This window comes from Pteronotus mesoamericanus, unplaced genomic scaffold, assembly GCF_021234165.1.
Source record: "Pteronotus mesoamericanus isolate MK-2021 breed Mesoamerican mustached bat unplaced genomic scaffold, CSHL_Meso_final contig_557, whole genome shotgun sequence".
NCBI lineage: Eukaryota > Metazoa > Chordata > Mammalia > Chiroptera > Mormoopidae > Pteronotus > Pteronotus mesoamericanus.
Window position 1 is genome coordinate 1 of NW_026555200.1, and position 69,006 is coordinate 69,006.

The 69,006-nt window shown below is 56.0% G+C and overlaps 2 protein-coding genes across 2 annotated transcripts; both read left to right on the forward strand.

The window, feature by feature from the left end:
• The first annotated feature begins 225 nt into the window (after positions 1-225).
• Positions 226-24,824, forward strand: ALDH4A1 (aldehyde dehydrogenase 4 family member A1). The gene is made up of 15 exons (XM_054579666.1): positions 226-529; positions 8,154-8,247; positions 8,811-8,903; positions 11,502-11,549; positions 12,397-12,552; positions 14,050-14,199; positions 14,285-14,359; positions 15,379-15,566; positions 17,946-18,019; positions 18,700-18,896; positions 19,054-19,101; positions 19,988-20,140; positions 20,873-20,994; positions 21,797-21,915; positions 22,595-24,824. The coding sequence occupies exons 1-15, from the start codon at positions 471-473 to the stop codon at positions 22,705-22,707; spliced, it is 1,689 nt and encodes a 562-aa protein (XP_054435641.1). The 5' UTR covers positions 226-470; the 3' UTR covers positions 22,708-24,824.
• Positions 24,825-31,293: 6,469 nt separating this feature from the next.
• Positions 31,294-43,531, forward strand: TAS1R2 (taste 1 receptor member 2). The gene is made up of 6 exons (XM_054579610.1): positions 31,294-31,475; positions 33,168-33,468; positions 34,511-35,284; positions 37,609-37,818; positions 41,347-41,470; positions 42,603-43,531. Exons 1-6 carry the CDS (start codon positions 31,294-31,296, stop codon positions 43,529-43,531), a joined length of 2,520 nt encoding a protein of 839 aa, XP_054435585.1.
• Positions 43,532-69,006: the final 25,475 nt, after the last annotated feature.

Here is a 69,006-nt window from a genome sequence, read left to right on the forward strand (position 1 = left end):
GCAGAGGCACGCCAAGGCAGTGAACCATACGCCCCGCCCATACTTGTACTTTTTCCGCTCTCTCATTGGTTCTTTCATCCCTCTCCCCTGGGCGTTTAAGCCCACGACATAACCGCCTCTCTGATTGGTCCAAGTACTTCCATCTCTCACTCTGATTGATCGATGGGGCTCACGCCCCCTATCGCTCGGCCCTTTCGAAAGCAACTGGGTCATACCATAAAGAGAGGAGGAAGAAATGTGTATATTTCAGGGCTTGCCCTATGTCACGTAATGGCCTCTATCGTGCGCTAAAAAAGAAAACTACTTATTAACACAGGTAAATATAGAGGTATTTCGATTGACCTGACTCAGAGGACGGCCAGAGTGACCGGAATCCCCCTCTTTCCGAGGTAGTGCGCTCCGGGTGGGGCAGAGCGGTCAGCTGCGCTAGGGGCGGAATGCCCCGCGCCTAGCCACACCTGGAGCTGAAGATGGTGTTGCAACACGCTCTCCGACGGGCGCTGCTGGCTTGCCCCTGGAAAGGGGCAAGGTGAGTGAGCACAGGGCCTAGAGAGACCCAGAACGACGCTGAGGGCCTAGGGTCCAGGAGTTGCTGGGCGTCTCCCGCATGGGACTCCGTTCCTGCCGGACCCCCGCCGGGCTCCAAGGGGTTCCCCTCAGCGCGGGTCGCTTCCTCTAGTGCTTCCCGACCCGACCCAGGCCTTCCACTGCGACTCCCCAGCCTTCTTCCTACAGTAAGGGAAACCCTTTTCCCGAATCTTGCGGCCGTGTGGGGTGCCTCGGTGCTCTCCTGGCTCCCACGCTCGGGGAATAGCCTCCTACGTACTCGTCTTGCTCCGCACACGGTTCTTTAAAATGTGGCCACTTCCAGATGACGCTGGCTTCCTCCAGGGACACCCGTGTTTTTGGCACACCACACTCTCCCCTCCCCTCCCTCGCTTTCACATTCAGGATCCACCTCTGGGAGTCCCTTAGTCTTCCCTCTCCTGTCTCTACCAGGATTTCTCTCTCTCTCTCTCTTCCTCGCCCCTCCCACCTTTTTTTTTTTCCCTCCCAAGTTAACTATTGGGCAGAAAAGGGACTCCTTTATTGTGGTAGAGGGAATAATATTAATGTAGTGCTTATACTGTGCCAAACCCTGTATTAGGCACTCGGTATATGATTTATTGTAATGACTGAGTTAATACATTAAAGTGCATTAAACAGTGGCAGGCCCATAGACAATGCCCAGTTATTATAATGATCACTGTTGTCCCGTGCATTTAAACTTCTGTGTGGTAGATACCATTATTATTTCAAATTACCGATGAAGAAGCCAAGGTGTAGTTGCGGCTTGGAGGTGCCCTGCAAACCCAGATTTGCGACCCCCGCCCCCCCCAATACGGAGCTGGGTTCCTAGACCCTTGCTCACTCAGTGACAGATGTTCGCACAGCTCCTTCCCACTCGGGACTGGGTGGGGAGGTGAGACACAGACTCTGCTTTGAAGGGGCTCGCCGTCTGGCCAGGCTGCCCCTCTATGGGCCCGTGTTTCTGAGGGTCTCCCCTTCAAAGCTGAGCAGTCTGCCCCCAATTTGAGTTTTGTTTGCCTGACCCCCAGGACTGTGACCAGCTTGTCTCCTCTGCTGAGCTAGGCCCTTTCGGATTAATCAGTGTCCCAAGGGGTGGCAGAACAGTGCCCTGGGCAGGAATCCGATACTGCTGGGTGTCCTCCCTGGGTGGGGAAAGGATCGGAAAGGGCACAGGAAGAGGACACGGAAGCGAAGGGCTCCTCTCCCAAGCCAAGGCTGGGGCCGCTCTTGCCAGGTGCTGTCCTCTCCGCAGGTCCTCTGCTCTGAGACCACCGCTCCCAGACTCCAGATGGAAGTCCCACAGACTGACTTGTTTACTGAGAACCCACCCTGTGCAGTGACGTTCTTTAGTGTTTTCCTTTTTGCCTGGAGGACCAGGAATCTCGGCTGATTTTTAAAAACACTTTTGACTGTGTTTTCTTTTTATTCAATTAGTATGTGTTCATAGTGAAAAATACAGATAATGCAAAAGAATACAAACATCACTGGTAAGCTCACCACACAGATAACTGCTGTCATCGCTTTAAGTAATATCTTTTGACTTTCTAGGAATGTATCTACTTAAAAAACACCAGCAACGTGAAAAGGGCTCATCCGCAAATACTGTTAAAAAAAGTTATAGTTGCCATATAATATTATATTTGTTTCAGGCATACAGCATAGAGGTTAGACATTTAAACATCTTACAAAATGATCACCATGTCTGGTACCCATCTGGCACCACACAGAAGTATTACAGTATTATTGACATCATTCGCCGTGTAACTAGGGAGCCTGGTACAAGAGCAAGTAAGGGACAAAAATTAACATTCCTTGTACATTTACTGTGTGCCTGGGCCTAGGCTAGTTTTCTTTTTTAATTTATTAAGTGTAGACACAGATATAAATATGTGTCTTGGCTTTTTGCAAAGACATACCTGAGGACGCCCGTGATAAAGTTAATGAAATAGAGAAAAGGGCAGGAAGTCGGGGCCAAAAGAGAGAGGAGGCAGTCCAGTAAACACGCCTGGTGTTTACTAGTTTAAGGCCTTGGGTAAGTTTGCCTTCCTTCCCATGGGTCTTACTTGTTTACACAATGGAATAGGGATGGTAAAGCCAAAGTCCTGGGTTGCTGAGGAGCAAAGTGAAATGCCAGGGGCCTGCTCCCCGGTGTGTGCTGTGTCGTAGGTTGAACGATGGAATACGTGGAGCCTACAGTGACTCTAAGACTTTCTTCTGAAGTGGCTAGAAAGTTCTCAGTCAGGTGGCAGTTGGCACTGGCACATGTCGGAGCACTTGCTTTCAAGTGCCCAGCACCTGGCTCGGCACACAGTAGGTGCTAAACTGCTCCTATTGGAATGGGCAGAGGACAGTGCGGGGTTGGGTCCTGGCTCCTCCTGTTAGCAGGTCTGTGGCCCTGGGCACATCACCTGATCTATCTGCGCTGTCGCTTGTTCCCTTATGGAAGATAAAGATAATAGAATTGTCTTGGAGATTGAATGAATCCATGCCCGAAAACCACTTTGAAGTGCCTGGCACCTAGAGGACTGAGTAAATGTGGCTCCGTCATCATTTTGATCCCCTCCTCCACCAATGAGCTGCTCTGAATGACTGTCCTTTATCAGGAATATCAAGACAAGAGGCTCTTGATGCACCACAGGAACGATGGCATGTGTAGAACTCACATGTCCTCAGCCCTTTCCCTTCACTTGGATTAATTACCCTGATGCACAGGCCCTTCCCGGGGGGTGGGGGGGGACACCTGCTGTTCGTGGGGAGCTTCCCCCCAGACCTTTCCTTTCCCGGCAGAGATGACATCGTGGAAAGGAAAGCCCTAGGGCTGGCTGGCAGTGCCAGTGGACCAGTGTGTGACCTTGGGCAAGCCACTCCCGTCTCAGGGTGGCCTCTTTCCTCAGGTGGGAAGCTCTGGGAGAGAGGAGGACGAACCAGTCCTGCCAGCCCCAGTGGACCGCAGGTCTCCGAGATGATCCAGGTGCTTCTGCCATAGGGCGCATCTCCTGGGTGAGGAAGACCTGGGTTCAGACCCTTCTCCATCACTTGAACATGAGCCACGAGGAGTAACATAATCTTTTCACCTCAGTTTCCTCATCTGTTGAGTGGAGGAAATAATACTGTTTGTAGGGTGGATTCAGTGAGATAATCGCTTAGCATAGGGCCAGGCATGTTGTAAGTGCTTAATAAATGTCCCTTGATGTCTTCCAGGGCAATAAAGTGGAAGCAATCATCCTGGGCGGGATGCCCCTCCCTTCTGGACCTGCCCTGGGCCCCATACTTCTCTGCTCACCTCCAGGGGGAGGCCCCTTATTTCTGTGATAAGAAAGATTAACTTTACTAAGTCCCAGATAACAGCTGGAAAAGCATGGCTGCTGAATGAAGCAAGAGGAATTTCCCTTCTGCTCTTCTTCTTGGCCTGGGCCACCCCTCCCCTCAGCCACTGGGGAGCCCAGGGCCACCTGCGTCCAGTCCCAGGTGTTATCAGGAGAGCACTGGCCTGGGAGTCCAGTTCTGGGGGCCTGGTGTCAGCTCTGACACCTCTTGTGCATTAAGTGTTTTGAAAGGTGTTTCTCAAATGCGTACCCAGGGCCGGGCAGTGTGCTGGTGGCGAATGGAAGGCACACAGGCCGGCTGAGCAGAGCTTATGGCCTGGTGGGAGCATGGCCAGCCGGCCAGCTGAGCTCTGTAATGAGGGCTGTTACCAGTGCCGTGAGAGAAGGGCGGGGCTAAAGAGGGTCCAAGGGGGGGGGCCTGTCCACGTGGTGCGAGGCCAGTCACGTGAAGAGCATCCCACGCAGAGGGGGCCACAAATGCAGCCAGCGTGACTGGTCACAGAGAACGAGGTGGGAGGCGGTGGGGGCGGTGGGACGTGGGTCTGGAGGCCTCCGTGAAGATTCTGACTTTATTACATAAGAGACGAGAGGCCACGGAGTAGTTTTGAGCCAAGCGCTGACTCGGTCTCTGTGTCCAATGATCAGATTCGCACGTTAAAACTAACTTTGGCTGTGATTTGGAGAGTAGCTTGGTGGCCATGGAGCAGGAGTGGCCACTGCCGTCATCCAGGCAAAAGCTGTTGGTGCTGTGGACCAGGGTGTAGACCACAGGTAACCCGGGAGGGGAACTGAGCTCCCCCGACGGCTTTCCCGTCTGCAAATGTCCGAGGTTGCGTCGGCCGGTCCACAGCTCTGTCCCGCGCTGACATCAGTCAAGCAGGGGTGTTCTGATGTGGCTTTTTCAGATCTGATCCTGGTACAGGGTGGGGAGGGGCAGCTAAGGCCTCCTGCCCAGGCTGTGAGGGCCCTGGGGGAGCAGAAGGGACACTCCAAGCTGTTAAGGAATCTGAGTCAAATTCGGACTCTGTCCCGGGCTCCTTCCTCAAGTGGGAAGGCTGAGAGCTGCCCTGAGAAAAGGCGGGTGGGGTTCATCTCTGCCTCCCAGGGCCAGGCACCCGGTGGGTGCTCAGGAAACCTGGGGAGAAAACGTGCCAGCCTTTTCCACCTCACTGTGTTCGCGCTGAGTCCCTGAGGTGTGGAGTAAATGTGCGGTGAATGCGTGATGCAGCCCTGCCTGGAAGGGCCTTGCCGATCCTTGTAGAGGCCCCATGTTTTGCAAGTGATTCATCTACGCCTTTTTCTGAGCCCATGAAAGGTGAGCCAATGGAAGGGCGTTCCTGTTAATCCCAAAAGGCCCAGGAGCCAAAAAAGAAAAAAAAAAGCCACATTTGACAGGATTCCTTGGATCTCTCCCTCCCCTCCCCCAACCCTTGACTCTGACCTTTGAACTAGTCCCTATTCCCTAGGCCACACTCAGACTGACTGACAGCTGTACCAGGGCCTGGACTTCCCAGGCCTGGAGAAAGCCCGGGGTATGAGATCGGAGGCCCACAGTGGACCTCTGCCCTGGGGGAGGTGGGCAGGCCTGCGGAGCTCTGTTCTGACACTGCCTGGGAGGGAACAGGGAAGGGAGAGCCTGTCACCCCCACATTTCCAGCTTTTGCCCTTGGGTGGGATGCGGTGCTGTGGATTCCAGCAGGATTTGCCCAGCACCTGGGCCAACCCCTGACCCTTGGGGGTATCTGGCAACCAGTGGGCCTTTGGAAACCTGGCATGGTGGAGTAACCGTTCTGGAAGGCCTTCACTGTTCACAGAAAAGCCCAAGGGCAGGAGGAGTGAGGCTAGGCAAGCGATTTTACAGTAGTTCTCACAGGGACCTGCAGGGAACCGGGGGTTGGGGAGCAGAGGCCCGCAGGGGTGAGAAGGACGTGCTGCGGTCTCGGAGCAGGTGTGGGTTTTGGTCTGGGAATGTCTGCTTCAGAGCCCATGCTTTTCCCGCCCCCCAGGAATGGGGTTTGGCGGGGTGGAGGGGGGAACTCCTGGCTCCAGCCCAGCCCCCCTTCTCAGCTGACGCTCAGTGGCACTTTCTTAGCTTAAAGAGGACCCGGCCAATTCTCATGTACTGACAGGTGGTGGTGCGCTGGTCCCCGAGGCTCAGAGGGGCTGCTGGAACCTTCCAGATGGCCCTAGGGGTAGACCCCGCCCTCCTCTTGCTGGCCTCCCCACTCTTCCTTCTGCAAGGGGCGGAAGGAAGGGGGTGGATTTTAATTTATTAAGCACGTCTACAGCGGCTTAGCATTATTATCTCTTCAGGTCTCCAAGTAACCCTGAGAAATGGGAGGCACCCCTGATCAGTGACTTGCTCAAGGTCACACAGCTACCGGGAGGCTGAGCTTCCAGTGGTGGGGAGGGTAGGGCCTGAGGCTACGACTGGCTTCCTTGTCCTGGTGGGTGTGGCCTGGGTCGAGTTGGGGAGGGGAAGAAGGTCCCAGTGCTGCTTTGCCCTGGGGCATCTTGGGTGACTCAGTGCTGCCCCCTCCACCACATGGGCCCCCTTCTGCTCTTCTGGGCCTGGCCTGCCTCTCCCAGCTCTTCTTAAACCTGCTCCTGGCCTCCGCCAAGCTTGCCTCCTCAGAGAGGCCCTCCGGACCACCCCAGCGGATGTGGCTGCCCTGCCCTTTTCCTGGTCGCTTCTGTCTAGGGAGGGTTTATTTCTTGCCCGCATCCCCCACTGGAGGTCAGCGATGAGGAGCCAGAGGCCCTGCTGTCTCTATCGGTGCTGTGTCTTCAGGGTCTGGAACAGCGGCAGAGATGTAGCAGGTGGTCAGCAACCTGGTAGACGAATGAAGGACTGGCCCTCACGGCTCCCTTACTGTGTCCTCCCTCCAGGCCTTCGAGGCCAGCCCTTTGAGCCCCCCAAGCTCTTCCCACTGAGAAAGGAGAAAGTGTCCCCAGCGTCACAGCCCGGCCGCTTTGTTCTCCTGCAGGGCACAAGCCCCCTTACCAAGCCTGGGCCGCAGGCAGGTCTCTCTCAGGCCGTGATGCAGTGAGGCGCAGCAAGACCGCACCCTAGTTTTACCTAAGCGTAGGCAAAACCAAGGTCACCATGCCACCCCTGAAGTACCAGACCTCTCCCCCCTTGCTCAGTGTGGGCCTGCCCCCAGTGTGCAGCCTCCCCCCTGCTTCAAATAGGAGCCCCACTGGTCCAGCTGCAGGGGTGATCCTGGTGGTCTCTGGCTGCAGGTGTCGACACCAGAAGGAGATGGTATCTGGGTGTTTTCTGGATTCAGATGCAGGTCTCTCCACATCTTGGTCTTGAACTAGTCACTTTCCTTCTAGGAATAAATTACCTTATATCTATAAAGGGGCTGCCGGTGAGACCCATCCGATGGGCCTCTCCGTGGTGGATGGGAGGCGCTAAGAAGTGTAACAAGCTCTGTGTGTTAGGTGGCCTTTGTCGTTAATGTCCTCATTTACAGATGAGAACACTGAGGCCTGGAGGAGAAGCCCCGCAGCTGAGGCTCCAGCCCTGGAATGACTGACCCTAAAATTGTACCCACATATCCTCACCTCCTGTGACCCCCAGACACGTTAGAGGTGGTGGTCACTATCAGTGAGGTCCTAAGGGTCCAGACTGAATGGCAATGCCAGAGCAAGGAGTTCTTGAAACTCAGTACCCAGGACTCATGCTGAGCCCCCAACCAGCCCTCCCTGTCTTGGCGAACTGAGCCCAGGGCACTGCTCCAAGTTCATGGTCCATAGCTTGGACTTGCTGCTCACCCTGAGTTCAGCTCTTTGTGCCTGGAACTCTCAGCTGGTTCAGGCCTGATGAGACCCAGCTCTGGGATGTCCTGCCTCTTCAGCTTTAGAGAAAGTGACTGGGTCTGTTTTGGAATCAAGCTGCACTGTGGGGAAATGAAGGGAAATAAACCTTCTCCCTGTACAAACACTTAGAAGTGGTTTTGCATCTGTGGATTTAAACTTCAAACCGCCCTGTGAGTTTGTATCATTATTCTCACTTCTGAGATAGAGAAACAGGCTCAGAGGAGGCAGGTCAACATGCCCAAGGATACACAGCAGCAGGCCTGGGACTTGAACATGGATTTTGCATCCCAAGGCCTGACTCGCCCTGCCAGTCCTATGGTTGTTCTGGATTTCAGGATCCTGGGCCATCCCAGGATGCCCTGCTGGAGACAGGGGCTGGATCTCTCATGGTCCCCGCTGACCTGTCGCCTCTTTTCCCGTCTTTGTACCCAGGCTTCGGTGGCAGCACACCGCCTCGCTGAAGGTGGCCAACGAGCCCATCCTGGCCTTCACGCAGGGCAGCCCTGAGCGAGATGCATTGCAGAAGGTAAGGGGGGCTGCTAGTGGGTGGAGCAGTCACCCCCCAGCAGCCCCCAGATGCTGCTCTGTGCCTGTGGCTATTCCCTGCTCCTGCCCTGCTCCCAGCCCTGCAAGGAATCCTGAGGTCTGGGGAGGACTGTGTGTCTGGAGCGTGGGAGGGGCTGGGAGCAGCAGGAGGGTAACTGGGACCGTTTGGGGGCCTCAGTGCCAGCCAGGCGTCAGAAGCTTGCAGGTGTTTTATGCTTCAAAATGTTCTCCCATTAATTGCCAGTATTTTAAAAATGGTGAGATTCCACGTAAATTTCAGGTGCAGGTTTTTAAAAAATCTTCTTTCATAATGGGAAAACCTGACAAATCTGGCCTCACCTTCCTGCAGGACAGGAGGTGACAATCGAGGGGCTGAGTCCTGCTGTCCCCTGAGGGGAGCACATGCTCTCCAGCCACAGACCGGCCCAGCTGCCTGCCGGTTCTGTTCCAGCCTGGGCATCTGTACCCGCAAACTCCGCGTTGGGATTTAGGTGGGAGAGCGGGGGAAGGACGTGCCCGTCTGACATCCTGTCCTCTCCTCAGGCCTTGAAGGACCTGAAGGGCCGGACAGAAGCCATCCCGTGCGTGGTGGGGGACGAGGAGGTGTGGACCTCGGACGTGCGGTACCAGGTGTCGGTAAGTGCAGCAGGCGGGCAGGGCCCGGCCTCTCCCCAAACCTGGGCTCTGTCTGTCTTGGCACGTGAGCACGTGACGTGGCATCTCTCCGTCCAAAGGGCTTTCTGTCCACTCCCAGATTTGGGGATTCCCTGCGCCGCTGTGGAACGGCCAAAAGCAGTCCTGGGGGCTGTCGTGCAAGGTGCAGCTTCGCACCTGCTGGGGGAAGTTACAAGCAATGCCTGGCACCAGTCTCACCAGCGCTTTAGAGAAAAGGCCTCATTGAGCACTCTCTTGTAGGAAGCAGAGATTGAATGTCAGAATTAAAGACCATCCTTCCAAAGAAAGGGCAGCCGCTGAAGCCCCGGTCTGTGCTTGGGAACCACAGATGCAGCTGACAACGAGCTCATTTGAGCTAAGCACCCAGGGTGTGGCCTGGTGGACCCAGGTTCCATCCAGAAACACATTTGTGAAGCCCTTCCCACTGCACAAGCTCCGCCTTCAGCCCTTGCCTCTCCCCTTAGAGGTGGGATGAGCAGGCAGTTTTATAGATCCTCCAGGAGAAGCTCAGAGATGTTAAGTGACGGGCCTGGGGTGCACAGTGAGATGGAACAGGGATGGGAGACCAGCTCTCCCGAACGACACAGTCCACCGATTCTGATTCAGGTGAAATCAGCCACATCCTGACGATTCCTAAAGAGGAGTTAGAAGCAGCATATTCGTTAGCATTACTACGTCTTTTAAACCACTGGAAGTTATTCACTGTGACGTCAGGAGACTTTTCCGGCCCACCTTGGTTCTCACAGGGGTGCAGTGTGGCTTGCGTGACTTCACCAACTGGCCAGACAGCCACACTGTACCCAGCCCGTAACTGAGTCCTGTCCATGGGCCAGAAAGACCCCGAGGAATCCACACAGCATTTTCGGTTGTTCTTGAGGGATTTCTCCACAGGGAGGTTTCGGGGGTAACGGTGGGCTAGGGTGAGACAGCTGGGCTCCACGCCCCGTGATGACATTGGCCTAAGAAATCCACCTGCTTGGAGTTTATGGAGCCAGGACCTGGCCCGCACTTGGAGGCATCAAGAAATGCACAGGTCTGTGATTAGGGGGAGGGGGGGGGGGGCGGCCCTTTTGCAGTTGGGGTAAGCACGTCCTGGCTCTGTCCGATGGGCCCCTAGGCAGGCCTGGGCAGGAATAAGGGTGAGGACCCAGGGCCTCTACTCTAAGGGCTCCCAAGATGGCCCGGGACCGGGGTCACCCACCCAGGTGACCTGGAGACTCGGCTGTACGCAGCGTCCAGAGGGCCCGACAGCTGGAGCCGTCGGAGCACACGCTGGCTCCCCGGGTTGCGTCTTCATAACTGCCGCTCCCCAGGTCTCTGGGGCCACCGTGGCACCTGGGGTTTTCCCAGGTAATGGGGATTTTGGTGACCCCTGGGTGGGCACTTCTGACTTTCATTTCTCATGTTGCCTCGCTGACCTGGCCACATGGTGATCACTGGGGCCTGGGCGTTCAGGCAGGAGCAGTGTCACTGGGACATATTGCTGACTTGGGGTATCTGTCGTCCATTCAGACATGCTGAATTGAAGGGCCTGACTCCTAGCTGTCTTCTCAGGGCCCCTAAGTGTCACAGGTCAGTCACAGGTATGGACAGGAGACAGGTGATTGTGCCCGGTGTTAAATGAAGGGGGAAGGGCCATTTTCTACTAAAACCTAGAATGGGCAGCCCAGTAGAACTTGCTGTTTGGATGATGGATATGTCCTATATAGGTGCTCTCTGCCACAAGCCACATGTGGTTATTGAGTCCATGAAATGATGGTCGTACCGCCGAGGAACTGAGTTTGCGTGTCATATGCCTATGGCTGCCATGTTAGACAGGAAGGCCCCAAACAGTCCATTGGCAGACTAACAGGTGGCAGAGTGTTGATGATCACAGTGTAAAATACACTACCAGCCTTTGGTAAAGAAAGAAGTGAAATTCCTTGCCGCTTTGTCGCGCATGCTGGCACCCAGCGCTACCAGGGTCAGAACTGTCCCTTTCCGGTGAGGGGAATGGCTCTGTCCCCTAGGGACTTGGGGGTGTGGCAGGGATGCTGAGCGCCGCGATCCACCGGTGCATCCTTTCCGGTACCCATGGCGGCAGTGCCCATCGCTGAGCCTCGTCCTCGTGCCAGACCTGGTCCGAAGAATTTCCGCCTGTGGCCCCATTTGGTCCTCCTCTCCATGCCATGAGTCGGGAAGGCCCCATCCCCCCAGTGGGTAGACTCGGAGAGGGGAGGTCAGCTTACATGGGCCCCGCAGGTAGTACGAGGCAGATGGAGATTCGAACCCATGTCCATCTGACCACAAAGTCCATGCTTTCCCTGAAAGGCCATGCGGTCTGTGCCCTTCTCCTGGACCCGGAGCCTTCGGGAGCGGGAACTGAGTCTTACTCAGAGAACAGCAGGTGCCCCGTAATGCTCAAGGGGCAGAGCAGTGTGAGCCGGGCTCCCAGAGGTTTGCAGGGGAGAGGGTGACTGTGCTGAGGACTGTCACCCAGAAGCCAGCTCTGAGCCCCAGCCCGTCACCCCGTTCTGGTACCTCCCCCTGGCCAGTGACCTCCCTCTTGTTTTCTTTCAGCCCTTTAACCATGGACACAAGGTGGCCAAGTTCTGCTATGCAGACAAGGTGAGTTCCTGGCGACTTTGGGGTAGGGGCGCTGTCCTTGATTTGTCCTGCTGACACAGAGGTGGGGTCAGACACGGTTCCCCTCTGGCTGTGGGCATGGGGGTGCAGTTGGGACTGAGGGCGTCCCTGGGCAGGTGTCTTTAACTGGGCCAGCCATGCAGTGGTTAACTTGAGCCAAGTGGGAGCTTCCTTGGTCAGGGTTGGGACATTCCCAGACATGTCAATTGCTGGGACCCTGGCGTGATGTGTGTTGGGGGGTAGGAGTGGGTGTAGATTCTGGAGGGCTGTGTCTGGAAAAGCTGGAGACATCATGAATGGAAAGTCGGACAGGGAATTGGTATCATGGAGGGCCATCAAGAGGGGAGGGGTGACCCGTGGCAGGGAGTGTAGGAGCTGACTTTGTGTGGCCATGAGGGCAGTTGACACCTGGGATGCCCACAGCAAGTGTGTGCCTCGGGCCGCGGCTCTGGGCTGGCAAGGACTGGTGGCTCTGGAGGGCGGGCTCGGGGGCCCCGGGCCCCAGGAATAAGGTGAGGCCCAGATGGGACCACGGGAGAAAGTAGAGCAGGTTTAACAGCTGAGGGACTCAGTGCCGAGCGCTTGGCGTGCCGACCTGGCTGGCAGGTCAGATGTCGCCAGACCGGCAGCAGGACAGGTGCTGAGCCTGGCGTGGCCTTGCTAGCAGTGGGACACAGGGTCTGCAGCTGTGGATGGGGGACACTGATGGCCCAGGGAGCGGGGGTGTTCCCCGGGTGGAGCGTGGCCTTCAGACCTCTCCCCCATTGCTCCTTCCCCTGGGACCCTTCCTGCTACGGGGAGAAGCACCCAGCCTTTTCCTCCTCATTAGGCCCTGCTCAACAAAGCCATCGAGGCTGCACTGGCCGCCAGGAGAGAGTGGGACCTGAAGCCTGTCGCAGACCGGGCCCAGATCTTCCTGAAGGCTGCAGACATGCTGAGTGGGCCGCGCAGGGCAGAGGTTCTTGCCAAGACCATGGTGGGGCAGGTGAGGTGCCCATGGCCACAGTTGGGGCGGGAGACAGTTGCACCCCATCCGCTTGGGCTGATGTCAGCTGATGTCTGGGTACCAAGGCCTGTGTTGCTGGCTGGAGACTCAGAGGTGTCCTTGAGGGACAAGGCCTAGGAGAGGGAACAGTCACACATAAAATGTTAGACAAGGTGCACTGTGCTAAGCCTATGTGTCTGACCATGGAAACATCCCTCCCCCTCCCCTGTCCCCACCCTAGGCCAGGCCTTCGTCATGCTTTGCCTGGGCTGACAGTTGCCCCGTGCAGACCTCGAGTTTTTCTGCCACCTCCGCAGGTCACTCCAGGCTTACAGACCACCAAGCTCTGTCACTGAGGGTCCTGCCCCAGACCCTGAGCCCAGCCCCCCAGGGCCCTACCTTCCCGCCCCATCCAGCTTGCCAGCTGCTCTGCCCTTCCCGCCAGGCCGTCGTGCCATGATGGCGCCCGCCTGGACCTAGTGAGGTTCCTGGACACCACAGGCATCGCATCTCCCTGCCTCTGCCCTGTGTGCCTTTTCTAGGTTGCTTGCTCTCTTCTCTGCCCTGTGAACTCATACCTATCAGCGGCCAGCCCAGATAGCGTCTCCTCTGTGAAGCTTTCAGAACCTTCTCTGTCCAAAAGGATCAGTCCCATCCTATTGAATGCAGTTCATTTGTCAGTTACAGCTCAGACTGCATTGGGTGTAATCACTTCCTATGTGTTTGTTGTCCCTTTACAAACTTTTTGGGAACAGTAATTGTGTTAATGTTCTCCATCTTTCCGGGCCTTGCATCATGTCTTCCTGGAGTCGTTGAAGCTCCTGACAAAGGTTTTTTGAGTGATGCCTCTGAGCCAGAGTGCTGAGAAAGGAGCAGAGGAGGGAGAATGGGTTGGTTTCACGGTTCTCAGGAAGCAGCCTCGGGGGGTTCGGGGCAGCCCAGCGCCCCTCCTGTAGTGAGTATACGCCCACTGCACGGGCGTGGTATGACAGCTCCGCACCTGCCGAGTGTCTCCTGACTTTCTCAGCAGCTCCTGGAGTGGGTGTCAGGCTCCAGAGTGTCCCAGGTGAGCCACACCTGGGCAGGAAGAGACACACACTTTGAAGACCAGATGAAGGTGCCTCTTAATTTGACTGAAGACTTGGGAACTTGTAGGAAGTGTGGTGGCCATGCAGAGTAGGGGGCAGTGCCTCTTAGCTTGGCTTCCTTGGCTGCATGTCCTGAGCAGGGGCGGGGCCGTTCTGATCCGGGAAAGGCCCATCCTTGCTGCCCTTTCCCTGTGGTTCACCTTCACCACTGGGAAGAACAGACAGTCTAAGGAAATATTAAGTCACAAGGCTTCCTGGTTCTTGGCCCAACACGCATAGTGAGGGCACATACTCCTCCCGGGCAGGAGCCACCAGCACCCTGCACATGATGTCACTGTGGGCAGAGTCCCACCTGAGGGCTGACAGGGCACGTCTGCCACCGCTGAGCCCTGGCCCTCCCGCCTCGCAGGGTAAGACAGTGATCCAGGCGGAGATCGACGCTGCGGCCGAGCTGATCGACTTCTTCCGATTCAACGCCAAGTTCGCTGTGGAGCTGGAGGGGGAGCAGCCCATCAGCGTGCCACCCAGCACCAACAGAGTGGTGTACCGGGGGCTGGAGGTACCTGCAGGGGTGGGCGGGCGGGCGGGCGGCCGGGGGCTGCCGGAAGCCTTGGGCCTGGCCTCACTGCCTCCTCTGTCCCCAGGGCTTTGTGGCAGCCATCTCGCCTTTCAACTTCACGGCCATCGGCGGCAACCTGGCGGGGGCGCCGGCCTTGATGGTGAGACCTGGGCAGCGGCAAGGGCGGTGGGAGCTCAGCGTCAGTCCTGTCTCAACAGACCAAAGGACACGCTCAAGTCCCCGAGGTCCCAGCCCTAGTCGTGGGGAGAGGCTCGGGGGGTGGAGGCAGCGTGGAGCTGTGGAAAGGCTCTGGGGTCAGAGGTTGGTTAGGACTCCCGTTTGCCCTGCTCCAGGCGACCCGGGTTAAGCCCCACACTTCTGAGGCAGTTTCCTCATCTGCCAAGTGGAGATTATAGGAAAGCCTGCAGTACAGGGTGGTGAGGAGCAAACGAGAGCAGGCACATGACACGTCGAATGCCAGGCGGGTCTGGCCCTGTGCGGGTGAGCGTATGGTGCCTGTTTGTGGTGACGATGCCCTTTAAACATTTTTTTATTGTGGGCACTCTGACAGGTGTCCATCCCCCATCCCCCCCAGTGGTGATGGTAATTACAGCTCATGTTGGAATGCTTGCTCTGTGCCTGGTGACTTGTTCATCAGGGTCACACGGTCACACAGCTAGTGACTGACGGGACAGATGAGGATTCAGGCTTAGTTTTGAAGTCACTGGGCCGCGTTGCCATTGTCAGGGTGAAGACGACCGCCGCCCTCGTGAGCTTCTGATCTGAGGGGGCAGCCGTGGCCCTGCCTTCCGAGGGCCGGTGGCTTGAGGAGTCGCAGGAAGAGGGAGCCTGGGCCCCACGCAGGGTGGCCGGGCCACCTGGGGGCACTCATGCCTCTGCGCACGCCCCGGCGCCCATGTGCCCTCGTCAGGACACATGCAGGCAGCACTGCCACCCCCAGGGGGCGCCCAGCCACCAGAAAACGGCAGAGCAGAGCTGCCCGTCAAGGGCTTTTAAAGCACAGTGCCTGCCCCCTGGAGGTGTGGGGTCGGGTGGGGGACATCATGACCTGCACCGGGGCCTGGTGGTGCCAGGTGAGGGATGACCACACTTCGGGGCGGGGTGGAGTCCGGGCTGGGGTCCCTGGCCTTCTGAGTCATCTCCGTGTCTCCTGGGCAGGGCAATGTGGTCCTCTGGAAGCCCAGCGACACTGCCATGCTGGCCAGCTATGCCGTCTACCGCATCCTCCGGGAGGCTGGCCTGCCGCCCAACATCATCCAGTTTGTGCCAGCTGACGGGCCCGCCTTTGGGGACACGGTTACCAGCTCGGAGCACCTGTGCGGCATCAACTTCACAGGCAGCGTGCCGTAAGTCCCTGGGGGAGGCTGGGGCACAGGCTTGAGGGACGTTCACCAGGACACCAGCTTTTCACCTCTGCCCAGGAGCTGGGGCTGTGAACCCAGGGCCTGGCACTGACCTTGCTCCCTCACTTGCCGTGTGGCTGTGGGTGAGCCACTTCACTTCGTTGAGCCTCTGTCTCCTCACCTGTATAGCAGGACCGATGATCCCTTCCTTGCAGAGTAACCGTGGGGGGTTGTGAACTAGTTAACGAACAGGAAAGAGCTTTGCAGGCTGGAAGCAGCCTACAGGTGTTTGGCAGTACTGATTTTGATGCCGTCTGTGTCACTGGATAGGGCACAAGGGAGCTTGGAATAAATTGGAGGAGAGTCAGGACGGCTTCTTGGAGGAGGTGGCACCTAAGCTGAGGAGCTGGCCAGGCAAAGGGCAGGGAGGTGAGGGGAGTGTTGGCAGAGGGGGAGTAGCACATGCAGAGGATTAGTGCTAAAGCTCTTGTGCTCTGGGAGGCGGTGGTGGTCCCACGTGGCTGGAATGTGGAGTAGGGGGCAGGGGATGAGAGGGTGGGAGTGGGACATTGTTGGCTCATGACCTCTCACTCGTCCACCTGCTCAGCTGGATTCTGCTCGTGCTGAGTCTCAGCAGTGAACTCGTGAAGAGGACAAGGCCCTGCTCTCAGGGATTTTAGTCATGATTCTAAGGCCCCGTGAGCTTAACAGGTGTCTGGACTTTATTCTGAAGATGGTGGGAGACAGTGAAGGTTTCGTGGGGGAGGGGAGGGGGAGTAGCTTAGTCAGGGTTCAAGCAGAAATTACAAATAGTGGCTCTTCAGGGGGCCCTGGCCAGTGGCCCTGTTTTCTTTGACTCATAATAGAGATGAGCCAACCTTGTACAACTCTGATAGTTTCCTGGCAAAATCTACACGATGGCTTCTTTTGACAGCCTAGGTGTTCTGGTCCCCCGGGCCTGGCTTTCTACTCGGTACCACTGGCCAGAGGTGGGCGGGTGCCCCAGCTCCCCCAACGTGTGGGTCCCTGCCTGCCTGGTCAGCCTCGGGCACCGCCCCCGCCCCTACCCCTCTGGGCGCTGTGTCTGCAGCCTCTGTCCTAGACGGCAGCTCTGCCTGCTCTGTACACGTGGTGTCGTGGCCGGAAGTGGGAGGCTGGCAGGAGCCTCTCCACATTGGGCAGGGATGATGGGGCCTGAACCCGTGAAGAGACAGTGGGAACGGAGAAAAGTGTGCCAATTCACGTGAGAAAGTAGGGAGATTCGATCATCTCTCTGGGGTCGGTGGGAACGTCCAGGCTTGGGGCAGGACGGGCACCGTTCACAGGGTGGGCACCGGAAGGCCCAGCAGTGGGAGGGTTAGGGCACAAGTGGCTCAGAAGTTGGTTGCTTTGAGTTTCAGGGGCCTGTGGGTCATCTGAGTGGACGTCGCGGTCAGCACTGGGGTCCTTCCCAATGTCACCGGGACACACTGGCAGTGGCTTTTCTCTGCTGGCTTCAGGCTCCCCACCCCCCCCTTCCCTCCGAGGTTTGCCGGGAGGTGATGGCGGCATTAGAATTGCTGAGGAGGGCCATTTTCCAAAAGGCCCGCCCTGCCTGTCGCGGGCCCCACGGGTCCCTGCCTATTAGCGGGCGGAGCAGGCCTGGCCCCCATTTGCCATGCTCTGCTGAGCGTCGGGCGTAAAGGTGGGAAAGTCATAAATTAGTATTAGCTACTGTGTCGCTGGCTCCCTGGTGATTAGCATTTTTATTGTTTTGTGGTGCTGAGGTTGGTCACACTTGGAGCCCAGGGAGGAGGCGGGGGCCTGGCCTCCCTCTCTGGACCCCCCTCAGGTTGGCCTCTGGCGCCTGGGTGCTGGACTATGGGCACCACTCACAGACAGTGACAGCATCTGTCCTCCGTCTGGCCCCTGCAGTGTGCCCGGCACTGTCCTAAGCACTTGACTCTCATTAGAGCGAATCACAGAGCAGCCCTACCCAGTGGGATTGTCGCTTCCAGTTCCCAGATGAGGTGCAGAATTTGAGCTCAGAGAGGTTAAGTAATGAGTGGAAGATCACACAGCCATAGGTGTCTGAGTCAGAGCGCGAACCCAGTACCCACCCCAGCCTTCTCCACACTGTCTTGCCACCAAGGTTCCCCTTGCTCCCTCCCCATAAGTCTGCGATGCTGCCCATTTCCAGCGGCCACCACCTGCTGGGTCCCCCACCTCCTCTGCTGTGACCCCTGCTCACTGCCTACTAGGCTGCTGAGCCCAGCCTTCCTCCCTCGGGATTCCGGCCCCTTTCCTGGCAGGTCCTGTGCCCTTCCCCCAGGACCCTTACCCTCTCAGGGACCTGAGCTGCCGAGCCGGTTTCCTAATCCCCACCCTGTCCCCTCATTTCAGTACCTTTAAACACCTATGGAAGCAGGTAGCCCAGAACCTGGATCGCTTTCGGACCTTCCCACGCCTGGCTGGAGGTAAGGGCCCCTCTCCCTGCCCCCTCCCCTGTGGCTCCAGGGACCCCTCCCTTCCCTGGCTGCCATGAAAGAGGAGAAGGTGGCACAGCCGTAGGCGGGGTGGCCATGCAGGAGCTGAGACCTGGGGGGGGCCTCAGGCGCAGAGCCGCAGCTCTGGCAGGTCCCAGGGGTTGTGGAGAGCACCTGTGCATCAGAATGTGCATCTTTTATTCCTTTGTTCATTCATTAGTCGTTCAGCAAATTAAGTACCATGGGTAGTGAAGGCAGAGCTCTGGCAGTTGACAAGAGTGGACCCCCTCTCCTCTCACTGGATGGGGGGGGGCAGGGGAAAGCTGTGCCCACTTCTGGGAGTGGAGTGGCCCTTCCTCTGCCATTATATTGGGCAGCACCCCGCCCCTGGCCTCCACGTTTCCCTCTGTGTAATGGGGTTTGGTCCTGCTGACCTCTGACGCCATCCACCCTTGGGCGTCAGTTTTTCACCCATAGAGTAGGAGCGTAGCCTGGCACATTGGTTTCTGGGATGTTGCCCAGCTCTAACCCCGTGCGTCTCCTGCCCTCATCTGCCCAGAACTGGGGGCTGATCACAGGGCCCCGGGGACAGGTGCAGGCAGCGTGGTGGGCCCCTGGGCTGGCCAGAGGAGCCCACTCCTTCCTTCCTTCCCCCACCCTGGCCCCTGTAGAGTGCGGCGGGAAGAACTTCCACTTCGTGCACCGCTCCGCCGACGTGGACAGCGTGGTGAGTGGCACGCTGCGCTCAGCCTTTGAATATGGGGGCCAGAAGTGCTCCGCCTGCTCCCGTCTCTACGTGCCCCACTCGCTCTGGCCACAGATCAAACAGCGGCTGCTTGAGGAGCACAGCAGGATCAAAGTGGGCGACGTAAGCGGTGCCTTCCTCCTGCCTTGGCCCTCGGCCCATGGGCAGCTGATGGGGCTGGGGGCTCCTGCGTGGGTGGGGCTGGGGTGTGCGGGAGGGGGCTCCCTTTGTCTGGGGCCTGTGACAACTCCATCCCTTCCCCTGTCTCCCCTGCCTTCAGCCTGTGGAAGATTTTGGGACCTTCTTCTCCGCAGTGATTGATGCCAAGGTATGGGCTAGAATCCAGTTGTTCCTGGGGAGCCGAGCCTTGGACTGGGTAGAAAGGGAGGAAAAGACATGGGGGGACCAGACTAGGGGACAACCCAGCCCCACTGCTTCTGGGGAGCAGCCAGATTGCCCCCCTGCCTCCAGCTTCGCTAAGGGCAGGATCATCCAACCAGAGAACTCGCCTCCTACACACCCTTTAAGTGCACCTGTTGATACACACAGATGCAGATAGGCCCACACATCTGTGCGCATAAACCTAAACTCATGTACACATGTATACACACATTCATGAACACAGTCATGTGTAGGCATGAGTGTTGGTCTTTCCACGTGCACACACACCTTTCCCTGCATGAACAAGCCCACCTGCATGTGTGCGTGCAGAAGCATGCATGTACATGTGCATGCACATGCATGCATGTACAGAGGCACGTGTGTAGGTGTGCATGCACACATGTGCATGGGACGCAGGCATGTACAAGGGTGGACAAAGGGAGGTTTATCGCTGTAATACAACTAAGCATTGTGGTACTGAATAATGCAAGAATAAACTTTACGTATACACACAGCTGTAAATCTGTTGTTCATCCTGTACGTCTTCATGCTTAAACAAAGACACATGGCTATGCACAGGCCCATATATCCATTTATGTCACTTGCATGTTTTTGTCATGTTGCTGTGAGCACGCCCACCATTCTGGCCCGCGCACGGGAGCATGCATGCCTTCCCTCATCTCTGCGGGGCTCACGCAGACCCCTGGGGCTCTCCCGCCCCCGCTCAGAGCTCAGGTCTTTCAGGAGCAGGTGTCGTGGGGCGAGTGTGTTGCAGGGCTGCCGCTGGGGGCCCCCCAGCCGGTCCTGGACCCCCGCTTTCCCGCCCTCCGCAGTCCTTCGGCCGCATCAAGAAGTGGCTAGAGCACGCCCGCTCCTCGCCCGGCCTCACCGTCCTGGCCGGGGGCTCGTGTGACGACTCCGTGGGCTACTTTGTGGAGCCCTGCATTGTCGAGAGCAAGGACCCACAGGACCCCATCATGAAGGAGGTGAATGGGCAGGTGGCCAGGGACACGGGGCAGGACAGCCGCTCGCTCAGCCCCGCGCACGCTTGGGGCCCTTGCTCATGGTTTTCCTCCCGGGGTGTCCGATTTCTCAGATGAGGGAAGCGAGGCCCTAGAAAGCAAATGTCTACCACCCAGTGAGAGCAGGGCCAGGCTTTGGGCTCAGGCCCTCTGACCCCAAATCTAGTGCTGTGTCCTGACACTGCTGACCCTGTCCAGCATCACAGCACTTCCACTGCCACGACCTCCGCAGTGACCCTAACCACTGGCGCTCACAGGCTCGGCTGCAGGCCGGCCACAGCTGGCAATCCATTGAGCTGAGGGGGTATTATCAGTCCCGTTTTATGTATGAGAGGCTGAGGCTGCGAGAGGTCGAGGCACCGTGGAGGCAGCAGGGACAGTGATAACTTTGGTCAGCTCCTGGACCAGCTGCAGCCGGAAGTCTCCCGTAGATCTGTGGGTGTGGGCTTGGCTGGCGGTGGGGCAGAAAGGTTCCTTGGATCTTTTCCCAGGTTGGGGTGAGGTGGGCAGGGCAGGAGCTGGGCACGGGGCAGCCCCCTGAAGGGATCTAGCAGCAGGAGACGGCGCTTGGCCCTTCTCGCAGGGGCTGAGGGGCGGGCTGAGGCCTGGGGACCTGGAACTGAGAACAGAGGCAGAGGCCAGGGCAGGCTGGGAGGCCTCAGGGTGCTGGGGCTGACCTTAGAGCTTCTCTCCCAGGAGATCTTCGGGCCTGTGCTGACTGTGTACATCTACCCAGATGACAAGTACAAGGAGACGTTGCAGCTGGTTGATAGCACTACCAGCTACGGCCTCACGGGGGCAGTGTTCGCCCAGGATAAGTGAGTAGCTGCAGCCCTTCTCATTCTAGGCCTGGTGTCCTGTTCACATGCTGGACAGGACACCAGATCATGGATCCTAGAACCTGCTCTTGCTTTCTCACCACTCTCCTCACCTCAGCCTTGGCTGGCAGGCAGGCCCTCCCAGCACAGGTACACGGAGGCAGCCGGGCTGTCCTTTCAAGTACCGGCTCTGCAGCCCCACTGTTAAACCTGGATCTCTGGGGTGGGGCTGGGAATGGGCACTTCTGATCAGCTCCTCCAATCTGATGGGGTCCCGCTGAACGAGAGCATCGCCTCATGCTGCAGAGTGGGACCCAGGCCCAGGCCAGGGGCACCCTGCTCATCTTGCAGAGGCAGGGTTCTAACCAGGTGCCATGATAGTCATCCATGATTGGCTTTTTCCTTCCTCCATGGCTCACTTGCCACCCTTGTCTACCTCTAGAGAGAGTGGAGGGGGGAACGAACCTCAGGGTCAGGGTGGGTGCTCAGGGGTTCCCCAGCTGAGGGGCAGGACAGTGGGACTGGGAGGGGCCACTCCCTTGTGTGCGTGTGCCGCCTGACCCACATCCTCAGTCCTTGCAGGAGCCCTGCAGGGGGACGTTCTGATCCCCTTGCCAGAAGAGGAAGCTGACGCTCAGAGACCCTAAGTAACCGGCCCAGAGGCCCGCAGCTGGAGGCTGGCCCATGTCACTGTTCCAGGGGGGGCCTGGCGCCCACCTGGGTAGCCAGCCTGAACCCGGGTGGTGGTGGAGGTTGGACCTGGGGCTGCACCAGTGGCTGAGCTCCCTGCCCTGCCTCATAGGGACATTGTCCGGGAGGCCACAGAGATGCTGAGGAATACTGCCGGCAACTTCTACATCAACGACAAGTCCACTGGCTCGGTGGTGGGCCAGCAGCCCTTCGGGGGGGCCCGAGCCTCCGGTGAGTGGGTCCTCGTTTCCAGAGGGGAGCGAAGTTCCTGGCAGGAGACTGAAGAGTCTTCCATTCCAGGGTGTCAAGAGTAATGGGAACAGTGTCCTTCCCTGAGCAACGTGGGACGGGCACCGCGCTCCCCCCAAGTCCTTTCAACAACCTTCTCCCCATTTTACAAGGAGGAAACTAAGGCACAGGGGAGTGAAGCACCTTGTTCAAGGGCACATGGCTAGAAAGTGGTGGCATTGGTTTTTGAATCCAGCACACACAGCATAGACCACCATGCCCCAGGCTGTTCTAGCCCAGTTCCCTCCTATTTACAGATGGGGAAACTGAGGCTTGGATGGGGATAGAGACTTTCCAGGGTCCCAGAAGCCTAGCGGCAGAGCAAGTGTCCTCTCTGCAGTGCTCCCCTGCCTCCGAGATACCTGTGGCAGGTGGGATGCATGGACCCCGGGAGCGTCGATGTCCTGTCCACTCATAGCTCCTGCCTCACCTGACATCCTGCGAAGGGTGCCGCTCTCATATGTGCTTAGGAAACCCTGGCCCCTGTGAAACATTTTGTTTTACTTTGGTGACAGCCCATGCTGGTATCCCATTTTCTTCGTCCACCCCTCCCCACCCCTTTTCTCTTCTGCCCCGAGCTGTTGTATCTTTCCAGAAGAAAACAGAGCTGTCTTTTCCACAGGCACCAATGACAAGCCAGGGGGACCCCACTACGTCCTGCGCTGGACGTCGCCACAGGTCATCAAAGAGACTCACAAGCCTCTGGGGGATTGGCGCTACTCGTACATGCAGTGAGCCCACGTGGAGCCTTCGCTGTCCACCTGTCTGTCTGTCTGTCCAGGCGACTAACCTCAGTGCACTGGCCCCCTGAGCCTTTCCCCACTCCTCCCTGTGGGATGGCCCCCACTCTAGAGACAAGGGCTGGCCCCTTACCCCCTGCTGGCCCATACCCTGGTCTGTCCCCCATCTTGGGGTCAGGTGCTGCAGCTCTGGTTTGAGATCCCTGGGGAGGAACAAGCCTGCTGCCCCTCATCCCATCGGGGTGTCCTAGAAATTACACATCGTAGGTGCGACCTTGGTGCCAGCTGGTTCTCCCTCTGTCCTTTCTGCTTTTTTTCCACATAGTGGCACAGTGGTTTATGGCCTTGGGAAATGATGGGAGGCAGCTCCCGACCCTTTGGGGAAAAGGAGGCAGCTCCGTGCCCCGGCGGCAGGCCTCATTGCCCACAGAGGCTCACAGCCTGGGCCCTGGCTTCCCAGGCCTGCGGGCTTCGGTGTGACCAGCGTGGTCTGCAGGGTGTGGGCACCGGCTGACCTGGCCCTCTGTGGTCTGGGCCACCCACCTTTCATGCCAGCTCGCTACCCAGACCCACCTGAGCCAGTGGGTACCTGTGCCTGACCGTCAGCCTTAGATGCCCATGTGCCTTTCTCCTGTGCGTCCTCATGCCCACGTGGTTCCTGGCTGACTCCATGCAGCGAGCCTGGGGGCCGCTGGAGGCCACCTGCCAAGGTGTGGGATCGGTCCTTCCTGTTGGGGCTGTGATTTTGGAAATTGGGTGGACCTTCCTGCTGTGCCAGCTTTCCCTTAGCCCTCTAGTCCTGCCTGCGGGTGGCCACTCCCAGAGCCCATGCTGGCCTGGGGCCTCCTGCCGGGGCGCGGTTCCCACTGGCTGTGGCGGAACAGGCTCGGGAGAGGGGGCTCCCACCATCTCCCCAGCCCCTGAGACCCACTCTTGGGTCCCCGTCCTGCCAGGGCCGAGGATTGCCCATAGAGCCTTCCTCCCTTTGCATGCTAGTGGCTCTGTGTAGACTGGCCCTTGGTGACCTGTCCTTTGTTTGAAGTAGCCAATCAGTGGACTCTCTCGGATAGGTTGGATTCTGGGCGGCCAGCCATCTATAAAGAGTGACTTTGGACGGCAGTTTTTAGGGAACCCTAAAAGTGCAGGGCCCTCCTCAAGGACAGCTGGCAGGGGGTCCTCATGGGGTTGGTGTGGCCATTCCCCAAGTGCCATGATCTCACACTGTGGCCATCGGTCAGGGTGAGTGCCAATAGCGCCGGGATAGGGTGTGGGTCCTGCTTCCTTCCGGCTTCTGCGCTGTTTCCCACAGTGCCCGCTCAGGTGCCCGGGGTGGGTGGGCTGGAAACGTTGTGGTCCTGCTGGCTCTGCACTGTGAAGTGGCAATGGGGTTTGTCCTGATGTCACCCAATAAAATACCTGTTACTTCATCAAGTTGGGGGTCTTTCTGGTGGGGCTTGTGGGGGCTGGTCAGCTTCTAAGTCTGATGGCATTGCCAGTGTGTCATAGGTGTCAGCGGCATGGTGCCCTCAGTGTGACAGCAGGAGGGCCGGCACTGACGCATGGGGATACCTGCGGCAGGTGGCGGGGACTCTGGAACCTGATGGACCGGGTTCAGATCCCAGCTCCCCAAAGTTGTGCAACCTCTTGGACCTTCAGTCTCTTCATCTCTCTGCAAGATGGGAATAATCACACACACGCGTGCGCACACACACACACAGGTGGTCATGAGAATTAAGTAAATTGATTCATGTAGGTGTATAGAACAGTGCCAGGCACAGAATCAATGATTTGACAGTTACCCATTTTCCCCTTGTTATAACAACCCCTATTGTGTGCTATGATCGTTAAGTTTACGTGCCTGGATATTTTAGTCAGACCTTATTCTGGGTGTTTCCATGAAGGTGTTTTTGAATGAGATTAGCATTTAAATCAGTGGACTTCCAGTAAAGCAAGATTACCCTCCATACTGTGGGTGGACCTCATCCAATCAGTCAAAGGCCTTAACGGAACAAAGGCTGACCCCCTCCCACCCACCCCCCTGTCCCGAGCAAGGAGGAATTCTGCCAGCAGTTTGCCTTTAGACTCAACCACAGCTCTTCCCGGGTTACCAACCCCCATTGTGAGCCAATTCTTGCAATAAATTTCTCTCTGTCTGTCTCTATGTGCCTGCTATGGGTTCTGTTTATCTGGAGAACCCCGAGAATGCACGTGCTGAGGCCTGTGCATGCTTCTCTCTCGGCGGCCGTAGGTAAGTGCTGCTGTGCCGCCATTTTGCACCTGAGGACAGTGCAGGAAGGTGAGAGGACGTGCCAAGAGTGTGGCATCACTGGCCTGGAAACCCAGGTCTGCCTGGTTCCAAAACCCCTCCGCTCTCCACCCAGCTGCTCACACATGCACCGACTGCCTCACCACGCCCAGCTGCCAGACGACGGGAGGGGAGCGACTGTGGCCGGTTAGCCTGAGCCCAGCATCTGTGGGCCCAGCCCCACCTGGGCCAGCTGACTTGGAGGGGGAACACGTGTGTCCTGGCCTGTCCCCACTCACAGATAATGAAAAGGAGCCGCTCCTGAGCCACATCAACACCCCCTGTCCCAGGGTCTGTCAATGGGGGCTGTCGGGTGGAGGATCTCAGATATACACGAGGGGGGATGGAGATTTTGCCCTTGGCAAAGCCCCTGCCCTGCCTGATTTGTGCAAGAAGGAGCTTGTAACAATGGGCAGCACCCAGTGCCCGGGCTGGAGCTTCTGGAAGGGAAGGATGGTGATTGCATTTTATAGTCGGATATGTAGAGCCGACTGATGTTTTTGCATGAATGGAACGACGTGCTCGAGGCCACATTGAAACAGTAGCAGAGCTGGCTGGCTGATCACTGGCTAAGTGCTTTATCTGCCTAGTCTCAATACAGCCTTGACGTTGACCTTACCAGGCAAGGAGCGCCTAGGTGTACTATTACTTCAACCACCTGTGCCTCAGTCTCCTCATCTGTAAAGTGGGAGTAACAGGATGCACCTTTGGGGCTGCTGTGAGTATCCGAAGATGTGACGTCTAATGCCCTGAGCCTGGAGCCTGGCACAACCTGCGTTCAAGTACTGGTGGCTCCGTTTACAACACTGGCCTCCAGGCGGAGACCAGGCAGGAGTTGTGAGGATGAACATGTGGTGGGTGAATTCAGGAAAACGGCGTGACTTCATGACGAGGGTGGGTCTGCACCCTGCTGCTTCCTCCAGACCCCCAGGAGAGCCGAGTCAGCCTGTCGGCCAGGCGCCGGCCCAGGTGGCCCCTCATTTCCTTAGGGTGTACGCCCGACTGGCAGCCCGTGGGACAGCGGTGGCAGGGATGTCCGGCCACAGGCAAATGGTCCATGCTCCAGGCCCAGACCTGCAGCTGGGCCCCCGGCCACAGCAGGGAAATGAAGAGGCTCCTTGGGCCACCATGGACACGGGGACTTAATGTGGTGACCATGCAAAGAGGCCTTGGCACCTGGGCGCGTATTGGACTCTCGGGAGCCACCAGCCCCAAGTCTGGGGAACAAGGGATGGCAGAGGAAACAGTGAGCAATGGTTTTGACCCACTATCTGCCCTGGTTAAATGGAAGCAGAAGTGCCAGGTGCGGGGAGATAAAATGACAATGGCGGAGGAACAGCTGGAAGTCAGGGACCCAATGGAGCAGGTGGGAGGAGTGTGAGCTGTGAAGTCCATAGACCTGGGTTCAACCCTGACCCTCCTGCTAACTAGCTGAGTGACCCTGGGCTGGCCATTCCACCTCTGGCCTCGTTAGTTCTTCCACAGAAGGCACTCGGGCTCCTGAGCCTTGGTTTTCTCATCTGTACAATGGGGATAAAAATCCTTCCCAGGGCGGCGCTGGGCGAAGGCAATAATGTTCGAAAGCATTGTAGAGGCTCCATAAAGGCCACCTCCTTCCCTTGGCTCTTACTGAGCTTGTGGTCACTTGGAACCTCCAGATCTTTTTCTGGTTGAGATGCAGCCTGCTTGAGGTCACCCAGCTGAGCTTGGTGAGGAGGCTTCAGTGGCTCCGTGGGTTCAAGTGGGTTTCTTGACCGCAGCAGTTTCTCCTTTAGGCCTCAGCTGACCCGGGAGGGCCCAAGAAAGGCTTGACCCCAGGGACCACTCCACTTTGGAGGCCTAAGCTCTCCCAGGGGTGACTGATGGGGCTGGGCCCCCTGAGAAGGGGCTCAGAGGCCTCCCCTGTGACCCTCCTCCCAAGTGTTTCCAAACCAAGTCGGCTGGCTCAGGGGGCCCATCGCCCAGACCTTCTTCGGGGAGGGCCTGCCTGCCCACTCTAGGCCAGATGGGAGCTGGTTTCTAGCTGCCCCGTTTTGTCCTGGGGGAGGGAGTATGGCAGGAAAGGAACAGGCAAGATGGGTGTGGGGCGGAGAAGAGGAGCTGATGCTGCCCCAGTCCCTGGCGTCAAGCCTTTCTTGGGCCCTGCCGGCCCCAGCCCCATGGGAGTGGGGGAAGGAAGTTCAGGGCAGCCCCTCTAGCCAATTCCCCGTGAGCGCCCCAGGGGAGCAGATGCCAGGCAAATGGGCAGCTTCTCCGGGGCCCCCCATTTCCATGCTGCCCCCACCCCATGTACTTTGCATAAACGTCGTGGCTCTCCATTGCCTTGGCAACCAGTGGCCACACAGGTGTGAGCATGGGCACCTCGGGCCCTGGACTATGGCAGGAGGGTGACAGTTGTGTCCGGCCTGGGCCACCCCAGGGCATGTGCTGTGTGTGTAGCCCTGGTGGAGAATCAGGGTGACACAGTGTCCCTGGGCATCTGTCCTCAGAGCGGTCGGAGACTCGGCCACATCCAGTTGCCTCTCCTAGATGATGTCAGGGCAGAGGGGAGTGTGATGACCACCCCGCCCGGGGCGTCTCAGCGCAGGGTCTGCGAACGGACCTCGTGGACCAGGCCTGGCGGCGCCTGGGTTTAGATGCTCATCTGCATCTGCTAGGTGTCACGTGAGTGTCCAGGGCTTCCATCAGAATCACAAAAGGATCCTTGTGGACCCTTGTCACTAAGTGAGTTCCTTTTGCAGGCGGGGAGACGGAGGCCCAGAGAATGGAGGCGGCCTGCCGAGAGCAACCTGCAGGGTGGGGCAGAGCTGGACCAGATGCGGAGACTTCCGATTCCCTGTCCAGTGCTCCTTCAGACTGGGGTCCTCAGAGAGACCGCCCGTCCGTGCTGACAGCCCGCATACACTAAGAAGCTCTCCCTGTTATCTCTTCCCCATTGGAGCCCCTTGGTTGCTACCACTCCCATCTGCCCCCGTTTGAGCCTCTGATTCCTTCCATCCACACACCTGCTGTGTGGCTTTGAATAAGTTTCTGTCCCTCTCTGAATCTCAGTCTCCCTGTCTGCCAAATGGGGAAATAGAAAAGGTAGTGACAATAAAGTGGGACGACGGAGCATGGCGGGTACTCAGCAGTGAGCCATCGAAACTTGTTGCCATGGAAATAACCCGTGCTCATTGTCACCATCAGCCCCGATGTTTTGGGGCACAGCCCCTGCCTCCCCCGTGAAGCTCTTGGCTGGCCAGGGGCTTCCCTTCTCCTTGCCCCACCTTGGGGCCAGCGTGGCCTGGGGCATCACAGAGCTACCCTGACACACTTTCAACTTGAGTCAAGGGGAAGTCAGCCTGCTTTCCTGGCCCTGGGACAACTGCTGCTCTCTGAGCCTCAGTTGCCCCATCTGTGTGATGGGTCGGTTTGGCGATCTCTTCAGTCTGTCCCAGCTCTGCCATGATACCCTCACTGTGGGTGGCCCTGGCGGCCCTGGCGCCCCTGGCATCCCAGCATGTGCTGCTCCCATGCGGGCCCTGACTTCTGTCTTGGCTGTAAGCTGTATTCCTTCCATGTCCCTGGCTGTGTCCCTTGTACCGCACCCAGCCCAGCCACATAGTGGGCTCGGCCAGTGCCCACTGGGTGAATGGCATTCTCAGCCACTCTGCCCTGCAGCCGCCTGCACACTGGGGTTGGAGCCAGGCATAGCAGGGATGGCTCCTGCAAGCAGAATGCAGCCAAGTCAGGTAGCATGGGGGTTGAGACTGGGGCAGCCTGCTTCTAAAGTCTAGAGCCACCGCCTGTTAGATGTGTGACTTTTGGTAAATTGTTTAACCTCTAAGGCTCAGTTTTCTCATGGCTGCTTTGCAGGGTGACTGTGAGAATTAAGTGATATAATGCATATAAAGCTCTTGGCACGGTGCTTGACATATAACATGCCCTGGAAAAGGTACTATCTTGTTATTATTTTCCAAACTCCCTAAGTGCCTACAAGTTCCAAGGGGGCCAAGATGGCTGGAGTTTGGGGCACATGGTGCAGGAGAGAATAGGCTGGAAAGGCAGGGACAGAGAGGACCGCAAGCTGAGGCCGGACCGGGGAGGCCTCAAGTGCCAAGGCCAGGAGCTCAGCCCTGATCTGGCAGGCAAAGGGCAGTCCCAGAAGGTGTTAGGGCAGAGGACTGGCAGGCTCGGAGGAGGTAAACTGCCAGGGATTTAAACCGTCAGCATGAGGTGCACAGAGAGGTCCAGACAGGAGGTGAAGAGGATCTAAGCTTGGGGTGTGGCGAAGCGGGGAGGGGTCTGGAGAGAACCCGTAGGACAGAGGGTGAGTTAGTGCCGGGGCTGCTGGCTGGCTGACAGGGAGGGGGGATGTGCGCAGTGCGAAGGGGGCCTCCCATTGTATGGATGAGGAAACTGAGGTCCAGAGCCCATGCCTCCAGACACCCCATGCAGGGCTACTCCTTTTGTTTTATGGGTTGGCTCTTCCCCTCCCCACCAGCTGTGTGTCTAGGCCCAGAGAGGGGCGGACACAGGTCCAAGATCACACAGTAAATCCTGACTTCCCATAGCATTAGGGCGCCTCTCCTCGCCATTCTAAATGTCTGTGGAACGATCCACCCCAGCAGAGGCCAACGGTGGGGGATGGATGCTCCTTCCGGAGCTGCTAACAACATCCGGCATCTTCCCAGGGAAGTTCAGGAAGCCTTGGCTTCTTCAGCCGGGTACAGAGCCCATGGTGGCACCTGCGGCAACTCATTTCATTATAAGAGGGACAGTGTTGCACTCTTACAAAGCTGCCTTTCCCTGGGGTCTGCTCTGCACCTCGCGGGTCTCACGTGCCATTTTATTTAACCCCCACACAGATCCTGTGACACTGGGATGGTTATCCCTGTCTCAGTCAGGGAGGAAACAGGCTCAGAGAGTTTACGTGACCTGCCCGTGCGCCCCCAGAAAGCAGAGCTGAGGGCCAGTCCGGGGGCCCGCACCACACGGCCTCAGGGCTCCCCCAGTGTAGGCGCGCGCATCAGCGGGAACGGTCAGCGACATATACTGTTAAAGGATGCCCAGTGACGACACAGATGGGAGGGTCCCTGGAGCTCAGGGCAGGGGCAGTTCCTGTGAACTGGGGACAGGGATGGTTTCTTGGGGGAGGCTCCAACTGGCCCTTGAGAGAGAACATCAGGCTTCCAATGACCTTTCTGCATTTTAGGGCCTCCTCTCCCACAACCCAGGAGCAGCTGACAGGCCTGGGACAGACCCAGTGGAGCTGGGCACTCTGTAGCAGGTCCCCTTAGACTCCCACTGGGCCACACATTGGTAGGGCCAGGAAGGACCGAAGCAGCCTTGCGTGGCCAAGGGTCTCTGATTTCAAGGGGTCCCTGAGCCTAACCTTTTGGAAGTAGTCACCTTTGACTTTAGGAATTTTCAACCTTTTTGCCAGGACCCCTGTCCCACGGCTCTGGTCCCAGGTGGGTGACTCCGAGGGCGCTCACTTTTCAAAGCTGACCAATGGACTGTTGGCTGAGCGTAGCAGCGGCCAGAGGAGTGAGACCCCCGTCCCCACTCCCACCTCCCATTCTCTTTGCTCTGCCCGGCTGCTTTTATCAAAAGCAGTGACCTCGAGATGTGTGTGACGTGGTGTGGGGTCTGGCTGTGTGATTTGAATCTCAGCTCTGTGGCTGTGCAACCCAGGGTGAGTTTCTTAGCTTCTCTGTGCCTCAGTTTCCTCACCTGTGAACCGGGATTAGTCACAGTCCCAGCCATTATGAGCATTAAGAGACATGGAGGATGACAAGCATTCAGCACAGTGCCTGGATCCTATTGACAATGGCTACTACTTTGGGGACAGCTGCTGTAAGCCTGATGCCATTATTACTACCACATGGCAGGCCAACAGGCTGTAAACAGCTCCATATGTCACCCTACTCGGTCTACTAATGTGATCACCTATGCCCTTTACTCCCAGATGTTTGGAAGGTCAGGGGTATGTGACCTGTCCTCGGTCATGAGACAGGAGCCCAGGGCCACATTGGCAGGATGTGCTCTCTCTGCTTCCAAATGGGGCTCCTCCAGACCATGCAGGTCCCAGGGTGCCCGAAGGAGCGACTGTCCTCCTCCCAGACGCCTCCCCTTCCCAGCGCCCTCTTACCTCCCCACCTGTCCCAGGTGCTTTCCCCGCCCTGGGACAGTGGCAAGACCATCGCTATGTAAATGTCTGTGCAAATCCCTTGCTGTCAAGCGGCCAGCTCTCTGGTGAGGCAGAGCCATTTCTTGGGACCCCCACTTCCCGCCATGGGACCCCAGGCTAGGGTGGTCTTCTTCCTGGTCTTCCTACTACAGGTCCTGGCTGAGCCGGCCGAGGACTCGGACTTCAGCCTGGCTGGGGATTACCTCCTGGGTGGCCTCTTCACCCTCCATGCCAACGTGAAGGGCATCGCCCACCTTGACCTCCTGCAGGTGCCCAAGTGCAAGGAGTGAGTCTCCAGTGGGAGGTGGGATGTGGCGGTGGGGTAGGGGGGCAGGAGCCAGGGTTGGTCCTTGGGAGGCCAGGCCCAGACTGAGGGCTCAGACAGTGCTTTCTCATTCATTGCCAAATCTTCATCCTGGATCCATCCCACCGGCCCCCCGGGAGGCCCCAGCAGCCCACGTGACTGAGTATTCAGCCCTGGTGTTCTGAAGCACTGAGACCTGGGTTGCCCCAATGTTACGTCTCTGAATATAAAGAGCTTTAGGAGATTTGAGATCACAAGGCCATGTCTTAGAGACCAACAAAACCACCCCCTACCCCTCTGGCAACGAGGGGACTCCCAGTGCATCCATGTTGAGGCCCAGTCGAGAAAGCAGGTGTCCGGCCTTCGGAGGCAGAATGTGGTTCTTCTGCAGCAGATTCTCAGACTGCGGGGGGCAGGGGGAGGTTTGCCTTTTCCCAGGCCTGTGGTGAGGCGGGCAGACGCACTTCCAGGACAGGAGGGGTTTCTCCCTGCCCTTCCCCCTAGGAGCCCCCCAGGGTGGCAGCATCACTCAGAGACTGGGTGGGCCATCTCCATGCCGGGATGAAGGCCCGACACTGGAGCCAGCCTGGGGTTAGAGATTAGTGACCTTGTGCAGAGTGGGTAACGGCGTTCCCGGGAGAGAAGGAGGGAGGGAGGGAGGGAAGGAGGGAGGGAGGAGAGCGCAAAAGATGGCTAAGCACTGACTCATAGGATATGGGGGAAGATTACATGCTGGCTTGTGAAAGGTGAGGGGGGTGGTCCCAGGGGTGGTCCTAAGCATGATGTTCACTGTTCTGACACCTTTGATAATGGCAGGGAGTCCAGTGAAGTGATAGTGATGATGGAAGTGATGACGGGGAAGTTTATCATGGTGATGTCAGTAATGCTGGTGATAATAAAACTGGAGTATGGTGATGGCGGTGATGGCAGTGATGGCAGTGATGGCAGTGATGGTGGTGATGGTGATGGTGATGATGGTGGTGATGGTGGTGGTGATGGTGATGGTGATGGTGATGGTGGTGGTGATGGTGATGGTGATGGTGATGGTGGTGGTGATGGTGATGGTGGTGGTGGTGGTGATGGTGATGGTGATGGTGATGATGGTGGTGATGGTGGTGATGGTGATGGTGATCATGATGGTGATGGTGGCGATGGTGGTGATGGTGGTGATGGTGGTGATGATGAGGATACTGAGGGTGTTGGTGGTGGTGATGGCGATGGTGGTGTGTTGACAGTAGTGTTGGTAATGGTGATCACAGACGTGTGGTGACAGTGATGGCAGTGATGATGATATTGGTAATAGGAATACTAGCGATGATGGTGACAGTCATCATAATGATGATGGAGGTTAGAGTGGATAATGACGGTCAACCTGGGCAGACATTGGCAGAGTGGTGACAGAGTCCAGAGTCCATAAAGTTGTGATAGTGGTGGCGATGGTAGCAATGGATGGTGGCCACAGAGACCACAGTGTCAGAGGTGGTCATAGGGATGGTGATGATCCTAGAGATGTGGCACAGTGACAATAATGTGGAAAAATACCAGAATCTTCTGGAGTGGCTCCTTCTTGGGCAATGCCTTGATTTCCCTTTGGCATGTAGGAGCAACAGGCTGGCTCTCCCCTGCCCACTGCCTCATTCTGGACCTGCTTCCCACCCTACTGCACCCCTGCAGGTATGAAGTGAAAGCGCTGGGCTATAGCTTCATGCAGGCCATGCGCTTTGCGGTGGAGGAGATCAACAACCACAGTGGCCTGCTGCCTGGCGTGCGACTGGGCTACGAGATGGTGGACGTCTGCTACGTCTCCAACAATGTCCAGCCCGTGCTCTACTTCCTGGCGGGCGAGGACTATTTCCTGCCTATCCAGGAGGACTACAGCCACTACGTGCCTCGTGTGGTGGCCGTCATTGGCCCCGACAACTCTGAGTCCACCATGACTGTGGGCCACTTCCTCTCCCTCTTTCTCCTTCCACAGGTGAGGTCCCTGGGTCCTGGGAGAAGGGGCTGGGGAGGCGGGCAGAAGTGTGGTTGTCCAGAGAGCTCACTCCTCCCCACTAGTCATGGGGTGGAGGTGGGAGCAAAGACAAGGTCAGGACATCAACCCCAATCCTGGGAAGGCAGCCTGGCCTGTTGGTTGAGAGCTTAGGCCTTGGGGGCAAACAGTCTTTGTTGTGCATCTTGGCTCTGAGTCTTGCTCATTGTGAAGTCTTTAATTGCATATCTCTTCATTCTTCTGGGCCTCAGTTTCTCCACTGTAAAGTGAGATAAGAGTTCTCTTCCAGGACTGTCTGAAGACTAAAGTGTTTTAACCTATGCAAGTGTTTCTGGCACACAGCACATAGTCAGTAACGTTACTGTTGTTACGTCGAGCATCTTGCACCAGAATGGAAACTCAGAAAATGCTCAACATTTTCCTGTATAGTTGCCTCGCCCAGGGCCTGCCGTATAGTAGGTTCTCAGGAAAGTGCTGTTAGTATTACTATTATCATTAGCACTGTTATCAACACCATGACTGAAAGTGGCTGGTCCAGTACTAGCATAAAATACCTACTCATTAAAAAACAGCTGGCAACGGACTTGCCATACAGTGGGTGGTTACAAATTCTGTAATTTTTGCTGTTGTTTTTGTCACGTAAAGTACCTAGCACAGGGTCTGACCACATCGTAGGTGCTCAGTACGTGTTTGTACTCTTATGTGAAACATCTAGTCCAGGACTGGGCTCATTCTTTCATTCATTTAACAATCATTTATTGAGTACCTACGAGGCCAAGTACAGTTGTAGGCACTGGGGATGCAGCTGGGAACATAGAGCTTAGCTTCTAGTGGAGAGATAGGCAGTAGACATGAATAAGTAAGGGCTTTAGGATGTTAGACAGAAGTGTAATGGGTAAAGGAAAAGTCGAGCAGGGTACGGGAGATGGGGCATGTCTGGACAGGAGTGGGTAGAGGGGGACTGCAGTTTTAAACGGTGGTTGCAGGGGGGGTCTCAATGGCTGCGGCCCCTCCCCTCCGGCAGATCACCTACAGCGCCTTCAGCAACAAGCTGCGCAATAAGCAGAGCTTCCCCGCGGTGCTGCGCACAGTGCCAGGGGCCGACCACCAGATCGAGGCCATGGTGCAGCTCATGCTGCACTTCCGCTGGAACTGGATCATCGTGCTGGTGAGCAGCGACGACTACGGCCGCGAAAACAGCCACCTGCTCGGGGAGCGCCTGGCCGGCCGCGACGTCTGCATCGCCTTCCAGGAGGTGCTGCCCACACCGCAGCCCAACCAGCGGGTGACAAGGCAGGAGCGCAAGCGCCTGGAGGCCATCGTGGACAAGCTGCAGCAGAGCTCGGCTCGCGTGGTGGTCCTGTTCTCCCCGGACCTGGCCCTGCGCAACTTCTTCCGCGAAGTGCTGCGCCGGAACTTCAGCGGCGTCGTGTGGATCGCATCTGAGTCCTGGGCCACGGACCTGGTCCTCCACAACCTCACCGAGCTGCGCCACACGGGTACCTTCCTGGGCATCACCACCCAGAGTGTGCCCATCCCAGGCTTCAGCGAGTTCCGCATGCGCCATGCCCGGGCCAGGCCGCCCACGTCCAACAAGACCAGCCGGAGGGCCACCTGCAACCAGGAATGTGACACCTGCCGGGACACCACCGAGTCCTTCAGCACCACCCTCACACTTTCCAGCCAGCGTGGGGCCTACAACGTGTACTCTGCTGTCTATGCCGTCGCGCACGCACTGCACAGCCTCCTGGGCTGCAGCCAGACCAGCTGCCCCAAGGAGGTGGTCTATCCCTGGCAGGTGAGGAAAGCCAGGGCCCCTGGAGCAGGCGCAGAGTCTTTGGTTGCCATGGAGAGCGCAGGGACAGCGCTCCCTCTCCCATCTCTGCTCTAGCCTCTTCATCCCTGGGTGGGTTCTGGGCCAATAGGTGGGAGAGGTCACGGGACATGCCCTGCCTCCAGACACATAGAACCAGAAATCCTTCACGGTGCCAAACCAAATGCCCTTTTTCATTAATTTAATCCTCACCATCCAAGATAGTCTGTCCTTGGAGGTTCAGGAGAAGTTCCGTGGAAACAAACCCCACAGAAAGTGGAAGCCCCAGAGCCCCCTACAGTCTCTCCAGGGTCCAGCGCCTGGGGAAGGGGCTCATGGGCTCCCACCACTTCTCCAGGTGCTGCGACAGGTTCGGGGCTCATTGTCCCAAATCTGCATCACCTTGAATCAGGCCTGGAACTTACATCTGTGTTTTCTGATTCACACACACCTCCGGCACCAAACCCTCAGGGTGGAGAAGGTTTTACGAAGGATCCAGAGGAGGAGAGGGTTTCTCAGCTGAGATGCGCTCTTCATCCTTTGCCATCAGACATTGCTGCGCTGAAACCATTCCTTGGGGTTTTCATAGGCTGGGGCTCAGCCAATCACCCAACCCTTGTCTCTGGCCTCTCTCCTTTCTCCCTTCCTTCACTTTCATAACTACCCGCCCATCTCCAAATACCTGGTCACTTCCTTAACACAGCACTTTAGGGAGTTCTTTAAAAATCCCCTCTCTCTTTCTTTTATTTATTTGTACCTCTCCACCCATAATCTCAGAGCCCAACCTGGCAACCCTAAGTGGGTTTCTTCTTCTTTTTTTCTTTTTTAATGTAGTTACTCTTTAAAAGGAATTCCGGTGCCAGCTGGTAAATACTCTGTTTTACTATATACTTTGCTACGTTAATAACATACGTAACAATCACCAGTGCTTCACTGTGTTTTGAGCGCCTACTAGGCACTGAGTGCCCAACGTGCTTCACCTTGCCTCATGGCCATCCTGTGGGGTTGATAACCTACAGATAGGGAAGCTGAGGGGCGGGGAGTTACAGTGATTCACCCATGATTGCGTGGTGGTAAGTGGCGGACCGTGAGCTTGAGCCCAGGCCTGGCCCCTTCCACCAGCGTTGGCCAACCTCCCCCTCCAGGTGTTCTCCCAGCCACAATTGGCCGTAGCTGTGATGAAGGAGCAGCTGACTTCTTTCCTCCCCTGATGGAGGAGACCAGAGAGCACCAGGCTATCCAATTCCATTTACTGAGCATCCACTACGTGCCAGGCCCTGGCTGGCACCGTGAGAAAATCAGACCTTCGCCCAAGGAGGAGACTCTGTCTCTGCTGAATGCAGCAGGAAGTCAGAGCTGCAGCCGCGTGTGTGGCGGGAGGAGGGGGACAGGGAAGGCAGGACTTAAGTAGGGGAGAGGGCAGCTGCTGGACATTCCAGGAGGAGAGTCTTGACTCTGGAAGCCTCTTTGGGGGGAAGGGTAGGGACCAACCCCCTTGGCTATCTGTCTGTCTGTCAGTCCCAAGGTGAGGTGAGCTCCAGGGCCCCAAGATATAGCCCAATAGGCTCTCCTATTTATGGAGGAAAAAATCCAGGAGTCAGACGGATGGGATATCTAACCTGGAAGTCCTTTTGGGGTCAGACCAGAGAAGTTCAGTGACTTGCTCAAAGTCACACAGCAAACTGAGGACAGAGCTAGGATGGAATTCAAGCCCAAGGAGTCCCAGTCCCAAGCAAGCTCAAACTTGTCCCAGTGTCTGTATCCTGAGAGTGATGGGACAGAGTAGGGGAGACTGGCGGGACCAGGGGGGCGGGGCAGGGGAGATCCCGGCCGACTCTTACAGGGGAGAGAACGAGTGGGCCCTGGTGTCCAGGTACTGGGTCCCAGAGGCATGGCCGAGGGGACTTGCAGAGAGAGAGAAATATTACCAAATCTTCACGAGGAGGTGAACATTTACTGTTTCTCAGGCACTGTCCTCAGCCCCAAACGTAAATTAACTCCTTTATTGCTTCCAAGCCCAGAAAGTAGGGGTTTTGCTGCTCCCATGGTGCAGAAGAAACGGGGGTTCAAAGACGTTAAGCGATAGGCCCCAGGCCTCATAGCAGGTGGTGTAGTCGATGCCTAAACCCAGAAACACCTGGCTCCAGAGCCCGAGCGCTCGGCCACTGCCTGGCGGACGCCACACTTGCAATGTCCTGGCACCCCCATCGCGTGGATGTGGGTTCAGGGCGAGTGGGCAGGCCGATTTCTCCCAGGCCTGGCCCACCCTCTGATGCCCGCCTCACCTGCCTGTTCTCCGGCCCCTCCAGCTCCTTCAGGAGATCAAGAAGGTCAACTTCACCCTCCTGGGCCACCAGATCATCTTCAACCAGTACGGGGACCTGCCCATCCCCCTGGAGGTCGTTCAGTGGCAGTGGAACCCGAGCCAGGACCCATTCCAGAGTGTCGCCTCCTACCACCCCACGCGGCGGCGGCTGGAGGGGGTCCGCAACATCTCCTGGCACAGCCCCGACAGCACGGTCAGCTCTCTGAGGGCTGGGGACGGACTCTGCAGGGGTGGCCGGGGCCCTTTTGATCAAGGAGGGCGCCCCGGATTCATTACCCACAGCTGGTGGGGGTCTCTGTTTGTCTGGGGTCCTGTTCTGCCACCGCTGATTGGGAACTGGACGTTCGGGGCTTTCTGGCCCCTCAGGACTGTGGGGATCAGAGCGTTCAGGCTACGACCTGTCAATTAATACTCTTGGGACGGTAGCTACGCCTTTGACTGTGCCTGACGTCTGTTGATCTAAAGGTCCCGTTTTACTCCTCCTTAGGTCGTGTCATAACTCTGGTGGTGGGGGGAGGGGTAGAGCCCCAGCCTCTGCTGGTGGGGTGCGGGAGGAGACCAAGGGGGCCGCAGAGCTTCTCGAAGACCCTTAGGATTCCCCTGCCTCACACTTTATCCTCAGCTCCAGACTCCTGATGCTGCGGGTCCCTGAGCTTCTTGGGGATGTTTATGGAGGAAATTGGTTTCTGTCTTTATTTGTTTGCTGGGGCTGCTCTAACAAACCGCCACAGCCTGTGGAGCTTAAGGAACAGAAATGTATTGTCTCGCAGCCCTGGAGGCTGGGAGTCCAAGGTTAAGGTGCTGGCAGGGTTGGTTCCGTGGGAGGGCTGCGAGGGAGAACCTGTGCCACAGCTCTCTCCTCGCTTCCGGTGGCTTGCCAGCCCCGTTGGCTCTCCATGGCTTCTGGTCCATTACCCTGGGTCTCTGTCTTCTTTATGCATGGCTCTCCCTTTTGTAAGGACATTGGTCATTTTAGGGTAAGGCCCACCCTCCTCCAGTATGACTTCATCTAAACTAGTTACATCAATCAGTCAACAAACAAGTGTTGGTGAAGATGTGGAGAAAAGGGACCCCTTGTGCCCTGTTGGGGGGTTGCAAGTTGGTGCAGCCACTGTGGAAAACAGTATGGAGGGTCCTCACAAAATTAAAAATAAAGCTACCTTATGACTCAGCAATTTCACTTCTTGGTATCTATCCAGAGAAATCCAAAATACTGATTCAAAAAGATACATGCACCCCTGTTTATTGCAGTATTATTTACAACAGCCAAGATATGGAAGCAACCTAAGGCCCATCAATAGATGATTGGATAAAGATGTGGTACATATATGCGACATTCTTGTTTGTTAATGTAAGCATTTGTAGCTATAAATTTCACCCTTCCCCTGCGTTGCTGTGTTCCACATTTTTGTATGTTGTATTTTCAATTTCATTCATCTTTAACTATTTTCTAAGTTCCTCTGTGATTTCTCATTTGATCCATAGGTGGTTTAAGAGCATAGTTTAAATTCCATACATTTGTGAATTTTCCAGTCTTCCTTCTGTGTTTCATTTCTAACTTGTGTGCTATCTATCTTTTAAAGATCTATTAACACTTCATTTGTGGTCGAACACATGATCTGTTCTGGAAAATGTCCCATGTGAACTTGAGAAGGATATGTATTCTGTTGTTATTGGATAGTGTTCTGTATGTGTCTGTTAGATCTACTTAGTTAATTGTGTTGTTCTGGTCCTCTATTTCCTCACTTATTTTCTGTCTGATTGTTCTACCCATTATTGAGAGGGAAATATTGAAGTCTTTAAGTGTTACTGTGGAATATTATATTTGAATTGTCTATCTTCCCTTAAATTCGAATGGTTTTTCATCATGTATTTTGGGGCTCTCTTGTTACATGTTTATAATGGTCATATCATCTTAATAGAGTGGCCTTATTATCATTATAAAATGTCCTTCTTTTTCCTGTAGTGGCCACTTTTGTTGGTATTTCCCCTCCTCTGGCTTTTTTTGAGATTTTATCTTTGTCTTTATTATTAGTATTATTTTTGCACTTTGAATATGATCTACCGAGGTGCAGGTGTTTGGGTACTTACCCTGCTGGCTGTCTCTCAGCTTCCTGCATCTGTGGGTTGGGGCCTGTCATTAATTTTAGAAAATTCTAGCCAAATTCTCCATCAAATATTTCTTCTGTTCTTTTCTGTCTTTAGTCTCCTTTGGTTCTTCCAATGGTGCATATGTTGTTACCTTTTGTAATTGTTCATAATTCTTAGATGTCCTGTTCTCTCTCTCTCTTTTTCTCTTTGTTTTTCAGTGTAGGAGATTTTTATTGCAGTATCTTCAAGCTCACTAGTTCTTTCCTTGACTCTGACCAGTTTGCTGGTGTTCTTTACTTCTGTTACCAGGTCTGTTTGTTTTTTAAATCCCTAGCATCTCCTTTTGATCTTTTCTTAGAGTTTCCATTTCTGTGCTTACATCTGTTCTTGCACGTTGCCTACTTTTTCCATTAGAGCTGTAGCCTGTTAATCATAGTTATTTTAAGTTCCTAGTCTGATAATTCCAAAATCTCTGACATATCCGATGCCTGTTTTCTCTCTTCAGACTGTGATTTTTGTTTTTGTCTTTGAGCATGCTTTGTAACTTTTCTTTTGTTGAAGGCTGGACATATTGTATTAGTTAAAAGAAGAGGAGATAAATAAATCTTTAGTAGGAGATTTTTGTTTATCTAGGTAGGAGTTAGGCTGTGCTTATTGCTTGCAGCTGTGGTGTCAGAGGCTAGAGGGACAACAGGGGTGGGACAGAAGACAGGTGACTTCTGGGAGGCAAGAAGAGAGCGGCCCTGGGATTGAGTGGTCCTGCCGTGGACCCGCTTGCCTGGGCCCTTGGCCCTTCTTCTGTGCACTCTTGAAACATGGGCCACTGCGGTGATTTCTATGCAACGAGAATCTAAGCAGGCGCTTTCCACTCTCAGGAGCCATGGTTCCCACTGTGCCGTAGTCAAGTCCTCTGCCCTCCCCCGCCCTCCCCGTGCATCCCCACTCCAGCCAGGCCCAGGCTCGCCCTCTTCCCAAACAAGCCACTCCCCTCCACTCCTCTGCCCCATTGCTCTTACTGCTTCCTCTGCCTATAATTCATTCATTCACTTAATAAACAATCATTGGAGACTGGGTCCTCTTTGAGGTTCTAGAAATAGAGCAGTTGAAACAATAGGTATGGTCACTGCCTACCTGCTCTTGTTCACCCGAAAACCCCTGCCCCTCCATGAAGGCTGCATTCAGTAAGACTCTGCTACAAGTGACAGAAAACGATGCAAGCAAAATGTTGATTTATTGCCTTACATCATGGAAACCTCGAGGGGTAGAAGTGAGGCTTCAGGCAAGGATGGATCCAGGGTCTCATGCTCTCCATCCCTCAGATTCTTCCTCAGGTGTGTTCTCTGCCCTGGAGACAAGGTGGCTGCCAGCAGCCCCAGAGTCATACCCTGGGCCCCCAACAGCTGCCTGAAGTCTCTGTCCCCACAATTGGGTGGGTGCTGTTAGGTCTTGGGCAGGCAAGACTAAGAGGGTTCCCAGAAAGGTCCAGTTCTAATGGGAGTCTCAGCACCCCCTTCCCTCCCAGTCAGGAGCCAGGCTTCCCTCCCCTGAGCATCCTGCTAGCTGGGGAGAGTGAGGAGGCCCTCAGAGTGTAGGGAAGCATGCTCAGGGCCTCATGCCCTCCCCCCTCCAGGTCCCCGTGTCCACGTGTTCCAAGGACTGTCAGCCTGGGCAAAAGAAGAAGGCTGTGGGCATCCACCCCTGCTGCTTCGAGTGTCTTGACTGCCTCCCTGGCACCTTCCTCAACAAAACTGCAGGTACGGCTTGCAGGCCTGCACCCCTGCCCTGCCCTTGCCCTGCCTCGGGGTCTCCAGGCTCTTCCCCTTTGGCAGGGTCTACCTGAGGCAACATAAGTGCCCAAAGGCCAGGGACCATGTCTGTTTCCACTTGTGTCTCCCCGCTGCTGTAGAAAAAAATATTCGATGCAGGCTGATTTAGGGAGAAGGAACAGCATGCAGCCAGGTGGGGCTGAAACTGATCTGGACCCACATACACATAGTCCATGGCTCCGTGGTGTCTGGCCAGCACAAGTGCACTGGATGATGGGTGGATGGATGGATGGATGGATGGATGGATGGCTCTGCCAATAGAAGAAACATTTCTGGAGGACAGGGATAGTATCTGGTTTATCTCTCTGGCCTCTCAAGAGTTCAGTGTATAATGGTTGCTCAGTGAATATTTCTTGAATGACTTTCTTGATTAGAAGAATTAACTAACATCTCTCCCTACAGATCATAAACTCCAGGAAGGTGGGGACAATGTCATCTCTCTGTCCACTTTAGTGTCTAGCACAGTTCAGAGCTGGGGCTCCCATGATTGTTTTCATGACTTCACTGCACATTAATGACTTCACATTAAGTGCATGCATACGTCTGCCAATCAAAGCACTTGCTGTGTGCTCAGCAGAGCCCAGGGTACAGAGCAGCTGCTCAATAGAAGTCTGTCAAGTGATTTCACTGGACTTTCTCCCCAAGTCTGCCCATAGCCTGAAGGCAGGGGCCTGGGTTTATCTATCCCTGAGGCCTCCCATGTCAGGTGCCCATTGCAGTGGATGGTGCTCAGAAAAATATTTGCCGGATAAATTCTTTGAATAAATAGTTGAATATCTCTCCCACCAGAGGGTGAGATCTTGGAAGGAAGGAATTATAGTTGTTAGGCTCTGAGTCCAGGAGACTGTGGTTCAGGTCCTGGCTTTGTGACCTACCCTGGCTGAGCCTCAGTTTCCTCTATCTGCAAAATGGGGTTGCTGTGAGGGTTTGATGGGCCAGTGGGTAAAGGGACTCAGTGGGTGTGGGCTATGCCTGCAGGGGTTGCCCTTGACTTGCTCTCTCCAGCCCTGGAGCCCAGGAGGGTGGGTTTGGCTGATGGGAATTGCCGTGGCTCTTACAGATGAGTTTGACTGCCAACCCTGCCCAGATAATGAGTGGTCCCACAGGAAAGACACCTCCTGCTTCAAGCGACGACTGGCCTTCCTCGAATGGCGCGAAGCACCTACCATTGCTGTGGCCATGCTGGCTGCCCTGGGCTTCCTCAGCACCCTGGCCATCCTGGTGATATTCTGGAAGCACTTCCAGACACCCATGGTTCGTTCAGCTGGGGGCCCCATGTGCTTCCTGATGCTGGTGCCGCTGCTGGTGGCGTACATGATGGTCCCCACATATGTAGGGCCACCCACGGTCTCCACGTGCCTCTGTCGCCAGACCTTCTTCACCCTCTGCTTCACCATCTGCATCTCCTGCATCGCCGTGCGCTCTTTCCAGATCATCTGCGTCTTCAAAATGGCCAGTCGCCTCCCACATGCCTACGGCTACTGGGTTCGCTACCACGGGCCCTACATCTTCGTGGCATTCATGACAGCGGTCAAGGTGGTCATCGTGGTAGGCAGCCTTCTGATCACGACCACCCACCCCACCGCCTACGCTGACCCAGATGACCCCAAGATCATGATCCTCTCCTGCAACCCCAACTACCGCAAGGTGCTGCTGGTCAACACCAGCCTGGACCTGCTGCTGTCTGTGGCGGGCTTCAGCTTCGCCTACGTGGGCAAGGAGCTGCCTACCAACTACAACGAGGCCAAGTTCATTACCTTCTGCATGACTTTCTATTTCACCTCCTCCGTCTCCCTCTGCACCTTCATGTCTGCCTACAAGGGGGTGCTGGTCACCATCCTGGACCTCTTGGTCACTGTGCTCAACCTCTTGGGCATTAGTCTGGGCTACTTTGGCCCTAAGTGCTACATGATCCTCTTCTACCCGGAGCGTAACACGCCAGCTTACTTCAGCAGCATGATCCAGGGCTACACCATGGGGAGGGACTAGTGCTGCCCCCTGGGAGGAGGGCTGGGAGACGCAGGGCAGGGGGCGTGGTCGAACGATCCCTGACTATTACTGTCTCACCTTGGTCTCTTATTTGGCGACCCTTCCAGGGTCTCTGCATCCTGCATGTTTTTTCCCACTGGTGATTGATACCTAAAAATATTCCTTTCCCTCAAGCTATTTAGCACACCGGGCACTGCCATCCCTAGGAAAAAATGACCCAAGGTGACCCATTATGGGTCTCCCGGAGGGAGTCTGATTGAGCTGCCTACAGCTGCCATCTGGTGGTCATAGCAGGTATCTGCGGATGCCGGCTCACCGCCTTCCGTTGTGCCCTGGCGGGGCTGGGGTTGGTGTGGTAGGATGTGAGTTCACACAGTGCTGCCCGGGCATCATCCTGCGTGTCTGCGTCTGATTTCCCAGATTCCCCAGCGCTCAGACCCAGGCTTCTCTGTTATCTCTGAATAATGACTGGCACAGTGGGCACTTCCTAAATGCTCGTGAATAAACCTCATTTGGGTGAAACAAATGCGTTTCCTTCTTGTTTCCAGAGGTCCCCCGAGAAAGAACATGTGGGATCAGAGGGACCTCGGCTTGGATCCCAGTGCTGCCACTTTTGAGCTGTGTATCTTGGGCCAGTTATTTACTGCCCCTGAGCCTACACTTCTCCATCTCTAAAGTGGGAACAGTAGCTGCTCCCCAAGGACATGTAAGGACCAGCGATAATGTGTGTAAAGTGAATATATAGTAGGTGCTCAGTAAATGCCAACCACTGCAAATCCAGTGGAACCATTAGGGACAAAATAGGGTTGTGTTCCCTTTTCACAGTCCGGTGGCCGTGGCATAGGGTCTAGCCCATGGCACTAGTTTCTGTTGGAGAAGAGCCCCATCCCCGCAATTCTGGGTGTTGCCTTCGGGGTATTTGGGCCTCCTGTGGGGCCCGAGCCCGCACTGCCGAAACGTGGGGAAGCTGCGCGGCGGGGCGTGGCCATGCCTTCCCTGACCGCCTCCAGTAGTGGGCTCGAGTGGCAGAAGGGACCCTGACTTTTTTGTCTGGGGGTCATACGTGGCCTCTCATAGCTCACTGGGGAGCCAGAACTTCGGCGCTGAGGCTGCCAAACTGCTGCCCAGAGAAGTTAAGAGTCCAGCTGCGGGGCACCAAGCTCACAGGCGAGACAGCAGGTATCAGAACCTCACCGTCCTAAAGGATCCATGACTGCGGTGACCTTGTGGCCGTCTCTGGACTCTCCTGGGAGTGATTTATGGCTTGGCCAGCACCAGCCCTGCGCGAGCCACTTCCATGAGCTCGTCTGCAGCTGGCAGGGCAGGACTGTCCCCTCCTGGTCTTGGACTTGCCCCTTTCATGCTTCAAGGTGATGGGTGGGGGGATCTTGGCTTGAATCACCTGTGCTTTAGGGGAACGGCCCTCCTATTTTGGGGCCATTTCTGTATAATGGCAGGGACAGTCCTGTTTCTCTTCTTTGAGCCTTTTTCCAGAGCCTGGCACATAGCAGGTGCTCCGTGAATATGGATGAAGCGGCTGAGTCACTGTGGATTCCTTTACCTTCGCCTCCCCACCCGTCCCCTCAAACTGTTGCATCATAAATTCAATTCACCTCCTGCGGCCTTGGGTGCTGGATACTGAGAAGTATGCAGAAGCACAAAGCAAGTATTTGTATCTATGGCCGATGAGGACAATAGCTAACATTTATTTTTCCCCCCTAAAAACGTTACTACGTCATCATTTATTCCCCACAAAACTATTGGTTAGCATCCTTATTGCACAGATGGGGAAAGCAGGTGCGGGTGGGAGGCTCACATTCATGGTGGGGGACTCAGGCTCCTCACCAGGGCACTGTGGCGTGCTGGGGGCTTCAGATTTCAGGGAGACAGCTGGTGAGGGTGGTGACCAGGGAAGGCTGCAGGGGAGGCTGGCATTTGGGAACAGCCTCGAAGGGCAGAGACGTATTTGGAAGGCGGGAAGTTAGAGTGTGGAGGAGGGGCCGGGGGCCAACAGGAGCAAAGGTGGGACGCAAGGGGGCCAGGGTAGCTCGTTTGGAGCACGCGGCTGAGGGTGGCCGGATTGTCAGAACTGAGCTTGGAAGGCGAGCTGGGGCTAGACGCGGGGGACCCTGGCGCTGGTGGCTGGACCCTGTCTTCCCTGGTGGCCACTGCTGGCGTCTATGCACAGACAGGGTTTGCCCTTCTCTTAGGCCGCCCTGCGTGCTGGCAGTCCCTGTCTTCTGTGACCAGCCTCCTCTTCTATGACCAGTCCCTCTCTTCTATGACCAGCGGGGTCTGCTTCCCACAGTCCCAGGTGCTGGCCTGGCCCGGCGGGCAGGAGGCTGCCAGGAGAAGGCCCCGAGGATGGGCGGTCGGTGTGCACGGCCCGTCTCTGTTCCTGGTACCTGCTTCCCAGGGGAGCCCAGAGCCTCGGCCTGAGCTTCTGGGGAGTCGCGCTGCACGCTTGTTCCTGGATGTGCCTGTGTCCCGTCCTCCCCACCCCCGCCCTCGGGACCAGATTGTCAGAGGATCAGTGAGTTTTAAGCTCTTAATTCTCTTTTCTGATGCCTTGGTTTAAAATTTTTTTTTAAAGCGATAATGACCTCATTTTCCTGGTTGTGCTTCCCGGATGGCCCTTAGAGAAGAATGTTGGAATCCCACTGGCAGGCCATCTGCTCATGCCTCCTCCCAGAGCCGCCCTGAGCTGGGACCTTAATCCTTTCTTGTTCCCCTCCAGTGATGGGAGGCTCACTGAGGACCGCTTCAGTTAGAGAATTCGTCTTAGATTGAATCAAAACCCAACTATCTAGGATTTCCATTTATGGACACTCACTTTATCCTTTGGGACCACAAATTAAATCTCATTCCTCTTTCTGATGATGGCCTTTTATATGTAATGACAAAATAAATACTCCTTTCAAGGAGCACTGATGGTGTGCTTCACACGTTATTTTTATTCCCCTCAGTGACCCTGCCCAAGGGATCAGGGACCCTTGGTGGTCATGGGTGGATGCTTTCCCGCTCCTTGCAGCCCCTGTCCTTTCAAGGGAAGCGGACTCTGTGTCCTGGCTCCAGGGGGTGGAGTAGGTGACTTAGGCCAAGAGAGTCTGCGTATACCCTGTCCCTGGACTCTGTGATTGGCTAAGGGGTGGGCACATGACCTGGGTTGGTCCAATCAGGGGGACTATCAGGATTCTGCCAGGACAAAGATTCCTCCTCTAGGAACTAGCAAGCCTGTCGACCCAGGAGCTGGGGCAGCTCCTGTGGGGCCACAAGGCAAGGAGGCAAGGCAAGGCATGGAGGAAAACTGGACCTGGCAGAGGACAGAGTGGAAGGAAGGAAAAGGGAAAACGGGGTCTTTGGAACCTTTTGAGTTGATGGATCTTGCCCGAAGACAGCCCTACCTCTGAAATCGTTCATTTCACAAGTCCATCAATCTCCACTATTGTTTAAAGTCGTTTGAGTTGGGTCTTTCTGTTGCTTGCAACCCAATATGTCTTCTTCCTACTGAAGAGTAAACTGAAGCCGAGAGATGCTGATTAACTTGCCCAGGATCCCCAGCTTGAAAGTGGGAGAGGTAGGATTTGGGCTCAAGAAGGAAGTGGAGGGGGATGTAATCAACTGTCTTCTCCTTGAGTATCTTTTTTTTGAAGTCTAAAGGCCCCCAGGTGCCCTTAGGACAGGATTTTGACATCATCCCAGCCCTCTCCTTGGAAGAACCTGACCTGTAAACCTTGCTCTTAGATCACCTCTCAGTTCTTGGCCTGACATCACCTCCTCCTAAGACGAGCAAGCATCTCTTCTGAGCAGACACGTGACGTCCCCTTAACCCAGTTGCAGTCATAGGCCTTCCCAGCTCAGGAACCTTTGTTGGCTTCCCAGTGCCTACAAGGCCCTTCAGAATCTGGGCCCTGTTCCCGCTCAGCCTCCTCTCCCCAGAGGGGTCCACGGTGGCCCCAGTGGACTTCCAAACATGATGCTCAGTTTCACACCTGCACTCAAATGTCTCTTCTCTCTTATCCCATGGTGGACTTGTATTCAAACATTAACACCCAGTTCAAATGTCTCCTCCCCTAGGAAGTCTTCCTTGCCTTGTGACTGAGGGAGTCCTTTGTGGTCCCATGGCTGCTTGAGCTTAAGCCCTGTTGGTCCTAGCGCTTGCGGCCTGGCTGCTGCCATTCTTGCAGGGGGCGGCAGGCTCTGTTCTCTGTGCAGCCTTTTGGTCACCAGAGGTGGCACCTCTAGTGCATTTGCTGCTGAGGCATTGAACCCTTGTTGGCTGGGCAGTGAACTGCCCGGGGCCTTTGGCGGGCAGGGACAGACCCAGCTGGAGCGGGTGGGAACCTGTGGGCTGCCATCTATGTTGTTTTGCCTGGTGCCAGGGGCTGCAAAGGGAAGGGAGAAAGTGACAGAGGGACTCCAGGAAGCTAGAGCTGGGTCCTAGCTGAGCCAGGGCGAGTCTGTAATAGACTCATTGACAGCATCTTCATCTCTCAGACCAGAAACCTCAGGGTCATCTCAACTCCTCTTTGTCTCTCATCCTACCTCAAGCTTTTACCAGACACGATGTCCAGACTGGTCCTTCCAAAACTTAAGTTAGTTCATACCCTTCCTTTGCTCAGTACCCCAGGGCTCCCCGTCTCCCTCAGAGGAAAAGCCAAGGTTCTTACAGGTGTGTCACAGGCACTGGGCTCCCTTCACCTCTCCCACCTCATTGTGGTGTCTCCCCTCCCTCCTAGACTCCTCTGCAGGTGAACTGGCTTCCTCACCATCCCCTGAACATGCCGCGTTTCTGCCTCAGGGCCTTTGCACGGGCTGTTCCCTCTTCTTGAAATACTCTTCCCCACATAGTCACATGGCTTGTTCCCTCATTTATTTTTGCTTCCTGCTTAACTTTCTTCTGAACACTCACCACCATTTAACATTTTACTTCTTCATCTTGTTTGTTGTTTTTCTCCACGGAGACACTCTTAAGTTCCACGAGGGCAGACACTGTGTTATCTTTTGCTCACTGGCACCATCTCAAGCGTCTGGACAAGTGTCTGGCACAGAGTGGGTTGAGTGAATGAATGAGTGAATGAATGAAACAACTATAACAAATCATGAGGTCGGAAGGCAGGAGAAGCAGGAGCCAGTTAGGAAAAGCAATGGTTCCTGTCCCTGGGCAAGGACAGGGTGCTGGGGGCTGGCACCTACTCATGCATTCGTCCTCTCATTCATTCATTCATTCATTCATTCACTCATTCGCTCAGCAGAGGGTTATACAGCAAGACTAGGGCCAGGCCCTGCGTGACACTGACACTACTACGTCACCCGGGAAGTCAGTCACTGCTCCCAAGTGACTCATGTTCCAGTGGGGGCCCCAGGACAGCAACCATTACCAGCGTGACACCATGTCACAGTGCTGGGAGGAGATGGGCCCCGGGTGCTGTAGCGGCTCCCAGGAAAGCTGCCTCGCCTCGGGAGGCTGAGGAAGGCCCCTGAGGACCTGATGTCAGGCCAAGGCATGGCAAATGTTGGCCATTAGCCCAGTGAGGGGGGTGGTCCGAGGAGCGTGCACCGGGCAGAGGAGCAGCCTGACCAGAGGCCTGGGAGGTGGCAAGGGGCTGGGTGCGTCCGGAAAACGGAGAGTGGGTGAGCTGGGGCGGAGGGAGGAAGGGAGAGGAGAGAGGGGGAGAGGGGAGAGAGAGATGAAGGGGAGGGGAGAGACAGGGCGAAGGAGAGAGAGAGAAAAGGGAGAGGCGACCTGCTGTGTGACTCTGGGTGAGTTACCCCCCACCCCTGCATTGCGGTGTCTTCTGTAAAATGGGGCGGCAGTCACCGCGCCATCCCACAGGGCTGCAGGGGGATCACATGGGACGCCCCGTGTGAAGACTTCGAAGGATGCGGACCCAGAGCAAGCGCCTGGCAGGGCTCGGCTACGCTTGCGCTAAGGACTGTGGATTTTGCCCTAAGAGACAGGCATTGAAGCGGGGAGCCCGTCAGGGTGGGTCTGGGAGTCAAGACAGGGAGACCCCTTGGGTGTTGGCTACCTGGTCCAGGTGAGTGAGGTCAGTGGCCTGGACCAAGGGTGACGACCGTGGAGTTGGGCAGCAGCAGCAGCAGTCCTTGGTGACAGATTGGCCCTGGAGTGACAAGAGGGATCCTCATTTGGGTGGCGACTGGCTGGGAAGTCTGTTGGGTGGGTGGGCTCGGGCCACCTAAGAGGCAGAAGGCAGCCCGAGGCCATTCACACCGCCCCTTTGCTCTGAGCGGGCTGGGGTCTGGTGGCCGGGGCAGGTCCACTTTGTCAAGGCCCCCAGGGCCGACCCAGTAGTGCCAGATGGAGGAACCCACCAGGAGCTTGTGGACACGCCAGGAACTTGGGGCCAGCTGGGCAGAGTCCTGCCTGGGCTCACTCCATAACCAGGAGCAGGTTTCCTCGATGATCTGGGAACAGGAGATGAGGCCAATTCTCCCAGGGCCTCGAATCTCTGGACCTGCCGCCGTGGGGTGCGGGTGGCCAGGGTGGTCCAGGGGAAGAGGGCGGGCACTGCCTCCCCTCTGCGGGGAGGAGGAGAGTGCAGGGTGTTCCATACAGTAATGTATGGGCCCATCTGCTTCCAGTTAGCGGCTCCAGGGGAGCCTAATTGGCAGATCAAACCATTCGATGTTGCACGTTAGATAAGTAGTTAGAAGAGCCCCAGCGGAGTCTGACACTCTGGATGGAGCCCAAACCCTGAGTCCAACCACCGCAGGGCCTGGGGTGCTAATGGGAACCAGACCCTCGCTCACGGAAGTGGGGGGATATTAACAAGTGTCAGAATCTGTGAAGCGCCTGGACAGATGCAGCTCTGCCCCGGCCCCTGCTCCGAGGAGGGGCAGAGGGGCTCCTGAAACTTAACCTTGAACGTTAAGGAGGAGGGAAGGAGCTCCGAGAGAGTGGTTTCCTGATGCTGGCTGTGGCGGGGGACAGCCAAGAGCCAATGGTCCTGCCCAGGCAAAGAGATGGACTCAGTGGAAAGCTGTTGGGTTCCAGGTGGGGAGACCTTGCACCTTCTTGTATGACCTGCTGCAGGTCATATGAAGGACGGCCAAGAGCTATGGTGAGGGTGTCATTCACGAGGTTGGTTGTCATGGTGATGGTGGTCATGGCCATGATAGACAGGGAAGCCATGATGATATTCATTTGCCTGGCATAGGCCTGCCTGCCTGCGGGACCCTGGCTCTGAGAAGGCTTCACCCCATGAGTTGGAGCTGCTCTCTTCCCTTTTCTGACGTTCCACCTGGATGACTGTCAGCCTGCTTCCTTGACCCGCAGCCTCCCCAGTCCCTCTTTCTTCTCGCCAGCCTGATACCTGCTCTGGATAAGGTCCCCTTCATTGCTCCTAGTCTTCACTCCCGACTCCAGGCCCATCTAGCCCTCCCAGCTCTCTTCCCTGCCAACTCACTGAGCCATTTGGCCCTTCCGGTGACCCAGCCCCCTCTCACTCTCTCCAGCTAGGTTTCTGGGTTTGGTGTCAGATGTGCCGCCACCTAGATCTGGCTCAGCGATGATGGCAGGAAGGGCGGGGAGGTGCGGATGGCAGTGACGGAGGTGATGAGGAGGAAGGTGATGGTGATAAAGGCCATGGTGTTGGTGGAGGTGCTGGTGATGCTGGCGATGGTGATTCTTGTGACGGTGTTTGTGCTGGGGCGGAGGTGGCGGCGGCAGGAAGGACAGCGGTGGCAGTGTTTTTGTTGGCCGTGGTGCTGTTGGTGGTGGCGGTGGTCGTGTTGGAGAGGAAGGCGTCGGTGATGGCGGAGGTAACAGTGAGGGTGCTGGGGATGGTTGCCATAGTGATGGCGGTCATGGTTTTGGTGGCGGCGGCAACGAGGATGTTTATGCTGGTCTTTTCCTTTCGGGCTGGATGCCTTTGTTAAGCCTCTGATTTAGGAGCCAACAGCCAAGGTCAACTTTTTCCTGTTTATACCAGCAAAATGTAGACTTTGCTTTTTGCCAGATCTGAGTCGCTAGGGGGTCCATCTGTTTTCGAGCTGAGGCGGAGCAGACCACGGGGTGGGTGGGAGAACATCACAATCTTGAGCACCTCACATCTCTGGTGGCCTGACCGCCTTGGCCTGACCGACCCTCGTCTCTCACCTCTGGATTTCCCTCCCCAGACTCCCAGCTTCTGCCGGTGGCCCCCTGCAATCTATTAAACACACAGTGTTCAGAGTGCCCTTTGAAACCTAAACCGGATCTTGCCACTTCCCTGCTCACAGTGGTTCCCTGTCCCAACAGAGTGGAGGCCAGTGTCCTACTGGGGGCCCCCTGGGCCTACCCGACCTCTGCGTCTCCTCGCTGACCTCGCTTTCTCCTGCTCTGCCCTCTGCTCGCTCTGCTCAGCCACACTGGCCTCCTGGCTGCTTCTTGAACACCCTAACCATGCACAAATTCACCACAGGGCCTTTGCACAGACCGTATCCCTCGGTGGCGGCAGTGAAGAGGGGAGTGAAGGATCCACCATGGGGAAGGTGAGGGCTCTAGGTTGGGACCCAGAGGACCAATTGCAAGGACCAGTTCTGAGCTGGCCATCTGTTCCTATGACCTCGGGGATTACTCCTCCCCGCTCCAGGCTTCAGGCTTCCCATCTGTGGAACGGTGGGCCAGTCCATCTCTGCTCTGAGGCTGCCCCCCTCCTGCATACAGCAGGCGTCCGGGGCAATGGGACCAGGCCACCTGCCAGAGGCAGCCAGGGTGTCTCCCCATCAGCTTTCCTCACATCCCTCATCCTTTTGTGGCTTCTGTCTTGGCCTCCCCACCTCTCACAGGGGGTCATATATGTGTACATCCATGTGGGTGAGATCATGATCTGTATGTACAGGGGGCCTCCCCATCCAGGATGGGGCCTGGAGTATCTCCCCCGCTTCACCGCGGGCTGCCTGCCTCCTGGCGCCACCACATGGCCCCCCCCCATGTCTTCCACCCCTCTAACACAGATGTGAAACAGCAGAAAAGAATTTGACAAAAACACTCCATTTGTGAAATTGCCACGCCCCCTCTTCCTGGGGCAAGCGGTGGACCTCCTCATTCATTGACTCTGGGCCTCAGTTTCCCCATCCATATAAGGAAAGTGGTCCCCACCTTGGGTGTGAACCTTCCTAGTTGGTTCTGACCATGAGCTTCATTCTAGAATGTGGTACTGGGGTGTCCCTGCAGCCCCAGCTTGTTCTCAGGATCGCGGCCATGGCCTGGGTCCTTCTGGAAAGTCAGCAGAGGGCCAGGCGTGTGCTCTCTGAAGGGCAGTTCCAGAAGCTGACAGCAGATGGTGCTGTTGACCCCATTCCTGGGCAGGAACAGGAGCAGGAACAGTGGCCACTGGAGTCTCCCAGACTCCCAGCTCCAGGGCCTGGCAGCGCTCCCTGGAGGCTCGGGGTCCCTTCTCCTTGGAGCCTGAGGTTGGACGCTTGGGCACATCCCCTGTGGCCCATTACTGGCCCTGGGGAAAGGCCCCCAGATGGGAGACAGAGCCAAGCAGGGAACAGACATGAGCAGACACAGTCACACGGGACACACGAAGCGCACACAGGCCGTTCACTTCTGTCTGCGTGGTACCAAACGCCCAGCCTGTTGTCACTGATCACACGTGCTCGTGCACGTAGCCCACATGACTCTGGGGCCTGACAGGCTGGGGGCGTGTAAGGGGGGAGGGCTGACAAGAAGGATATGTTTCACGTGTTCCTGTGGGCAAGTGTGTGGGCACAGACGCTGTGTCTATGGTCCATATACATGTTCATGTGCGCAGGTGAGGGGGTGGCACGTGAGTGTGGGTGTGCCAGCGTCTGCATGTGCACACTGGTGCGCGTGGGTGCTGTGTGGAGGAGCACTCCAGTGCCGTGTCCCTCAAGGCACAGCTGTTCCGCTGTGTGTGCATGTGTGCGGAGATGTGTGCCCATGGCTGCCCATACATGTACCTACGTGTGCATGTGATCCGTGGATACACACACACACGTTTGAGTTGATGGGTAGGGAACAGAAAGAATAAATAATAAGTGGTTTGAGGATGGGTAGGCTGGAAAGATGAGGGAGGCTGACCAGGTGCCTGGAGCCGCCAGCCCACGAAATGGGGAGGGACGCTGCGTCCGGCAGAGCGGGGTGGAGGCAGTGCTGCTACTATGACTATGAGTCTAGTGAGTGTGTACTCTGTGCCAGGCCCTAGATAAGCACTGTTTCACCTAACACTCTCTTAACATTGCCCTCTACGGATGAGGAGACTGAGGATCGGGAGGCAGAGCAACTGGCCCATGGCCAGACAACGAGGAAGTGGTGGAGCCAGACCAAAGTCCAGTCCCCAGGTGGCCTCAGTCTCTGGGAGCCTCAGGGTCCTTGAGCGCTGAGTCCTGACCTAGTGCCAGAAACTTTGTAAACAAATGTTTACTGAGCACCTACTATGTGCCAAGCACAGTTCTAGATGCTGGAGACAGGGCAAGCTCCCTGCCCTCACGCAGCCTAAATTCTAGTACAGAGGAGAGACAAGAAAGAGAGGGGGAATAAAAACACACATGAGACCCGTTTACACCAAGTTCAGTCCTAGAGAGGAACTGAGTTCAGTCCTAGGGAGGAAGACTGGGCCAGAGCCACATGACAGAGAGTGGCGGGGGCTGCTCTGCACAGGGGGCAGGGAGGGTGTCTCCAGGTGGTAGCTTTGGAGCCGAGGCCTAGGGGACAAGTCCGGGCTGCTGGAAGGTCTTCCACAGAGAGGGAGCGCTTGCGTGAGGGGCACGCTGAGGGAGAGGTGGCAGGGTCTGGGTGGAGCAGGGCCTTGTGGGCCACAGCTGGCATCTTGGATTTTATTCTCAGGGCAACAGGGAAGCCACAGGAAGGTTTAAGCAGGTGAAGACCTGATCAGATCTATGCTTTAAGGATGGCCAGGATGCTGTGCTGAGAATGTTCCAGGGGGGCGGATGATTCTGCAGAACGGGACTCGCGTGCACGCAGCGGGGACTCCATAAGAGCCCGTCGCGGGCCAGCGGGTTTAGGATACAGAAGGCCCGAGAAGCGGTGGTTTGAACTTTGGACCCAGGAACCAGCCCTCCTCCTGGTCTCTTCCTCTCACTGGGTGTCCTGGGACTTCTACCTCTTTCTTTGGGCAGGATGTTTTTTGTACTTGGAATGTTTAACCTCACCGCTGTGGATCTTGGGAGTGAGGTCTCCCAGCGCAGACCCTCTATTACTCTATTACGGCACAGAACTCAGACCCCAGCTCGCCTCTTATTGGCAAGGTGACTTTGGCCACGTTCCTCCTCTGAGAGCCTCGGTTTCCCTGTCTGTGAAATGACGATGATGATGCTTCTCAGCGGGTCAGTGGTGGTGAGGATTAAATGTGATGGAGCAAAGGGCTCCCCACTGCCAGGCCCTTGGTAGTCACAGCTCCGTGGTGTTTATTGCTGAGGTCCCTGAATGGCTCCCTTGGGCCACGTAGCTCCCGGAAGCTGCAGTTTCTCCTGATGCAGAGTCACACTCACTTTGAAAATGTGTGTGGCCAGAAATTCAAATGAGGCTTGGGGAAATACATGGCACAGAGCAGGTGCTCAGAAAACGTGGTTGCAGGGTGCTGCTGCAGGCAGCCCGGACCCTTTTGGGAGGCAGGCACCAGGCCAGCTCTGCAGAGAGGTGGCTTCCAGGGCAGGGGCTTGGCCAGGAGGGTGTTGGGTGAGTACAAGGCCCTGCAGGGCCCCCTCCGCCTCCCCGGGCGCTCCCTGCAGCCTCCCTTCCTGCAGCCCAGCTTTACTGCCACTGCCCCTGGGGGAGTGGGCGTGGGCAGTCTCCTGGAGCTCCTCCCCCTCTCCTGATTTGCATGTTTAGAATGCATCTGCTGACACATCTTGTAACTATGGCCCAGCCTCCCTGTGCCCCTGCTAGCTGAGTGGTCTGCAAGCACAAGAGCCCACTCCCCACCAGCACCACCTTCTGGGTGCCCTGTGCCCATTTGGAGCTGTCGGGGTTTTTTTCTTATTTCCCCATCTTCGCCTGCACCTGTGGGGCTGTGCTCACTGCTGGGCTGCTGGGCGATGCTCTCAGATCACAGGCCTGACATTTCAGTGTTTGTGTCTCTGTGCCAGGCAGGCACCAGCCCGAGCAATCGATTCTCCCTGCGTAATCGCTAAGCACCGTCCATAACATCTCATCAGCCCCCATTGGCACTCGGGCTGCTTCCTCCGGGCCTCATGCTGGGTCGCCTATGCCTGCTCTCCTGGGACTGGGATTCTCTATTCAAATCCCAGAAAGAACCATCCCCTGCTTCCTACCACCATCTTCCTGTCACTCCCCATGAGGCTGGTAGGGGTCTATTTCCAGTCACCTCCACCTTCCCCTGTGACATCTTGCAACAGCCACATTATGTTCCTTTCAGTTCCTCTAAGAGGAGATGCCTTTCCTGCCTCAGGGCCTTTGCACACGCTGTGTCCTCCACCGGAACTCTTTCCCAGTAAACCCCCCTGCCCCGCCCCTCCGCCGCCCCGTGCTCTGTGTTCTGCCGAGCTCACTCCCACTTGGTATCCAGGTCTCAGCTTAAGCAGGTAGTCCTCTCAGATTTCCCAGGTTAGGTTCGGTTCTTCTATCCCACTCCTTTATACAGCCTGCCCATTTCTTTGGTGCTCTGATTCCTCCTGTAATGATTTATTTAATGTCTGCCCTCCCTGCTCCACGAGGATGGGCCTTGTTTCTGTTTTATCTACTTCTGCATCCCTTTCATGTGGACAGTCGCGCCCAAAAAATGCTGACTGAATGAGTGAATGATTGAATGAATGCTTATTGGATGCAATCATTTAAAAGGCCCCATCTCTTGGATCTGAAAATTTCCCTTCCCACAATCATGAGGAAATGACTGGTTCTCTCCAGGGCATCGTTTGTATAATGAGGTGGCAAGACTGGGGGAGGGAGGCATGGTCCTGCTGATGGGCATGGGCAAGGCCAGGGACCAGGCTTACACCTCTGGTTGGTGTCAGCTGCGCTGAATCTCTCTCTTTTTTTTTTAAAGATTTTATTTATTTATTTTTAGAAAGAGGGGAAGGGAGGGAGAGAAAGGTAGAGAAACATCAGTGTGTGGTTGCCTCTCCCATGCCCCCTACTGGGGGCCTGGCCTGCAACCCAGACCTATGCCCTGATTGGGAATTGAACTGGTGACCCTTTGGTTCTCAGGCCAGTGCTCCATCCACTGAGCCACACCAGCCAGGGCTCAGCTGCGCTGAATCTTAAAGTGATGATGGAGCCAGTGGTGACGTGGCGGTAATGACGGTGAGCCTAAAGGCGAATTGGTCTTGGCAGTGATGGGCATGGTGCTGGTGATGGCAGGAATGATAACAATGGTGCTCACGTTGGCTCTTTATTGGGTGGTAAAAACAATGGCGATTTTGCTGTGGTTTTGAGGTGCTGGTGTTTAAGAAGATGGACTTTGGAGACAGGCAAGCCTGTGTTCTTTTCCTGTCTTTATCACTTTAAGTATTTGAGAAACTCTTCAGTGTCTCAGTTTCTTCACCTGTAAAATGGGTACAATTTTGGGGCTGTTGTGCAAGTTAAAGGAGAAGGTGCATGGAAAGCTCTCAGCAGACTGCTGGGCCCACAGGAGGTTTTGAGTAAAAACATGCGGAAGGAAATCATTATGCCAACAGCTTAGGATGAAAACGGTAGCATTTGTGATGACAGTGATGCATGTCACCAGAGATGCCAACATTGGCATCTTTCCAGCTGCAGGTGTAGCTGATGGTGGCGAGGTAGCGGAGGGGATACTGATGGTGGTGTTGTCTATAATGGTGATATTGATGGTGATGTTGTCGATGGTAGTGGTGTCGATGACGGTGATGTTGATGGTTGTGATGACGATGGTGGTGATGTCTAGGCTGGTGATGATGACGGTGGTGATGTTGATGATGATGTTGTCGATGTTGGTAATGTTGATTGACAATGGTGACGGTGACAGAGGGGCTGATAATTTATTAATTCAATCTGTCAGTTAAAAAAATCAGCATGTATTTATGCCAGCAAATTTTGGGGAAAAAAAATAAATATAACCCTTGAGTTTTAGGAATCATCAATAAATAGCAACTACTCACACACATGGTATAAAGCAAAGTAGCAGGTGGCTCGATATCCAGTGGCTGCTTTGCATCAGAGGAGATGCAGGGGTTGGGGGATCAGGCAAGGTGCCCAGGAGAGGAGGTTCCGGGGCTGCGCATTCCAGGGGGCAGGGGAGGTGTCAGCGCAGGCTTGGAACTCAAAGGCTCAGGGAAGGGTGAGAGGCAGGGAGGAGAGGAACTGGAGAGGGAGGGAGGGAGAGAAAGAGGAGGCTGGGGATACAGGAGCTGTGGCTGAGATGTGAAGAGTAACAGTGCCCATGTCCCTGTGAGGTACCTGGTGCCGCAGGAGGAGCCCCGATCTCTGGTCTGGAGCTCTCACTTCCCAGAGGGACAGAGTGAGCACACATGGACTCTCATTTTAGAAAGCAAATGGTGACCTTGCAGAAGGTGCCCTCGGATGTATCAGGCCAGCACGTGTCATAACAAAGTTCAGTCGTTTTGTGAGGAATTGCACAGGGATGTCTGGGCATCCTTCCCTTCTTCCCATTTGCGTGTTTAAAACGTATCAGTGATGCATCTCGGGCTGCCAGCCTCCATCCTGTCTCTGCCTGAGTCTCTGGGGGCTGAGCTGTGTGCACACACAAGAGCTCCGAGAAGCACTCTGGCCTGGTCCTACCACGCCAGCGCCTCCCAATCTGATGTTCAGGTCCAAGGTGAAGTCACACTCAGAGAGGGCAGTGCCTTGCCCCATGCCACACAGCTGGCGGAGGCAGAGCCGTGGCTCAGGGAGCACAGGTAGAAGCTGCATTGTGATCCCCACTTTCCTGGGGCTCTCCTCACACTGGACTGATCCCAGGGTGTGAAGCAGGTGAAGGCTTTGGAAATAGGCAGGAAGGGAACTAACCCTTATCTACCAGCCCCTTTAGTGTAATTAAGCCTGTGGTCTTTGAAGCCAGAAAGGCCTGGGTTTGAATCCTGCACACTAGCTGTGTGACCTTAAGGCAATCCACTCAGCCTCTCTGCGCCTCAGTTTCCTGTCTGTAAAATGGAATTGATACTGATGGGACCTGTCTACCTCAGAGGATTCCTGTGAGGATGAATCCTCTGGATGAATCAGCTGGTACACAGCCCCCCGTAGGACAGGGCTGCCGGCTGTAAAGATGGCTGTTACCACGGACACCACACTTCCTGTATTCACACATGCCTCCTCAAATGACCCCCTTGATATAGGAATTATCCCCATTTTGCAGGTGAAGAAACTGAGGCTTGGAGAAGGGAAGTAGGAATCTTGCTTGGCCAGCATTTGTGCCCAGGCCCGGTTGGCCCCACGCCCGCTGGTCTGCCTTGGCTGGGAGACATGCGGGATGGGGTCTGGAGGAGCGTGGGGGTTGGGGGCCTGGCAGGGGGGAGTGGGAAGCCGCGAGCCTGACATAGGCCCCTAAGAATGTGATCCACTTCCTTCTGGGCCCCTGGGAGCCTGGTAATCCTGGGGCGGCTGGGATGTGGGCAGACAGCTGTGCTGGGCATGGCGAGGGGGGTTGTGCAGGGAGGCTCCTGGACCCCTGCCCCTGCTTTTCCTGCAAGGGTGGGGGCTATGGGACCATTAACCCTGGTAGAGCTGGAGCCAGGCGGTGGGAGAGGAAGCGGGGAGAGGAAGGCTTGGGGGGAATTGGCAAGGCCTGAAATAGGCATGTGGTGAGCCCGCCCCTGGTAGCCCTTCCCCAGGTGTGGCCAGCTGGCCCTCCCTGGGAGGTGCTGGGAGACTGAACTTCTGAGCAATGAAGGGGGAGGAGGGGAGTGGGCTTTGAAGAGGGTCGCAGCTGGAAGGGCCATTGGGGGTCATCTAGCCCAATTTCCTTGCTTTACAGAAGGGGAAACTGAGGCCCGGAGAGGGGTAGCAAATGCCCAAGGGCACACAGGTGTCAGTTTTGAGTGGGGAAGAGGCCCAGCACCTCCTGATTCCAAAGCTGGGACTTCCTCCGCTGGCCGAGCTGGGCCTCCGCGCGCTGTCTGGGCAGGAGTTTGCCTGGACGGGGGCGCAGGGCCCATCAGTTCCCCTCAGCGGCTGCATCCCGGCGCCTCCTGGCAGTGCCGTGTGCCCTCCTCACCTGGGAACTGCGCCTGCGTGCCATAGTGGTCACGATGATGCTGAGAGTATTTGGTGGCTTTTTGATTTTACGAATGTTTATGGCTTTTATAATTTCTGTTTTATCGTATTTTGCACTTTACCGAGCCCTTTGCAGTCTTTCTCTCATAGAATTCTCACCACACTCCGTGTGAGTAGACGTTGTCCCTCCTGTTTTACAGAGGTGCACACTGAGCCTCAGAGAATCGAAGCGATTTACTTAGTCTCCCTGAGAGTAGTAATAGTAGGGACACTTTATAGACCTCAGCTGAATACCGGCTCCAAGCTGGGAGCTCTTCCACAGACAGAGGGGCTTCCGTCAGGCTTGCTGGAGTTGCCCTTGACTCCTCCTGTTCCTGTACCCCCACATCTCACCCAGGAGCACCCAGGTCTTCTGCACATGACGCAGATCTGGGCCCTGTCTCTGTTGGTGCCATGTTGGAGCTGCCACCATGCTCTCGTGCCTGGATGACACCGACCGTCCCTCATTAGTTTTTGTCCTTTTCCATTTGACTTATTTCACTTAGTGTAATACCCTCACGACTCAACCGTGTTGCCTCAAATGGCAATTTTTCATCTTTTTTATGGCTGAGTAGTATTCCACTGCCTATACGCCCCATATCTTCTTTATCCATTCATCTGTCAGTGGACTCAGGTTATTTTCATGTCTTGGCTATTGCAAATAATGCTACAGTGAACATAGGTGTACATATATCCTTACAAATTAGTGCTTTCCTGGGGGGGGGGGAATGGCTGAATCATATGGTAGTTCTAATCTTAATTTTTAAAGGAAACTCCATACTGGTTCCCATAGTAAACTCGTAGATACAGACAACAGAATGGTGGTTGCCAGAGGGGAAGAGGGAGGAGGGAGGGCAAAATGGGCAAAGAGATCAGATACATGGTAACAGAAGGAAGCACACAACAGAGAATACAAATACGGAATTATGATGTTGCACACCTGGACTTATATAATCTTATTAACCAATGCTACTTCAATACATTAAAAAAAACAATTAGTTTTCAAGTTTCCCCATCTCCCTCCCCTGCCTGAAGGGGAACCCCAACCTGAAGGGCTTGCAAACTGAATTTCCTAAGGAAGCCTGGCTGATGCTTGAAGGGGATAGGACCACAGGGAACTAGGTAGCTTGAACACTTTTTTTCAAGAGAGGCTGAGGATCCCAAGTTTACTGTGAAATCTCCCACAGCTACAGTGTAAGAACCCCCTCTCTCCCCCAAATAAAATGCCCTGGGCCCTGAGCCTGCGGCTTGCAAACGCTCTAGAGAGCGCCTGGCTGAAGAGACTTGGGAGGAGCTTCTGGGGTTGGCGCAGGGGTGCAGTGTGTGGTGGGGGTGCAGGGTTGGGTGGGGGATGGATTAGTCCAGGGTGTATGAGGCTGTGAAAGTTGTGAGCTGACAAGTGAATGAGGGAGAAAAACTTCCTTGACCTGGTCAAGGTCACAGTCAGAGACATTCACTGGAGTGAGATGCGGATTGAAGGACAGGGAGACAGTGTGGGGAGCACCGAGGCTTGGGCGTGGGAAGCAGGGAGCTGGCCTTGGCTCTGGACAGGACGGCTGTGTGGCCTTGGGCAAGCCCCTTGCTCTCTCTGAGCCTCTGGGACATAATAACTGGGCTCTATCAACAGTTCTGGCTTTCCGGATTTTTTTTTAATGGGGGTGGTGGTGCTGGGTCTCTGCCCAGAGCTGAAGGTGGGGGAGACCTCGGGGAGAAAGCCCTGCCGCCCTTCTGCATCCTGGGAACAGCAGGAGGTCTAATCTGCTGTTGACATTCCGCCACCGGGTCTGGGAGCTTGAGTTTCTCCTGGCCTCTGTGATCCTAGCAGCAGGCAGATGCTGGGACACAGCACTTGCTCCGTGTCACTCTGGGGTGGATTAGGGACCCCAGGGCCAGGGGATTGGGGGTGCTGAGAAGAGGGGAGTTTGGGGCAGGGCTGAGGGCCAGCTGCTGGCTGGGGGCTCGTCTTCCTTCATTGTCCATTTGCGGGTGCGGGGGTGTGCTCAGATAACCAGACTGGGCCTCAGAAATAATGAACGCTCACACAGTCGACAGATGCCCATTCCACAGACAGGACACAGAAAGGTTAGCTCCTAAGTGGCAGAGGAGGTTTGAGTCCTGGTCGGCCCAGAGGCAGCGCCCAAGTCCCAGTCAGCACTTTACTCTTGACCTGGTCCCCAATCCCGCGCACCATGGGTGGGCAGGAAGTCTCAGAATGGGTCTCTCCTGGACCTGCTAGACCAAACGCTCCATGAGGCCAGGGCTGTGTCTAGATCTGCTCACCTCTGAGGGCCTTCCATCGGCACATAGTAGGTGCTTGGGAATGAATGAATGAATGAGTGGCCACTCAAGTCAAGGCTTGCAGGAGTCCTGGAGTGGACCATTCTCAGCGCAGGGCCTGGGCCAGGGGCCTTCTGCCTTGTGTCTTGGCCATGGAGGGCAATTTGTCCTTCCCACTGCCCAGCCTATTCTGGCGCTTACAGGCCCGTGGAGACGGGCCCGTGGTAGGTTCCAGGGGCTCGGATAGAATATCCATGGCTGAGCCCTTGAAAATCTAATCTCAGCGCAGCCCACCTCCCCAGGGTTTCCCTCAGAGCATCAATCAGCAGTGAGACACGATCGTATTTTATAGCCAGGCCAGGGTGGGGGGCGGCATGAAACCCAAGCCCCCACTCCGCCTGGGGTCCTGCCTGCTTAGGAGGATCAAGGCAGACCCTGGAGGAGCCTTAACTCTTTGTGGTCCAGACCCTACCAGCTGTGGGCACAGCCCCTCTGTCACGCCAGCCCTGCCAAACTTGGTCCCTCAGGGATGATGGAGGGACTTCTGGGGGAGTGGGTTGGTGTTCTGGGGTCTTGCAGCTTCTAGGGACCTGCAGGAAAGCCTGTGGATTAAAAGATAGGTCTGCCCCAATACTCAGAATACCTGGGTTCTGGTTCAAGGTCTGCCATTTGTAGCTGTGTGACTGCTGGCAGGTTACATCCCCTCCCTGGGCTTGACTCCTCAACTCTAACCCAGGAATCCCAAGGGTTTCCTGCTCATCTCAGGAGGGATTGCCCTGTTGGCTTCAGCGTGGGTGAAATTTGATTCTTGTCCTCGGGCCCCATCATCTTTGTAACTGCCCCCTCCCCAGAACAGGTCGGACATAACAAGAGACTCTTATCTCTCTTAGGAATTTGTTATTTCCATTTTACATATGAGGAAACAGAGGCCCAGAGAGGATCTTCCGTGTCCCCTGCTTATACAGCAAAGTACTTCAGAATGAGGCTGGAGCTCCAGTTTTCTGCCGCTGGCTCTAGGGCAGGACCTCTCCTTCCTGTCCCTTCCTCTCTCCTGTCATCGGAAGCAGATCTGTGGACCACCCCGCGCCTGGACTGCTGTCAGGGCCAAGGGGGCAGATGACGTCCAGCCTCACCCAGGAGCAGAGGTCAGGGACCTCGGCCGAGGGATAGAGAAGCTCAAAGCTGGCCTGAAGGTATTGCCTCCCTGCGAACCTTAGGGGACACCCTAGGACAAGGCCGTGGGAGAAGCCACAGGGTGAAGGAACTGACACCATGGAGGGGGTCTGGGGCTGTAGGGCGGATACCACCCCAGCTTTGGGGTGAACCCGTCTTCAGGTGGAACTGTGACTGGGTGGCCTTGGAGCCAATTCTGTCACCCTTGAAGGAGGAGAATCTAACAGTAACCTGCCTAATTATCTTGAAGTATAAATCAAACAGTGACCACTCCCACTTGTTCTACACTCTGTGGGACCTAAGTTATCATCAGGGCTCGCCTCTAGGGGCTGAGCACCCCGTCCCGAGGGCTATGCAAGCAGACCCGCGTCTGTGAGGCTAGAGAGGCATCTTGGGGGAGCAGATACACTAGGGGGTGAACACTGAAGGCCCCTTCTGGTGTCGATGGGTGGGTGGGGGGGAGACTGGCAGGGGAGGTTCTGGGGTCTCCAGTTACCAGCTCCTGGAACCACAGGGGTCGCTTGGAAGAGGGGGAGCTCCAGGGGGGGCTTCCTCAGGTGGGTGGGGCTCTGGGGACTTGGGAGTCCCACCGACAGCTGGATGTGCCAGCTTGATGGATGGCTGTTAGGAAATCAATTTTCTGAAGTCCAGGCAGTGGGGTGGGCAGGTGGGCCTTGGGGAGCCTTGGGGCTGGCACAGTCGGGGGCTCTGTGCCCGCCGGCGGCGGGGAGCCCACACCCTCAGCTCCAGTCACGTCCTCCTGCCTCTTCACCGGGCTGTGCCTCCAGCTTGGAGGCCTTCCCCTGCCCTGTCCTGGGCTCCCAAGGAGGCCAAGAGCCCAAGTCCCGGGGCGGGGTCAAGCACCAGGCACCTAGTCCCAGCACTGCTGCTAACTGGCTGTGTGTGAGCTTTCGGGGCCTCGGTTTCCCCATCTGGAAGTCAAGGGAGTTGGGCTAAATTTCCCTCCCTTCCCAGGGAACGGCAAGCCAGTCTGGCTCCTCCTTATGCTTCGGGTCTCAGTTTAAACGTCATCTTGTTAGAAGAGATGTCCTCACCCCTCCAAGCACCCTGGCACTCGATGTTTGTCCCCTGGTCCCCTCATTCCCAGCAGGCTGCTTGCTTTCCCGTGGCGCTCAGCACCATCCCAGGGACTTTCCCTGTGCCTGTCCCTTCCACAGATGGCCAGTTCTAGGTCTATCTCAGGAGACAGCATTGTGTCTCCAGGGCCTACACAGTGTCTGGCGCATAGTAGGTCTTCAATAAACGATTGCTGAGTAAATGAATGAATCAATGGCAGGCCCTCTGAGAGGAGCTATGGGGCTGAGGAAAGCACCCAGCAGCTCTGTTCCCCCGGAGCTAACAGTCCGATGGAGCAGAGGGGGATGTCCCCATGTTGCTGTCATTCTGAAGCAATGAACAAAAGGCCACGAAGGGAGGTGGAGGAGGGAGGTGGCCCGGGGCGGGTCTGCGCCCCTCAGACCCCAGGGTTTACACTGGAGCCTGGGCATCATGAAGGCCAAGTGGACGTTCTGTCCTAGAAGCAGGGCCTGGGGTAATGGGTCCCTCCAGGGGTGCCTGAGCCTTTGCCCAGAACCTTTATTTTTGTGTTTTGTTTTGTTTTTTGCTCAGAGCTTTTGGCATTGCTTTAGTTCTTCCTTTCGGAAGGCCTCGGGAGGAAACCGCAGAGCATACCGCCTGAGGTGCTCAGGTTCAAATCCCAGCTCCGTTGCTCACTTGCTGGGTGACCCCGGGGCAAGCTGGTAATCTCCCTTCCACACCCCACCTGTGCCTGGCACGTGGTCAGGGATCAGCAGCCCCAATCTCCATGATCAAAAGGACATTTGTACCCACATCTCAGTAGGAAAAATTGAGCCCTGGAGAGCAGAAGTCCTGCAATTATTTAATATTTAAGGGCCCATCACACACTGAGTCAGGGAGAAGCGCTCAGTTCCACGGGAACCCTGCCCTCTGCCCTGGGTAAACCCAGGCTGGTAGAACATAGAGCTGGGTGGAGGGGAGCTATCTTAAAGGTTTCTGGCCCATTAATCTGTTTGGCAGATGGGCCGGAGAGCTGTGGCCCAGCCTGAGGTCACCAGAACCCAGTGAGGCAGAGCAGGTAGCAGGTGAAACCCGAGCTGGAGGGCTGGCTGGTGACTCCTGGCCATGTTGGGGACAGGCACACAGAGCGGGGACAGCACAGCAGCAGGTCTTTCCTCCTTCCTCTTTTTTCCTTCCTTTCTTCCTTAAAACAAAACAAAACAAAACATAACAAAAAACACCCCCAATCTCCCACGACTTGAAAAAATGGCCCGGGTCCCGTGTCTGGCTCCGGAACGGTTTATGGCGCTTTGCAGCCGGGCCTGCGAAGCCCTCGGTGATGTGAGCTGCCCTGCTCTGTGGCTGGAAAGGGCCCATCCATCTTCCCCAGCTGGCGGCCGGTGTGGGAAAGGCCCCGCTGGGGGCTGGGGTGGCACCTGTTCCTCTCACTCTCCCTAAGCTGGTTGTTCTAGTCCCTTGTGGGGGGATGTGACAGAGGAGGTCACGGAGCGGTGCGGGGGGAGGGGGGCTCTGTCACCATTGCAGACTCTGAGCACCGCATGACATTGCCCAGGTGATGAAGCCGTAACAAGAGTGAGGGTCTGCCCAAGGCCTGGGCTTTTCAGCTACTATGCTACACTGTTTTCCTCCCAGAAGATGTGGCAAGACCTGGAGAGTCCCCAGTGGGGAAGGGAGCCAGCCCTCGCCTGGCAGTGAGGCAGACAAGGCAACCTGCAATTACAGGGCCGTGGGGAGTGCAGGCACTTGGGGGACACTCCTAGGCTGAAGGAACAGCATCTGCGAAGGCTCAGAGGCACAGTGGGCACAGTATGTGGGGGGAACTCTGTGTAGGGGGTGAGGCAGGGGGTGGGACTGTTTCAGCCAGGGATGTAGGCATGGCCTCAGTCACAGAGACAGGACCGTGCACTTGAACTAATCCCAAAGGCACTGAGAGTCACTGGAGGTTCCAAAGCAGGAGAGGGACATGTTCAGATTTGACCCTCTCTGCTCCCAGGGCGGAGGAGGGGTGGAAGGCGGACAGCGAGGCAGAGATGGAGTTGCCACATGCAACTTAGGTGAGACCAGAGAGGCACCGGCTTGAAGGCGGCGAGGTGGAGTGGTCGGAGAACATGCTAGAGAGTCAGACATACCTGGCTCACGCCCAGCCCTACTCCTCCTCCTCCTGTGTGGCCTGTTTTCCTACTTTGGTAACGAGGGAGTTGGACAGGCTAAGCGTAGAGGACCTTAGACCAACTTAAGCTCCTACCCAGCTGTGCTGTTCATCAAGCAACTCAGCCCTCTGAGCCTCAGTCTCCCTGTTTTTAACGCGCCAAACTCACCCAGTAGTTGGGAGCACTGACTGCCCATTTGTAAGGTGCCTGGTGCTGGGCCTGGTGCGCACTAGGTGATCGGTGACAGAATTTCCTCTGTTCTAAGCCCTTCCCAGATTGAAATGACTCTCCGTGATAGTGCTAACTGGGGGCTTGCTGGGGAAGAAGAGGGGGGGCATTGAAGGAAATGTGCCTGAGGTGGCCCCGGGTGGGCAGAGGGAGAGGGCTGGGGTTCTGGAGGGGCCACTCAGGTTTCAGAGACCGCGGGCCGTGCAGAGCCCCAAGGAATGTTCCCAGGCTGGGGAGCAGGCAGCTGGAAGCCATCCGTCCCAAGGAGGGAGAGGGGATCAGGGGTCCTGCCAAGGTCTTTCTCTGGGAACAAGAACTTAGGAGGGGGGGTGGGATTCTCCCATTCAGCCTGGAAAGACAAAACCCTTATGCTTGGGCAGCTGCTCTTAGGGATGCCAAAAACCCAACCAGCCTGGCCCCGGGCTCCCCTGGGGCTGGGACAGCATGGGGGGGAGGGGCTTGGAGTCCTAATAGCCCTCGAAGCCAGGAAGGCAGGCCTGGAATCTGCCACCCTCTGTGCCTGACAACCCCTGCCATAGACCCACCCTGGGTGGGGGCCTGTGGGCATTGCCCCTGAGGTGGTGTTAAAGTCTACCTTGGGTGTCCAGGGTGCCAGAGCCTAGGAGACAAGGAGGTGGGAGCCCTGTGGTATAGCAAGAACCCCACCTTGGACCCAGCCAAAGTAGGAAGCCCAAGTTCAAGTTCATCTCAAGGCCAGTATTATCTATCTGCAAGGTTATAATGATTAGAGATAATGTATGAGAAGCACCAACACATAGTAGGTGTTCAGTAGATGCCAGCTATGTTACTGGAGGAGAGCTAGACTAGTGATGAAGAGCACAGGCTGGGACTGACAGCCTGAGCTGGTTGATTACTTACCATTCCTGAGCACCCGGGACGCTGCCTGGCAACGCAGTGAGACCACAGGAAGCACTAGCTGTTATTATTATGATTGTTGTTACCAACAGCGTATGAAGACCTTGGGCCCCAATCTACAGAATGGAGCATGCTTTTCCCCTGCCAGCCCTAATAGTCGTGACAGCTGCCACCCAGCCATGCCTCCTGAGTGCTGGGTGCGTCGCCTGATGACTTAACATACGCCATCTCTCAAGTTGGCCCATCACTCAGGTCTGTATAATGATTACAGTCCCAATACGACAGGGGAGGAAGGAAAGACCCTGAGATTTGGAGAGGCCAGCCAGGAAGTGCCAGGGAGAGGTTTCAGGCCCACCTCACAAGGCACCGGGAACAGCTCAGCGAGGATTCCCAGGCTAAGGAGACAGGCAGGGGCATGATGGGAAGAGCCCTGGGCTGGCCGTCAGGAGCTAGCACGCTTGTTCTGACATGCTGGGGTCAACCTTTCCGAGCCTGTCTTCTCATAGTTAGGTAGAGGTGTGATCATAGTAGGTACTGCGTGGAGCGGGGCGAGGCCTTGACTGAGACCATGTGTGTACGGTGCCTGGCACAAAGTCAGTGCTGCTGGCTGTGGAGTGTGGGTCAGCGGTTGGTGCTTTGATGTAGGTTTTTCTATTAGTGTAGAAGTAAGTGATGGTGGGCTGACGTAGTCATAGTGGCTGAGGTTGGGATTAGTGTTGCTGGCTGTTGTTGATGGTGACGCTGTGGTATTGGAGATAGTGTTGTTGGTATAATTGGTATAAACTGTCAATGACAATGCTCTTGTTATTGGTGTTGCAGTTGGTGCCGGCACTGTCGATGGTATTGGTGGCAGTGTTGTTAGAGAGAAACTGGTTACAGGATCAACAGCAACTGGTGTTGATGTTGAGGTTGTCATTGGTGGTGGCGTTAATATTTCTACAGGTGATGTTGGGGTTGGGGTAGGAGCTGTAATTATTGTAGTTACTGCGGGTATTGTTGCTTTATGTAATGTTAATGTCATTGGTGTTGGTGTTGAGGTTGTTCTTTTTATTGTTATTAAGAATGGCGATGCTAATATTGGTGGTGTTAAAGAACTTAGGAGGGGGGGTGTTGATGTTGAGGTTGTGTTGTTGGGAGCATTGGTACTAACCTGATTACTGGTGGTAGGGGTGTTGGTGTTGTAGTCTGTGGTGCCAGTATGATTACTGGTATTGTTGGTGTTGCTGTTGAGGCTGCTAGTGCTAACGTGATTGCTGACGGCGTCGGTGGTGGTGGTGGAGCTGACGTGATTACTGGTGTTGGTGGTGGAGATGCTTACAGAACCAACATGAGTACGGGTGTTGATAACAGTGGCAGTGATCGCCTGATTGTTGCTTTTGTTGGTGACACTAACATTGTTACTGCTGGTGGTGGTGTTGATGTTGATGGTGGTGGTACTAACGTGAGTAGTGGTGTTGGTGTTGGTACTAACATTGTCACTGGCGTTGGCGTTGGTGGTGGCAGTTTGGGGGATGCTGGTGTTCTCCGAG

What these genes read in the sequence shown, in the direction of transcription:
- ALDH4A1 (XM_054579666.1), top strand. Translation starts at nt 471, where the DNA reads ATGGTGTTGCAACACGCTCTCCGACGGGCGCTGCTGGCTTGCCCCTGG. An exon ending in TGGTGTACCGGGGGCTGGAG is followed by an intron (nt 14,200 to 14,284) that starts GTACCTGCAGGG and finishes CTCTGTCCCCAG; the next exon opens with GGCTTTGTGGCAGCCATCTC. An exon ending in GCAGGATCAAAGTGGGCGAC is followed by an intron (nt 18,897 to 19,053) that starts GTAAGCGGTGCC and finishes CCCTGCCTTCAG; the next exon opens with CCTGTGGAAGATTTTGGGAC.
- TAS1R2 (XM_054579610.1), top strand. Translation starts at nt 31,294, where the DNA reads ATGGGACCCCAGGCTAGGGTGGTCTTCTTCCTGGTCTTCCTACTACAG. An exon ending in AGGTGGTCTATCCCTGGCAG is followed by an intron (nt 35,285 to 37,608) that starts GTGAGGAAAGCC and finishes CGGCCCCTCCAG; the next exon opens with CTCCTTCAGGAGATCAAGAA. An exon ending in CTTCCTCAACAAAACTGCAG is followed by an intron (nt 41,471 to 42,602) that starts GTACGGCTTGCA and finishes TGGCTCTTACAG; the next exon opens with ATGAGTTTGACTGCCAACCC.